Source organism: Eublepharis macularius, chromosome 2, assembly GCF_028583425.1.
Source record: "Eublepharis macularius isolate TG4126 chromosome 2, MPM_Emac_v1.0, whole genome shotgun sequence".
Taxonomy (NCBI): Eukaryota; Metazoa; Chordata; class Lepidosauria; order Squamata; family Eublepharidae; genus Eublepharis; species Eublepharis macularius.
In genome coordinates, this window is record NC_072791.1 from 92,095,783 (window position 1) to 92,167,871 (window position 72,089).

At 44.1% G+C, this 72,089-nt stretch overlaps 2 protein-coding genes across 2 annotated transcripts; one reads left to right on the forward strand and one right to left on the reverse strand.

The window, feature by feature from the left end:
- Positions 1-16,571: 16,571 nt before the first annotated feature.
- On the forward strand, positions 16,572-18,158 carry RAG2 (recombination activating 2). Its single transcript, XM_054970961.1, has one exon. It carries the CDS (start codon positions 16,587-16,589, stop codon positions 18,156-18,158), a length of 1,572 nt encoding a protein of 523 aa, XP_054826936.1. The 5' UTR covers positions 16,572-16,586.
- An 11,307-nt stretch (positions 18,159-29,465) lies between these two features.
- On the reverse strand, positions 29,466-34,881 carry RAG1 (recombination activating 1). The gene is made up of 2 exons (XM_054969959.1): positions 34,756-34,881; positions 29,466-32,618 (listed from the first exon to the last, which is right to left on the reverse strand). The coding sequence occupies exons 1-2, from the start codon at positions 34,879-34,881 to the stop codon at positions 29,466-29,468; spliced, it is 3,279 nt and encodes a 1,092-aa protein (XP_054825934.1).
- Between the last annotated feature and the right edge of the window lie 37,208 nt (positions 34,882-72,089).

Consider the following 72,089-nt stretch of genomic DNA (forward strand, 5'->3'; position numbering starts at 1 on the left):
GCGGAGCTGTGGCGACATGGGAGGCCGAAGCGTACCGGGCCATCCAGTTAGCCATCGCGCCGAGCACAAGGAGAGCATACAGGAGAGCGGTAGGACAGTTTGGGGAGTTTAGGACGGCCGCAGGGCTGGGCGATAATTGGCCTGTGCCTGTCAGCCATCTCATGCAGTTTTGCATTAGGCAGAGGGATAAAGGTTTGGCAGTAAAGTCCATTCGGGGTCAGTTGGCAGCGATTGCTTTTGTTAGTAAAGCCCGGGGGTTTTCGGAGGCCACGGGAGATTTTCGGGTGAGGAAGATGTTGGAAGGATGGACTAGAGAGGGTGTGAGTCGTAGGGACTTGCGGGAGCCCATTTCCCCGGCTGTCCTTCGTGGGCTTAAGGCTGCGTGGAAAGTGGTTTGCAGTTCAAAGTATGAGGCTGTGCTCTTTCATGCGGCAGCCTTGACGGCATTTTTTGGGGCGCTCCGGGTCAGCGAACTGGTGGCCCAATCAGGTAAGGACGATTCTGGTCGGGCTTTGGGTGCAGAAGATTTGAGTTTTATTGGAGACGGTGTCACCCTCACCATTCGTTGGTCTAAGACAGACCAACGGAGGAAAGGGTTAGTGGTCCAGCTTGGCACGTGTACTGATCATGACTTATGCCCGGTTCGGGCCTTACGTAAGTACTGGAAGGTTAGGGGGTCCCAGGGTGGTTGTTTGTTTTTGCATCAGGATGGTACTCCCTTAACTCGTTACCAGTTCTGGACTGTAACGAAGCGCGCGTTGGCCAGGTTGGGTTTATGTGGAGTCAATTTTGGCACGCACTCTTTTAGGATAGGGGCTGCGTCCACTGCAGCAGCTATGGGATACCCGGCACAAGTGATTCAGCGGGTGGGGCGGTGGAAATCCACGGCTTACCGTTCTTATGTTCGTCCTTTTTCACAATGAGAGCGTTGCTAATGATTGTTTTCTTAGGTTTGTCGGAGAGTGGTGGACGGCAGAGGATCCTGATCTGCGGTCACAGTTATGTGTTTTGGGCGGCCCATCAAGCGAGACGGACAGCGGTCGGGTCCCAGTTGGGGCTGAGTGAGCGGGCCATGGTTGAATGGCAAGGGCGCCGGGGCATGCGATGGCCGGGCCTGTTGCCTTTGTTGTTTGGTTCGGGGGGGAGAACACCTCCTCACATTTTGGTGATTCATTTAGGCGGCAACGACCTTGGGCTGCTGCAGGGCAAGGCCCTGTCGGCGCAGGCGCATTCTGACTTGCGCATTGTTGCCGAGCGTTGGCCAGGGGTGCTGATCATGTGGTCAGCTATGGTTCCACGCTTGGTTTGGAGGGAGGCTGGGAGCCGGCAGGCTCTCGAGAGGGCGAGGATTAAGGCCAATCGGGCTATACAGAAGGCGTTGGAAGGGGGGCTGGGAGTTTATTTACCTCACCCCAGAATTAGGGCCACCAGTCCCGGCCTCTACAGAGGTGATGGGGTGCACTTGTCCGAAGAGGGCAATAAGATATTTTTGGATGACTTGCGGCAAGGGCTGCTGCTGGCTTTAGATTACCAGTGGGGCGCCAAGGCCTAAGCAGAGGCTTGGCCTTGGCGTTGGCAGGTTTGGGGTCGGATAGGGTGCGGGCCGGTGAGCACCCTTGGCGCTTCCCCGTTAGGGGGAAGAGGGGCCTGCCTGAGGGCCTGGTACTGCTTTGACGGCTGCCAGGCAGGGCAGGCTGCCTTTGGAAACCCTCGCTTGCGAGTCCTTCCTTCACTGCTATACGGCTGAAGGGTTAGGAGCTTAAAAGGAGGGTGACCACGTTGCCTGGCTGGCCGGGTCCGCGTCATCTACTAGATGGGTCGCACCCGGGGCTTCGGGGCTCGCCCAGACAGGTCAAGGCGGTGGTCCAGGGGGGACCCCGTGTCTTGACTTGTACCGCTTTAGGCCCTTGCTGCCGGTGTTATCTTTGTAAATAGTTAATAAAGTGGCCCTTAGATCCAACTTGGTGTCTGCCTCTTCATTCCGACTAGTGTGGCAATGCGGCACTTACCTGGCTGGCTGCACGCAGCTACAGCCGGGTGCCGTAGATTGCAGCACTGGAAGGAGGGAGGCAGCACCAACTCCGCCCTCCTTCCATGTGTGGGTTAGCTGGGCGGGGCAGAGCTGGAGCCGTTGAGGCTGCTCTGCCCTTGCCCAGCCGCAGTTGCCCTTTGTCGCTCGGCCCACCCTCCTCACCCAGTATCGATGCAGGATTAGCCGGCTGCTGTGATCAGAGCCAGGTAGGAATTTTTTCCCTCCTTTATAATTGGACAAATGGAAGGAGGGTTTTTCGCCTACCTTGCACCGGGAATTGGGTTGAGGCAATTGGCTTACGGTGGTGCTGGTTAGTGTGCCATGGCAGGTTTGGGGTCGGATAGGGTGCGGGCCGGTGAGCACCCTTGGCGCTTCCCCGTTAGGGGGAAGAGGGGCCTGCCTGAGGGCCTGGTACTGCTTTGACGGCTGCCAGGCAGGGCAGGCTGCCTTTGGAAACCCTCGCTTGCGAGTCCTTCCTTCACTGCTATACGGCTGAAGGGTTAGGAGCTTAAAAGGAGGGTGACCACGTTGCCTGGCTGGCCGGGTCCGCGCCATCTACTAGATGGGTCGCACCCGGGGCTTCGGGGCTCGCCCAGACAGGTCAAGGCGGTGGTCCAGGGGGGACCCCGTGTCTTGACTTGTACCGCTTTAGGCCCTTGCTGCCGGTGTTATCTTTGTAAATAGTTAATAAAGTGGCCCTTAGATCCAACTTGGTGTCTGCCTCTTCATTCCGACTAGTGTGGCAATTAGAGAATCCATAGAAATGCCACCAATACCTATCAATCACAGCCTGACATACAAATAACACCTCCATGGCAGGCAGACATAGAAGCAGCCACAAACTTGGCTATACTGCCCTGACATCATCTTTCTTCCTTCACCTGCAGAATAATACACCATGGAAGGGAAGCAAGGCTCAGATGCATTGTGGTCAGTGGTGGAACCAGTACATTTCTTGGAATAAACATATAGTGCCCTGAGGAAGTGGGTTTAAGTCCCCTACCACAACCATGTTCCCTTTTGCCCCTGGAACAGACAAGGAAAGAGACCCAAGCTATATGCTGCAGCCATCAAGGCACTCAGTAAGCCATTTTACTTCTTATGTAGTCTCACTGACTTCCATGGGCAATTGCTCTAGTGTGGGCACTTTGAGTATTGCAATTTAATTAACCTGATAATTACAGTTGTAGTTTGATATGGATGTATTTGTTATGTACTGTTTGTGTTTAAAGTAGCTATACAACAGCCAGTCATCATGAACAAAGTGCAGGGCAGTAAAGCCTTCTAAAATTTAATAGAGATTTTTTGTTGTTGTCATTATTGAGGGCCTTTGAGGTGTAGTATCTTAAGAAGATTAGAAAGAACAGACTATATGTTATAATAAACTGTCTATGTTGAGCTGCGTGATATGCAATACTACAACTCTATAATGGTGCATAATCATCATCATCAACAACATCTTTTACATCTTTTTCTTCAATTTGACTGTTGCCGGGGATTGCCTCATTGATCAGTTTGACCCTCTTACTTTCAACCACAGTAATTCCAGAGTATTATGTTCTAACTTCTTTTCTGTTTGGATTTTGAAATCCTACAAGAACGTAATTTTCTCATTTCATACCATTTTCTTGGGCTTATGTTTCCACCAATACTTTGCAGATGGTAACTTGTATGTTTTGCATAAATTCCAGTACAGCATTGCAGCTACTTTATTACGGCAGTTTTTATAGTCAGTTTCTGCTGTCTACTTAATCCACACTTGCTGTCAAAAAAAATTGCAGCTCAAACATCAGATGGACTGTGATAACATCACATAACAGAAACAACAGCAGTGTGCTTATATAGTGCTCTTCTAGACAGATTAGTGCCTACTCGGAGTGGTGAACAAAGTCAGTGTTGTTATTATCCCCACAGTACAGCTGGGGAGCTGGAGCTGAGAGGAGTGGCTTGCCCAAGGCCACCTGCTGAACTCATGATAGAGTGGGATTTGAATCAGCAGAGTGCTGATTTGTATCCCAACCCCTCAACCACTATGCTACAGCAGCTCTCTTTTATGTATGTAATAATAATACAATAATATATTGCATTATGGGAACCATTTGTAGCTGGATGATCAAGATATGGACCTCAGTTAGACCAAAAGGTTGATCACTAGTTTACTAAAATTTATAAGACTCACAGGGAACATGTGTGAAAAATGCTCTGGTGCTTGAGGTATTACTACAGCCATAAAAAGGCCTTCCATCATAGGGCAAAACAACGGTCGATTTAGTCAAGGATCCTATGAAATCATCCAGCAAAAGGAAATGTGAACTGATCTATTCCCTTGCCACACATGACTTAAGTACGCTATAAGCAGTCTAGGTTGTGACAGTCATTTTTTATCCATTTGCCTTTCCCTCAAGCAGCACAGGGGACCATACATGTACTGACTTTATTCTCACAACAACCTTGTGAAGTAGGTTAAGAGGACACACAATAATTGGATCATTGCCACACAGCAGGCTTCATGGTTGAGTAGTGATTTGAATCCAAATGGCCTTGGTTTAAATCCATCTACTACATCACATTGTGTATTTTTTAGGATAGACTACACAAGACAAGTTTCATGCACACTACCAAAATAAACCATTATCTTTAATGCCATCTTAAACCTGTGGAGTTATTGATAGGAAAAGAAGGGCATTGTTTTGCGTTTATTTTAAAGAAACCAAAATAGTTTTTGTTTAAGTTTCACGAAAAACAAGCTAATATTAATCTCTCTAGGGACTGACTGTGCAGATAATCATTTACCAGATCATCGGAGTGGTTTATGCAAATTCTAGTGGTTTTGCGAGAGGAAGAAATTTTGTTTTATTTTTCATTACTGTTCCGTTATTACAGTCATTACTCTGAGCACCATTCACAGTGTGGTAGGATGTTGTACATTGCAAGACCTTTATGAAAGAGCCTAATTTTTTTAATGTATGATCATCCAGGCAACAATAAATAATCAAAGTAATCATAGTAAAGTCTTGCCCTTCTCTGTCACCTTCCATTAGAGAATGTGAAAGAGCACCGTAGTGCTGAAAAATTGTATCTTGCCCTGCTGCTTTGCTATGGTTGCCAACATTTATTATGCTCACTAGCAAAATACCCATTGTTATGATAGGCTGGGTGTGTACAAAGGGAGAATTTGTATATAGCAAGGACCTCTGGAGGGAACAACCGTCTCAGTAATTGCCGGTCCCTCTATGGTCAGTGGTAGAGTGAGGGTGTTCTTACACCAACTCCCATTTACCTTTTTCTTCTGTGACCTCATGATAATCATTCATTAATATTGAAGAAAGTAAAGCAGTGATTTAGAGTCACCAAAGGAGTTAGAGTTTCCAATCTCCAGGTAGGGCTTGGCATTGTTGGAATTATAACTAATCTCCAGACTACAGTGATCACTTTCCCTAGAGGAAATGGTAGCTTGAAGAATGGATTCTATGGTATCACTTCCCCACTGAGCTACCTCCCTTCTTGAAACTCTGACCTCCGCAGGAACCACCCCATATCTCTAGGAATTTTTCAAGTTCGAGTTGGAACCCTAAATGGAGTTAGAGTTAAATGTGCTTCCTACCATTGTGTTCAATGATCCCAGCAATTGATAAAGCCTCCTCTTGCATGTTCAGTGTCAGTCTAAATTCTTATCTTTGTCACTCTAGAATATCAAGGAATATTGTGAACTAGGACACATAGGTAAGAACATAAGAAGAGCCCTGCTGGATCAGACTAGTAGTCTGTCTAGTCCAGCATCCTGTTTCTCATAGCAGCCAACCAGTTGCCCTGGAGGTCAACAAACAGGACACAGAGGCCAAGGCCTTCCCCTGATGTTGTTTGCTAGCATGCAGTTTCAGAGGTATGGAGTATGGAGGGTTCCTTTTCTAGACATGGCTGGTAGCCATGGTGGACCTATCCTCCATGAATGTTATATCCTTAGAAAAGATAGGACAGCTACCAACCCATGGATGAGTCTCCTTAGCCAGCATGGTAAACTTCAGAGGAAAAGACAATGGCCATAAGAGATCAGTCTTGAGGTGCGCAGGCCCAATGGGAGGGGGGGGCAGAAGAGCCAGTTGACATGAGCCTCAAACCCAAGGCAGGTGAGGGGAGGTCAAATTTAGATCTGTGCTACATTTTTGGCATTTGATAAGTTTTGTAGCTTCCTTCTTACACGCATCATATTTTGCCATTTTTAATGACTAGGGGCCTTAAAAGCTGGAGACAGTCAAGCCTTTTAGAGGGCCTGAGGGTGAAACCTCTTGATGTCTTTAATGTTTTTCTTTCACAGCTGTTAACTGGAGTGGGGGGCATAGACAACCTCCTTTTCACATTAAAAAAGTAGGCAGAGGGATGATGTAGATGCAGTTTACCCGTCCTTGTAGTTTACATCATTGCGTTCTTGAGGCATTTTTCTCCCAGTCAGGCCAAAGGCAGAATTTCACTTTCCTTACCTTGGTTTTTCTTTACTTATAACCCCATTTTAGATATGAACAGGTAGTCTCCCCCTCCTACAATACATTGTTTGTGTTCACCCAGGTTGCCCAGTATCTGCCTCTGCCTACAGTTTGAGTGAGAAATTTAGGCTGCAAAACTATGACCCTTTCCTAGGAGAAAGCCCCATTGAATAACATGGGCCTTATTTTCAAGAAGCCCTGCTTAGGATTTCTCTCCGAATGGCCTATAACCTTTCCCTTATCTGTCTAAAACCGGGCAGGAAGGATCCTCTTGATGATCCTCAGAATTTCAATCAATTTTATAAGAAGAAAAATCAAGGAATATTGGCAAAAGATTATAAGGGTAATGTCTGGTTTATTTCAAGTTAATATAGAGGTTAATAGGGATCTGCTTATCTCCAGAATATTGGGAAATAAAAGAGTAGATGGAAATAAGCAAGACCTATATAAAATTATAATTTTAGCCAGAATGGCTGTAATAGCATTGGGATGGAAGGACAAGCATAAATGGACAATGGAAAAATGGAACAACTATGTCTTTGAACATGTACAATCAGATATATTTGTACAGATAACTGCTGATGAGACATGGGAGGATAAGCGTCAAAAGATTACAAGTAAATGGTCGTGTTATAGGCACTGGGTGGAAAGGGGGGAAGCCAACCCAAGCATTCAAGCCCGTATGAAGAATCTGTGCACATGGTTAAAGATATGAAGATATAATGGGGGGGGGGGGTAAGGGGTAAAAATAGCTGTATACGGTTCAATGTATGATTATGTACATATGTTATAATAATAAAATTTAAAAATTAAAAATAAATAAATAAATAAAAGAAGAAAAATCCAGAAAGGCTGTTTCTTTTTTAAACAAATGTAGAAAAATAAAGATAATGAACATGTGCAATAATTATAATGAAGAAAGAGGTCCAAGAGTAGGAAAGGGAAGGACCCTCGTAGTACTGTAAGTGGGCTTTAGGAATCAGAAATACTGAAAGAATAAAGAATCAGTGGAGATCATGTGGTGTCTTGACCTAAAGCAATACTTTGAGTTTTCTGGAGCATCGCAACCTATGTCTACACAAGTCAGTACAGCATTGTAGGATGAGCAGCTCTCTACACACAAAATCTCTGAATAAATGCTAAATCATAAGTTTGCAGGTTGAGCTTAAATCACATTTATTTTAATGGTCTTTAGGTTCAGCTAACCTTCTCTAGATTGCAGTAGTGGTCTCTTCTGTATCAATGCATGTTAATGAAATAAAATATTTCCCCAGTAAATATGAATAGCAACAAAAGCTATTCAAAAGATTCTGTGACATAGAGAATGCCAGTCATATGATTTTCTTTCTCCTCTCCTAAGGAGAAAGATACAGATCTGGGGCTTCAAGATGATTCATTGAAGCAGAAACTACTTTCTTTTCCTTTGAAAAAAATGTGCCTTTATTCTTACTCATCCATCCAAGTTCCTTGTAATGAAGTTACTGAGGCTATCATTCATCAAGCTTTGCTGATCATCAGCAGATTATGCAGAATCAATTAATGCTTCCCCAAATGGAAGTTTTCCTTCCTACTGTTTAAGCCAAATGTGGAATGCCACCACTGAATCATGGAGGCAGGACAGTTGAGGATTAGCATGCTTTCAATTACATAGTTATTAATTCCATTAAACAATTAAAAATGTAGCATGGCCCTGGCAACAAGCTTCCTATTGTACACATCATACTTGAATGCTACCCTAAGATTCTCATAGCCCCCTGAATTTTTGGGAAGGCAGGAAAAGCCCTAAAGAACTGTTTCAACATCCAAGTAAAAGCAGCAACTGTTATGCAGAAAACTCACTAGCATACAGTTGTTATCTGCATGTTCTGAACCAAGGGCCAATTTGCACTCTCAGTCCAGAAGAGCCTGATCTTGTCAGATCTCAGAATCTAAGCAGGGTCGGCCTTGGTTAGTAATTGGATGGGAGACCTCCAAGGAAGACGAGGGTTGCAGAGGCAGGCAATGGCAAACCACCTCTGATAGTCTCTTGCCATGAAAGCCCCACCATGGGCCGCCATAAGTCAGCTATGACTTGAGGCCACTCTCCACCGCTACCCTAACAAATATACTGTCTGTGTGAAATGTGCTACACATTAGCTTATGTGTAAAGTGGCCCAATTTCCACAGTCTTTCTCCCTCATTAAAAGAGATTGGAAATCACACACGTCAAACCTATGCATGCCTTATATGTGTGGTACATCAAGAAACAACTATCGCTAGTAACTTTGTTGGGAAATATATACTCAGAGGAAATGCACTTCCATTTGTTTAATATCAAATAAAACTTTGTAATGAAATAGAAGTTAGGTGAGGGTTGATGCCACATATTGTTGTAAACAGCATTATTATGCAAGACATTAATTTTGATTTTGTATTTATTGTACATGTCACTTGTCACACCAGCACAAAACACAACCTGGAAATTGGAAGATCAGATGCAAGAAGGACCTTTAATAATAGTGTAGAAGAGTGAACTCTATGTCTTTGGAGACCCAAAGTCAGTGGGACCTATTGCAGTTCCACTGGGCTTATGGGGGTTGAGGTGGGCGGTTTCTCTAACCAGCCTCCTGCCAGTGGGGGAGACATATGCCCTCCCGATTTAGGTTGTCATCAGGTGGATAGCCACCCTGCCCTATGGGCTCTGATATTTAGAGAATGGAGAGGCACTGTGTGCACTGAGTTATGATGTTTTAATATAATGTAACTGCTACCATTGTTTTTATCCTTTATGTATCTTATTAAGCTGTGCTCTGCTCTGAGCCTACTTGTGGGGAGAGCAGACTAAAAATCTAATAAAATAAATAAATAAATTCTAAGAAGTTCAGGGGGAGAAAAGTTGTACATGTTGATCTTACCTCTTCTACAAGATTGCTTAAAGTACAAAGAGACCTGTCTTTGTATCTGATCATCCTAACCTGGCAATGTGTATAAAAATAAGTTCTAAAACACCATAAAATATGTCATAACAGAAAACGTTCATGAAACTGGGCTTGCCAATGCTGGGAGAAGCCAGGATGCTGCTGTACTGGAATGAAATGGGACAATAAGCTTATCTTTGATAGAAGTTGGTCAAGAATCTTTGTATTTCCAAACATGCAGAAAAGAATTCCAACTCTACTAGTTTATAGCACTGTCAAAAGCAGGTGTCAGGTGCAGCAGCACTGGTATTTGTGGTATTGTGGTAATGCAAATTTGTGGTACTAAAACATTAACTGCAATTGCCAAAAGTTATCCCTCTTGATTGTAGCTACAGGGTATAATTTCATTTAGTTGATATGAATTTCAATGCCTTCTCACATTTCCAATCAGATTTAAAAATTACCAAGAGAAACGAAGTAATTGGACCAATACCTAGGAGAAAAGTTCTTTGCACCAAACTGGAACCTTTGAAAACAATAAAAAGCATACTTTACATTACAATCTTAGAACTGGCAGGAAAAACATTTCTATTCTATTATCCTTTAGCATTGGTTTTAAAAAAATTACACTATTTAATGAGTATAAGCAATTTCTATTGTATGTCACAAATTCAGGGCAAATTCACAGATATTATTTTGGAGAAAAAGCTAAGATGATTTAAGTGTAGCCCCAGGATGTTTAAGCGTGGATATGTGTTTATATCATGTATCTTAAGGTAGACATGTCAATACCATGACGGGCTTCCTTTTACTATTTAAAGGTAGCTTCTTCATAGTATTTGAAATGGCTCTCAGGAAATACATTGTGTCAAAACCTAGAGGCAAGTTCCAGTCAATGTACTGTAGTGACAGACATAAGCACACTTTGCACATTTGTATCCAGTCCTATCTTTAATACCATGTGTATAATCCTTTATGTACTCAATGAAAAATAGACAAAATGTATGTTTTTCTGCTACATCTCACTCTGAGAATTTGCTTGATTTGGCACTTGGTTACATTATTCTGAGTAATTCTAATTACTCTGAGATGATGATACAGACTTTTTATTTGGTGGTGGTTCAAGGCAACATTATAGTATCTTACTTTTTAATATCTTAAATTATTATACAGTACAAAAATGTAATATCCTATGTTGCAATAATTCAAATGAAAACACTGTCATATATAAACTGATTTGAGACAATATCAATATTAAAGGAACTATTATTTCCTCACAAAACTGCAGCCTAAAATATGACTAGTTCCTATTATTATTCAGGTTTGGCAGAGCCTGAAAGGGTTAAAGCTGAAACAGTAGCAACTGGTGGGTTTCTTTTGTGTACCATCTGAAGTGAGGGAAATAGTCACAGGCAGTTAGTCACATCAATAAACACTCAAAAACACATATGTAGGCTAAGCAAACAGTTTGCCTGCATGCCTTGTTCTTTGATACAAAACAGTCAAAAGAAGAATCCACAAGTGCTGACTTTTGAATCTCAGTTTTGGTGAAAATATATCAGTAAGACGTAAAAGCCTACATCACTAAGGTAGGTCCCAATATCATCATCCTTTCTTATCCAAATGCAAGATATTTCTTTAAAAAATCATTTGAGAAGTGGTATCTACACAAATTCAGCACTAGCACAGCTAAGAGACAACAGGCTACAAATGGGAAAATGCAGAAAAAATTGATATTGCATAGCCTTCTTTTGGTAATGCAGAACTGACCCAGAATTTCTCTGGAAATCCTGTGGTTGTTTTTTAAAGGACAGTCTTATGTGAATTATCAATAAATGAGGGGTAGTTTTGTATCAAATTTATTCACATTTACATATAACTTAAGAGTAGCATCCCCATGCACAAGCATGCACTCCTTATAATGATTCAATTCACACTAATTGTATGACATGAAATGAAGAAACAGACAATCTGAATCATTGGTAAATATCTGAAACCGAGTACTTCTAAAAGTGCAGAGGAGTGAGGACTACTCATTGTGACTTGCCTACTTTTCCCTTATCTGCACCTTTTCAGTATTTTCTTAATAGCAGACTTTCCAATCAGATCACATGCTGATGCAAAATAAGTTATAATTACAACTGATGGCACTAATAGCAGTAGTAATGTGAAGACAAGGATGAGGATAAGAATAATGAAAAGAAGATTGGCAGTTACTGTGTTTTTTTCACTTGATTGATTGATTGATTGATTGCATTTCTAGACCGCCCTCCCCAATCAGACGGGCTCAGGGTGGTGTAACAACATACAATTTGTAACATACAGTTTAAAAACAATAAAAATTTTATACAATTCCAGATGGAATTGTAATAATCTGGAAGTAAATCAGAAAGTAAAATTGATGAAATCTACTCCATTTGGACCAGAAATATGATATGCTGAAGTTACTAGTTTTCTCTTGTTTTAAGAAACAACTGTATTTCTTGTTATGTATTCCTTCTTCTTGATAAACATGTCCCCATAGAATACCATAGCACACTCCTTATTCTGCAGCACAGTTCTAATGTGTCCACTTTTTTAAAAAAAATGATGATAATAATAATAACATTTGATTTATATACCGCCCTTCAGGACAACTTAATGCCCACTCAGAGTGGTTTACAAAGTATGCCATTATTATCCTTACAACAAAACACCCTGTGAGTAGAGTGGGGCTGAGAGAGAACTGTGACTAGCCCAAGGTCACCCAGCTGGCTTCAAGTGGAAGAGTGGGGAATCAAACCCAGCTCTCCAGATTAGAGTTCCGCGCTCTTAACCACTACACCAAACTGGATCCCTTTTTTTTTGAGGGACTTTTTTGAGATTTTCAAGCTATTATGGCACTAAAATTTGCATTTTGTTTGCTAAGATAAAAATAGATCCCTTTAGTGTCTCTCAATACTCAGAGAAGATTTTTATTGTTTTGTTCATTATTCAAGTCAAAGCTAGGCCCCAAAATACTAGTTTGTCTTTCTTAATCACCTGCATTCCCAGGTGCATCACCTGGGAAGAAGACCATTCTTCTTCCCAGGTTTTCAAGATTGTAACTCAATAATATTTATTTATTTATTTTGCCAGTTTAGAGTCTGCCTTTCAAAATTACAATGTTTTAAACCAATAAATAATGGTAGAACAACTATAAAATAGTTAAATACAATTTAGAAAAAGAACCTTTTTTAAAAAGTTCATTTTTGCAAACTCTGTGAATGGACAGAACAGGGGTTTTCTAACTTCCTCTGGAAAGTTGTTGAATACAACACAATAGAAAAGATCTGAGCCTGTGACAGATATTAATGGTCTGAAGGAAAGGAAGTTCAAAATGATCCATTCAGATTAATGGAATTGATACGGCAGAGAATAATGGAAGAGGAGGGCCTCTAGATAGGTGGATTTCATGCCATGACAGGCTTTATAGATAATAAGTGGCATCTTGAGTTTAATCCAGAAACTAACTGAAAACCAATGAAGTGATTGAAAAATTGGTGCACTATGATCTTTCTACTTTTCTGATAATAATCATGCTGTGGCATCTTTCACAAGGTAAGGTTTCTGAATGGTCTTCTGGAGTAGTCATATGTAGAGCATGTTACAGTAGTTAAGACTCATAGTTACTGTGGCATGGATCCTCATGGCTCCATTGGATGGTCACAATAAGGAGCCATTCTCTATGCCAGATGAAGGCATTTTTTGCAGCTGAACTTACCTGTTTCTCCAGCAGTCGTGATGGATTTAGTGGAAAAAACCAGACTTATAACCAATTTCTAACTGGGTATGTATCCGCATACCCTGAGGTGGGGAAGCTTCTGAGGCTCAAGCCTTCTAGTGGGGCCCATTGCCCCCCACCCATGCAGCTGCTCTGACACCTCTTCCTCCACCAGTTCACTCACAAGTCATCCTGCCACCCACACACCTGGCCACATACGTGGCCCAACTTCATCAGGAAAAGGGCAAGCATGTGGCTGGGAGCAAGAGTGGTGGGAAAGCCCACAAGTAAATAGTAGGGAAAGGATTAACAGGTGGTAAGATTGCCAATTCCAGGTTGGGAAATTCCTGAAGATTAGAGATGGAATCTAGAGAGGGCAGGATTTGGGGAGGGGAGGGACCTCAGAAAGTTGTAATGCCATGGAGCCCACTCTCCAAAGCAGCTATTTTATCCAGGGGAACTGATCTCTGTAGTCTGGAGATCACTTGTAATTCCTGGAAATCTCCAGGCCCTGAGAAACTAATTGAAAGGAAAGCCTGATTTCATTACATCTTGGACTCTAAGCAAGGTCAGCCTAGTTAGTAATTGGACGAGAGACCTCCAAAGAAGACAAGGATTGCAGAGGACGGCAATGGCAAACCACCTCTGTTAGTCTCTTCCCTTGAAAACCCCAGCAAGGGTTTCCATAAGTCAGCTATGATTTGACAGCACTTTCCACAACCATGAAGCTGCACAATACATTATGAATGAATCTCTTGATATTAACTTTAACTTTTAAAAAGCAGCTGTAAAAGAAGACAATTTGAAATGATGCCACAGTGCTGAGGCAAGGGGCTAAAGCTTTCTTCTGTGCTGTTTCCTGATACATTACTCTGCTGGCTGCTAGTAGGTTCAGTATGGAAAAAAGACAGGCATCCCTTTAGTACCTATATTTTCCCCTACTGCAACTGGAGGGATCAATTATTATCAGAAAAATAGTACAAGGGGAAAGCATTAGCACATACACATTACAGCCAGAATCTGAATTCACTTCTTCCCTCACAGCTACTCTTTAAGGTTGAAGTACATGCTGGAGAATCTAATTACGGATCCCTAATGTTACAAGCATTTTGCTCATGAGATGCATAACTAAGTATTCCAGACCTAGGTAGGCCAACCCTACCACATGATTGATTATAGAGATGTGCCTTCTACCACCAAGCTTTGAGGCTTTTGTGTGCCTGGTAATGTTGAACGCAATTAACTCTGCAAAGCACTGTAACCAATGAAATTCCCAAGAATCACCTGGATGTAAGAAATGTTTGATGTGTTGGTTGTTGATTCTTTGTCTCAAATATACACTGAGTAATTTGCCCTGAATTTCAGTGAGACAGACTGTAAATATCGTGAATGAATGAATGAACAAACGAACTGCTACAAAGAAGTAACTTTACATTCAGTAACTGACGCCATGTAGAGCAATTTAAAATGACCACTGTGGGGCACCTGTCATGCCCAGATTTTAAAATTCTTGACAAATAATCATATGGTAATGCAGGATTTGGGTGTCTCCCTGGTTCCTTGTACTTAGAATTTCCTTAAAACTATCACTTATGCAATGCAGACTAAGCAGAGTTACATCCTTCTAAATTCATGCGCTTAGAAGGGTGTAACTTTGTTTAGGATTGCACTGTTAAGGTTTTAAAGCATAATTGATGTCAAGACTATAAATAATTCAAGTTAACATTTTTTAACTTTAAGAAACCAGTGAAATCAAATGCTGGCAAAGTGAATAAAGAAGAATTATTTGTGGAATGTGCCTCATACTGCAACATATAAGACTTGTCCTTTCTTTTAAAAAGCTTTTGAATTAACAATGAAGTAAGTTAACAGCAGGGCTTTAAATATGAATAGCAATTCAAAATAAAACTGGGGTCATGCAATGCCATGAAGTCACTTCCAGTTATGACGCTTAACGTGGTATCACAGTGCCAATGATGCTCTATGAGTTTCCCAAATCTCTATTGTAAAAACCATAGAGCATCTTATAACATCATGATGTCACTTCCAGGTAAGCAACCAGAAGTCATCTTACAGAATCATACAATGCCGGTTCTCCACCCCCCTTTTCATTTATTTCAACAGAGCTATGCAAGACCTCAAGAACATAGAAAATGGTTGTTGTGGGTTTTCTGGGCTGTATTGCCGTGGTCTTGGCATTGTAGTTCCTGACGTTTCGCCAACAGCTGCTGGCGAAACGTCAGGAACTACAATGCCATGACCACGGCAACACAGCCCGGAAAACCCACAACAACCATCGTTCTCCGGCCGTGAAAGCCTTCGACAAACAACATAGAAAATGTTTATGCCACTTCTCCAGAGACCTGATGAATGCAGCTTACAACTAGAACATTGTAAAAAAACTAAACAAGTCATTAAAAACCATGCAATGGCATACAAATAGTATAAAACAAAGACTGAGCATCCTAAAAAGATACTCCTAAAACAGACTTCAGGTGGAAGCAGACCATAAAACAGGTTTTAAAAAGATGGAATCTCTCAGTTAAAAGCCTGAGTAAAAAGAAATATTTTGACTGGTGCATAAAAGGAAGAAAGGGAGGCATCAGGCAAGCGTAAATTGAGAGGGCTTTCCAAAGGCTGAGTTTTGTTCTTTGTTATCCATGTATCCTATGATCCCTGGGTTGATCCAGTTATCCATCAGGAAGGTGGTGATGATCACAGATTTTCCCTGATTTTCCCTCTATCAAGCAGCCCTTTCCAACCCAGGGAAAAATATTGCTGAGATCACCTGACATTCATGGAGTAATAACCACATGGGTCAGTGGGCTTCCATCTGCAGAGCTGTACTGATAGAGCTGTTCCCTTCTCCCTCATCACTGAAGCTCACCAACCCATGTGGCTATTAGTCCACACGAGTCCTACAACTTTAAGTGCTGGAAAGTGGAAAAAACTTGCACTCTGGTGGAAGAGGAGTGTAAAAAACAAAAAAAAATCAGGTGACAATGTTTCATCACTTCCTGGGAAAACCCAGAAGTGACATCACACTCCATGATAAAACCCAATGCTGCCCCCCCGCCCATGTCCACAACCTCCTGGACTCCTTCTTGTTGCCAGCTGGTTGGCAACCCTACCTGTGAATGTTCACTTTTTGCATGAGTCCTGACCTTGTTTAATACAGCAGTGCAATTGTAATTAAAAATTCATGCCTTATTTTTCTGTTTGATTTCCCATAGCTTCTTTTAATTTTGTGGTTCTCACAGCATTTTTCAAAGATACTACTTCTAATGACACTGTAATGAAGAGAAGTCACCTAATATGTTCAGTCACCCAGCCAAGTAATTACTGGTTTAATTACTCTCAGCCTATATGTGCAATCATCTTCTGGTTTTCTTTTTTCAGACATTTATGATACTATAGCATGTGCAACAGAGAAGATGTCTCTTCAGATGATACCAACTATTAACAATTCTTCTCTGATACAACCAGGATTTTCTTTGCTGAAATTCAATGGCCAAGTTTTCTTGTTTGGACAGAAAGGCTGGCCAAAGAGGTCTTGTCCTACTGGGGTTTTCCTTCTTGATTTCAAAAAGAATGACCTCAAACTGAGGCCAGCATCTTTCTCCAAAAATTCCTGCTACCTTCCCCCTTTGCGTTACCCTGCACTCTGCACAATCAAAAGCAGTACAGAGGCCGAGAAATGCCAGTATATCATCCATGGAGGGAAAAACCCAAACAATGAACTTTCTGATAAATTGTACATCATGAGCATAGCAAGCAGAACTAGCAAGAAATTCACTTTTAGATGCATTGAGAAAGAATTAGTTGGAGAGATCCCTGAAGCTAGATATGGCCATACAGTTGATGTGGTTTATAGTCTAGGGAAAAAAATGATTGTTGTAGTTGGAGGAAGATCTTACATGGCTCTTGGACAAAGGACCACAGAAAACTGGAACAGAGTGATTGACTGCATGCCACACATTTTTCTGGTTGACCCTGAGTATGGATGCTGTACCTCGTATATTCTCCCAGAGCTTCAGAGTGGATTCTCTTTTCATCTCTCCCTTGCCAGAAATGACACCATTTATATCATAGGGGGCCATTCCATTGAAAACAACAACAGACCTCCAAATCTCTATAAAATAAAAGTTGATCTACCCATAGGCAGCCCAGCTGTGAACTGCTGTGTCTTGTCTGGGGGGATTTCTGTTTCCAGCGCCATTGTAACACAGATGAATGAAAAGGAGTTTGTCATTGTTGGAGGTTACCATTCTGACAACCAGAAAAGGATGGTTTGTAATACAATAAACCTAGAAGATAACAAGATAGAGATAGTGGAAAGGGAGGCACCAGAATGGGCCCCAGATATCAAGCACAGCAAGATATGGTTTGGGAGTGATATGGGAAATGGAGCTATACTGTTCGGTATACCAGGGGACAACAGACAGTTACACTTAGATGCAAATTACTTTTATATTTTGAGATGCCAAGAAGTGGGAGAAAATGAGCAAGACTCTGAACAGGTGGCACAAGTGTGCAGTCAAAGTTCTACAGAAGATGCAGGAGATTCCACTCCTTTTGAAGATTCAGAGGAATTCTCTTTCAGCTTTGACAGTATCAGCTATATTGACACCCATAATGATGAGGATGATGATGAGTCAGAAGGCTACTGGATCACCTGCTCTAAAAGCTGTGATGTTGATATCAATACCTGGGTGCCCTTCTACTCAACAGAGCTCAACAAGCCTGCAATGATCTTCTGTTCGAATGGAGATGGCCATTGGGTTCATGCCCAATGCATGGAACTATCTGAGAACATGTTGATTCACCTTTCACAGGTAAATGTCAAATACTTCTGCAATGAACATGTAACTTTTATTAGGGGTCTGCAAACCCCTAAGGAGAAGCTGCCAGTGGAAAAGCAACCAATGAAAGCATTGCGCAGGAGAACCCCCATGAAAATAGCCACTCCTATGAAAAAGTCCTTTATCCGAAAACTATTTGAGTAGGTCCACAATGGGATTGTTAGCTGAGACACAGCAGAGTTCCCAAACCAAAGAGTGTTTCCTAATAGTGCTTTGATTGCTCTTTCATTTTAATATTTTTTCCCGAGCAATAAAGTGTAAACTTCAGCTTTGTATTACAAAAGCCTTTATAGTTCCTAGCAGGAATGTACACAGAAATTTTCTCCAGATTGTTTTTGGTTCATTTGGGTCTTTAATTATTTTTTACTTGTTACCTTTTAAAATAATTATTATAATGGTTTGGATTCTTTATTTTATTTTTGTGTCAATTGGTTTCAATGGGGAACACATTTCTGTTTGCAGCTGTACTCTTTTCCATCCAATTTGACTTATACCATTCAGTCCAGAGATACTTCCTGCCAAATTTCAGGCAAACAAGAAAAAGTATCTTTTTTCATTGGCAATTAAAATTTTCACTTACCGAAAGGGCACAGGGAGTGTGAGTTTTCCTCTTTTCCCAGGATTCTTAATTGTGTATGGTGGGATTGGAAGGTGCAGCCATGCATTAACTCTGTCTCTCCATGCTTCTACCTCCCTCATGATTGTAGTGTGATATGAGGTAGAAGGATGCTCATATGTTCCTAAATCATGCCACAGTGAAAGAGGTAACATCACTTACAACACTGATACTGTTGCAGACCTCACTCTGGTTTAAAGCTTATAAAACTAATTTAACCTTCCTCTGGCTTTTTTCCATTAAAAGAGGAATTTGTTGTGAAGAATGGGAAACATCCAGGTATATCTATTTAAGTGTTTGGCTTTAGGCAACATACTGCAGTTTTCCTTCCTCTGAGCCAGGGTTAATTTGCACAAGGTTGCTGTTCTTATTCTGTGTCTGACTGTGAGACTAATTTATTTATTTATTTAAAATTTTTCTGTGCCATCTTTCAACCCAAACAGGATCCCCAAGGTGGCCAACATCAAACATTAAACATTTCAACATTAAAAATGTTCAAAATAATGTATATATACTATAATTCATATATATCATAAAAGCATATAAAAACACATGTAACGCCAAAAATCAGGAAGGAGGCCAATAACAATTATTTGGAGCATGCCAAATGAAATTAAAGTCTTCATCTAGAGGGAGACCGATGAATTTCCCTGGGGAGGGGGTTCCAAAGTTTTGGTGCCACAAAGAAAAAGGCCCTTTCTGGGGTTACCATCCACCTAGCCTGAGGTGTCAGGGGCACCTAAACCAGGGCTCCAAATATTACGAGTGTGGATGTGCAGGTCCATATGTATGAAGGCAGTCCTTCGGGTATGCTGGTCCCAAGCCATGTGGAGCTTTAAAAGGCAGTACCACCTGGAAGCCAGTGAAGACAGAACAAGACTGGAGTGATATGGTTCCTATGATCAACTCTAGTCAACATTCTGGCCAGAAATCTAACTTCTGGAAAGTCTTCATAGGCAGCCCTATTTATAGTGCATTGCAGTAATCTTATATACTAATAGCCAAGAGGTCCCAATCTGTGGATACTTAAATCTGTGGATTGGGGCCACCTTGACAGAAGGGAGATTTTTCTCCAAACTTGAGGGACATCCCCCCCTACACACACACACACACACACACACATGCAGAAAAATCTGAAAGAGGAAAAGGGGAGGTTGGGTGGGGTTAAAAAAACGAAAAAGCCTAGAACATTTCGCTGCACAAGCACAGTGAACTGGAATAAGTGCAAATGCCAGTGGGAGGACAGACCACCCCAGAACCTACATAAGAGTTAACATCCTGGTGGCTAATCCTCATCTTTCCATGACCTGGGCAGTTCAGCTGCAAGCTGCGCTGAGGCCAGATGTTTCCATAACAAGCCACCCAGAGGCCAGGAGAGCCTGGGCACAGCAGCAGTGAGCTGTGCTGTGAACAGAAGAGCCCGAGAGCAATGACAAGACACCTGAGGCTGGGAGACCCTGGGCGCCATGGCATTGAGGTGGGAGGGGGAAGAAACATCTTTGGGAGTGTAGAGGGAACCTTCCAAACACCTTTCCCCTCCAGTCACCTGTTCATGGTTTCCACAGATTCCCTGGGATCTGCTGGAAGCATAAGATAGAGCTGAGTGTAATCCACATATTGGAAGCAACTCAGCCCAAATCTGTGAGTGACCTCTTGCAGAGGCTTTACATAGCTGTTGAAAACCATGCAAACAAGATGGAACCTTGCACAACCCTGTAGGCCAGAGGCAGAGGAGCAGTTCTCGACACCACACTCTGAAACCTACCTTCAAAGTTAGACTGGAACCACCACAGTACAGTGCCTCCCAGTCCCTATCCTGAAAGGTCGCACACATTACAAAATTCCTCTAGATGATTCTTTTCTCTGCATGAATTCTAAAAGTGGATTAAATGGGGGGTTGTTATGTAGAGATGGAGAACATAATGAGAACCAGTATGATGTGGAAGGCAGGTGGTTAGACTTGGATGGGTAAACCTGGATTGAAATTTCTTGGTTAATTTTGAGCAAGTCCTTATTTCTCTGCTTAACCCACCTGACAGAATCATTGAGAGTAAAGTGAGATTGGTCTGTGAGACAGCAGTTATTTATACATATGTAATCAACATTCATATGTGATCTTCCCCTGTGCATGTTGGATACTCTGCACACATAACTTCTCTATAGGATTTATAATGTATAAAGGGCCCATCCTTCTCTATCTTCAGCAAAATTGTTGAAAGCATCTGGAAGAGATGACCACCTCTATGGATGACTAAATTGTTCCTTTTTAAAGTACCTTAAAATGAATCAGCCAGTTTATTTTATTTATATACACCTACCTCTCTTTTATTGGATAGCTCTATCTATGATTCTGCTAACCAAGAAAGTTAGTTTTGTTGGTCAAAGCTGTTTACTGACCAACTCTATAGAACTGCACACCTACTCCATCAATTAAATAATCCACAGCAACTCTTCAAGTAACTGTGCAACTGTTACACATAATTTGTGACACACTCTATATATTTTCTCCCTCCAGACCATAGGGGACATCACTACTCTCTGTTGAATTCTGTATCTTATGCTTCTCCTGTCTAAGATGTGTGCTCTTTTGGAAGACTAACTGTGTAAGTTGACTATGTAATTAGGAATGCTTCAATAGGAAATTAGAGACATGGAGTAATTTTTTAGAGCTATAAATTAAATCCAATATTATTTTGATTTAAATATTGCTTTTCAACTTTTTAAAGAGTGGAACTATAGAGGAAAAGACCACAGAGAGGAAAGAACAGGAGGCGGGCAAGAAGGGTAGATTTGCTTTGCTGGAAATACTTGTTTTAGAACTACCCTAAATTGTTAAGGCTGACATTTTGCAGGCCAGCCTCCCTCTGTCTATTTGGAAGATTGAGGGACAGAGAAGTTCCCTTGAACAAAGGCTAGACAACAGACTTGCTGTCTCTGCCTCCTCTTTCCCTGTACTCCAGAGAAGAGGAAGTCTTTCAAAAGAGCACACAGCTTAGACAGGAGAAGCAGCCTGAGCACACAGAAGGGAGGATGGCTGACTGGACCTTCTTCTGTGACCATCATCAAGAGTTGGCAAGTTTAGAGCTTTCTAGCCATATTGATGTCTTCCACATGGGAAATATGCCCAGAGTTCAACACTTTGGGAATTGTTTGTTTCCTGCTGCACCACAGCATTCATTGTTGTGCATTCAAGCACCTTCTGGGATTCCTCTGCTTTTCTCTGATCTTTCCCAAACCTGCTCTGCTCTGAAGTTTTGGAAAAGATCACAGTAAAGCCAGAAGAGCTGATGTGGGGCAGGAAGGATGGGGAAGGATTTGGATTTTTCAGCTCACATGGCTGTCATTTTCACTGACCCTGTCTTTGCATTTCCTCCCACCACCACCAGAGGGCTTTTTATTTTAAAAAAACAGCACTAGAATATAGTTATATTGATATTCTGTTGTAAACAATAGGTGCAGCAGGTTCCCTGAATTCTCAGCATTAAAAAAAAAAGTCTCTAGCTCCTTCACTTGCAGAGATACAAGGAAAAAGGCTTATCTTCACAACCAAAGTGGTTAGAGACTTACTTCTTTAAAAAAAAATTAAAGCTGGAGATTCAGACAACTCACAGCACATATCATCACAACGGTATATCAATATAACAATATTCTTATGCCATTTTTTAAAAAAAATTACAAAAAACCTTGTTGCCAGGGGGTATGGCGCTTCCTGGAGCTTGGGGCAGTGAAGCTGTGGTGAAACCTGCCACATGGAAGCCTTGTTTCTGTTGTGTTTAATGTACAGCTGCACCTGCAGCAACAGGAAAACCCATCCCTGTGTGGAATGCTCAGGCTAAAGTCCTAAGAACACCTTCCTGGGATCAAATCCCATTGAATGATATAAGACTTACTTCTGGTTATACCTGCTTAGGAAACTGCTTTCTCAAGTAAGTTCCAACCCAGAATCCATCCTGGAGTGTATTGCCAGCTGGCTTGCCAACGCTCGCAGCTATGTCTTGTTCCCCTCATTTGGCTTTAATTGCGCAGAAGCATTCTGTTCTTAAAGCATTACTTCTTTCTGGAGGAACTCATTAAAACCCACTCAGTCCTGGGGCAGAATAAGTGCCTCCTCTCTGTATTTTATGTAACTGCTCATACAAGATCATGATCGAATCCAAACATAATTGTCAACACCAGGGCTTTAATTTGTATAGGAAATTCTAAATACCGTATCAAGGAACAGGATGCAACAGTCTGGGCCTGATCAGTGCCTGGAACCCACTGTACATCACCCTTTCATTATGGAAGAAAGGTGGGATAGAAATGTCAGGAACAGGGCTGCACTATACACACTGGTATTTGATTCTTGGAAATGTAAAGTTTTTATTTCTGTACCTTGATCACTCAGTCATTCTCCTGGTGAAGACAACCTGTCTTGTACAAATAGCAACATAATCTTCAATTGAAATCCTTGCATGCCTCTCTGCTCCCTGTGACTGAGATTCTGATCCACAATAATTCCTTGCTTACTCATTTAGAATGTGCTCTGGCAGTAAGCATTTGGGACTAGAGTTCAAGGGTCCATTCCTCCAGCTCCATAATGGGAAGTAATTGTTCCTTTTTCAGGCATTTATTTACTCTATTTGTCTAGCTTTGCCAATTCATCACCATTTCTGAGCAGGACAAACTTATTCTCGTTCAATCTTTTACCCTTTTGACTGAATCTCATTTTCATTTGTTTCTGCACAGTCTGTCTCTGGCATTCCTGGGCCTTCTGGCCTCATTTTGTAATGAAATTCCCTTTGCCTGCCTTTCTTCAATCTATACCTTCTATGCATGTACATTTGCCAACTTCCTGTACTCAATGAAAACTTATGCCATAATAAATTTGGTATTCCTGAAAGTGCCACTGGACTCCTATTTCTTTCTTTATTATAAAAGAAGTAATGCTAAACACAGCTGGTAAAGCACTTGTGTGTGAAAGATGCTGCAAATTAGAGCCAAACTAGATGAGAAGGTGGAAGATATTTTTATTGTGTCTCTTACTTTAAAAAAAAAATCAGCCATGGGGGCTGGGAGTAGGGTATGAGGTTGGATAAGCAGCACAGAAGAGAAAACATATTTAATTATTTTCCCTATTAACACTTGTGATTTAATTCACTTCCAGGGTAACTTTTCTTCCCTACTGATACTTATAGTTGTGTCAGGAAAGAAATGGGAGTCATTGGGCAGCAGGGAAGAAAGGTAAAGAGAAGGCAAAATGGAGATGGAAAGATGGAAAATAAAGAAATAAAGAGAATGGAAGGGAATGCTAGGGTTAATAGTAGGGAAATGGGTAGAGGCAAATTTGGAATGAAACAGTGAGCAAGGCTGGAGCAAAAGGAGCTTATGGATGAAACAGATGTGTAGCAAGTTGGGTAGGAAGGAGGCAAATGAGGTGCAGGAGAATGGGAGGGGTGTAGGAGAAAAGAAGAATGAGAGGGAGCACTTGGTTCTTCCCTTCCCCCAAATATCGCCTCATCCTGTCCATACAATATCATCAGTTTTTCACTGATATCATTAGTGTGAGATAAATATCCTATTCCTAGAACATGGGTTTATGCAGCAAACATAAAGAACAAAAGCTAAATAAATATGAATCAGAGTTTATTCAAAGTTGAAAATCGAAAATGCAAAGTTTTATAATATAAACCAGAGTAAAAATAAAAATCCTGGCATATGTGACATAACATAACACTTGAAAAAGTATTCATGGAGTTACCAGTTCTCACCATGCCACTCTCTCATGGTTTGAATAAGTCCCTTAACTCTTATAATTGCTAAGTTAAGATTTCAGTAATTACATGAATCCTTAAAAGTAAAATGATTAATGAATAATAATCACTGTTATTGTTTTAAATTAAGCAGTTGTTGTTTTAAATTAAGCAATGCATCAATTCTCCTGCAGGGAAATGGATCTAGAAATCCTTTTCTGGAGCTGTACGTATTTTATACCAGCACAAGAGAGGTAGCCTTTACTGATTCCCTGCTTTCATTGCAACCCACTAAATTCCCTGGAATTCTGCTTCTGGGGAACAAGGAACCCTCTAAAGCAGTGGTTCTCAACTTGGGGCCATATGGCCCCCCAGGGGGCCCCAGTATATTCCAAGGGGGCCACACGTAAAAATTGCATAAATGGGGGGGACACAGCACAAGACTAGGGGGCCACAGAGGGAAGTGAGAAGTGAAGAAAACAGAGAAGTGACCAAGAAAAGAAAACAGAAAAGACAGTGTGTGGGGTGACATTGAAATAGCTACCTTCAAGTACGACACCTTTATTGGCATATAAAATAGCTACCTTTATACTGGTAGGACGGGGGGCCCACAGGAAGGAAACAAGGTCAGAAGGGGGCCACGGTTGGAAAAAGGTTGAGAAACACTGCTCTAAAGTACTGGGGAAGGGGTCTGCAGTGGGGGGAGGGATTTATACAAATTGACCTCTGCTGGTGAAAAACAACTTTGGATCTAACATAAAGTGCATAGTGCAATGGGTTGAAAGCATTCACTGAACTGGAACTAGCAATTCCTTGTTTCTATCACTTCTTATCTTGTAGACAGAATTTGAATATGGAACTGCACTGTGCTCTAAACCCTTTGAAAGTGGTGATCCATATTGTATTAAATGAAAAATAATAATGACATTAGTTTCATAATTTGAGGATTCGTTTAGAATATGGCAATCCTAAAACCAAGAACAATTCTATTAACATAAACAATGATGATACTAACAAAGAATACAGTAGAACAGAAAAGAGTGCCCATTGGCAAAATGTCCATGACCATCAGCCTCCTGATCCACATGCCAATGAAATCAAAGTGACATTCAGCTAAATGAATATGCTGGATTAATTAACTTAGTTTAAATCCAAGTTATTTGGCTGCTAGTTAAAAACACCTTATATAAGTCATTAGACAATAAAACTACAGAAAAAAAGTGAGAGGGAAATCATAATACACGAACAACAAAACTTCTCAGCCAACAAAGTAAGCATCTGAGCTATTTATTCCAATGAATAGACCAGAACAGAAATGTAATTTTGGAGAGTAGAAAGACCAAAATTTGCTTTCACTGTTCAAAGTTGTTTCACAGCCCCCACTGCTTCACAAAAAACAAATCTGAATATCTCTAGGGCATGCATATACTGCGTCTGGTACAACTTTATTCATGGGATAGTCAGTAGGCCAAATGTTCAGCAACATTTCTAGTTTCATGGGTGCAGGACATATTGCAGAGCCATCTGTATCTGGCCTAGCCACTGACAGATTTTTCTGTAAGTTCCTTGCTTTGCCCTTGTACAGCAAGAGGGGACAGAAGGATATGTTGGAAGCATTTTGATATACAACTATGCAGTTGCAGAGCCTAAAGCTTTGAGGTGGAAAAATGATGAAGATCAGAATTTGACACTTAACATATCATATAAAAGGAAATCTTGATTTTATTGATCCTACTTAACTAGTCTGTAAATGAAATGTGGCCTTTTACAGTGGGCTATAAAATGGTAGCATCAGTCAAGTTGACTTAGTACAAGATTCTCAAAATGTCATTGATGCATAGAAACATTGACATAGACCTGCAAAGACTGCTGCTGATGTTGAATGTGTCTAATTATGGAGAACCAGAGCATCTTATTACCCATATAATCCAAAATTCAGTGGAATTACTCCTTTTTCCTAATGGAAATGGCTTTTATGGTGGAAACAATTTCTTCCACTAAAGCTTGCCCCAGAAAAGCCTTACTCAGATTTGTTCCTGACCCTTAAATTGTGACACTGTCAAAAACGTCTAACTATCTACCACCAGAATTTCTGCTAGCATTTAGTTCAAAGACTCAGCATTTTTTGTTCCCCTCCTCTGGTCACTTCAATCCTTCATCAATACTTCATCAATCAAACACATTCAAATAATAAACATACAGAAGATGATAGCCATTTACAATTTAAAAGGAAAAAAAGCATTTGCACAATGAAATGTGATTTTTCTAGTCTGGAATCTTCTTCCCTACCAGCACCTTGAAATCCTTTTATGCATATCATATATAACAATCAGTAATTAAATTCAATAATATGATCAAGCAAAATGTATTCACATTTTCAAACAGCTCAGTTCAAATACCTTGGCTTGGATTCAGCACAGTATTTCTGTTGGCTGAAGGATTTCCATTTCAGAGCATAAGTTTCTTGCCTTCCCCCTCCTTCTGTAGCTTAAAATGCCCCCTGAAATGCTGCTCCCAGGTGTCCCTTCTCTCCCAAGATCAGCATTTGGAGGGCCTTTCAGGTTACAATATGAGAGGAGTGGCAAGAAAGTCATGTTTCACTTCTGCCTGTGGGAACACTGCCCTGGATCCAGCCCATTGCATGGCATTAAGTCATCTGTATTTTAATATACGCCAATACAGCAAGGCAGGCACATATTTGGAAGTACATACTGGATGCAAATGAAATTGTACATCTGTATTACAGTGCTCAACCACACCCCACTGAACCAGCTGAAAGTGGTTTTAATGCAGACAGTGTGCAGCTAGGGAGAAGGCCTTTGAATATGGCTGTTGTGGGTTTTCCGGGCTGTATTGCCGTGGTCTTGGCATTGTAGTTCCTGACGTTTCGCCAACAGCTGTGGCTGGCATCTTCAGAGGTGTAGCACCTCTGAATCAATCAAACACATTCAAATAATAAACATACAGAAGATGATAGCCATTTACAATTTAAAAGGAAAAAAAGCATTTGCACAATGAAATGTGATTTTTCTAGTCTGGAATCTTCTTCCCTACCAGCACAATACACCTTTGAATATGCTTAACATCAAGATAAGAACTACTGATACAGGAGTGGAAAACTACTATTTAAAAAGTAAATACAAATACTGATAACAGTCAAAGCAGACAAATACCACAACAGATATAAAGTATCGGCACAGTCTGCTGTAGAAACAATGTTGACTAAAAAGAAATTGATTAAAAGAACTCTAAAAGATAATATATTACATTTGTATCAATGTTTTTTCCTGTCCTGAACTTGTCAATAAAATATAGTAAAAAGCATGTACTTAAGTTATTTGGAATGTCCTAGCTAGGCATCCATTAATAAAGGAGTGCATAGATAAACAGCATCACAGATGTATAAATTGTGTAATCACAATCCCACAAGCCAATTAAAACCAGAACTTACATTTAAGGAAGCTTAAATCATTTCATCAAATCAGTGGGATTTCTTGTGCACCTATAATGCTGCTGTTGTTTAGTATGCAAGTGGATTTTACATGAAATTCATGTTTCCTCTCCAGACCCATAGCCCCCCATCTCCTTCTGCTGCTCTTCCTTTCAACAAAGAGTAAGTAAAATGTGTGCCATGAAATAATTGTGCTTGGAGTCTTCTCAACCCGACTCTGTTTCACTGGGTGCCAGTTGTGGGAACTCCAAGTGTTATGGCATCGCATCATGTGTTTGCTTGTTTTTCACTGGATAGTAAGAAGGAGAGAAAGAAAAATGCTTGGAACTGTGTCTCTTGAAGGATCAGATACAGTGCTAGAGAGAACTGTGATCTGTAGATTTACCCATGAACAATTTACCTGAGGCTTTTGAATATACTCTTCTACTAATAGTTTTAAAAATATTGTTCAGAAAGTTAAAGATTTTTGTTAGCCACACTGAATGTAGATGCACATTCAAGAGACTTGACCAACATTAAAATATTCTCAGAACAGTCATATGTGGTATGTAAATAAGCTTTTCATTTATCAAATGGAAGGTGAAACAGAAAAGTTAATTAATAGGAAAAGTCAAGAATACAGTCACATGGTTGGAGAACCAAGGACAGAGAACAAGGAAAGGTTCTCCTAGTTCATGAATTCTGATGAAGAGAAATAATGGCGGACTAATCAATGTTGTGAATGTTATAGAACTATATTATACAGAACAAGTAATATGGGTCAAACATACAATATCTCAGGTAGCCTCAAGTTCAAAGAATGTTAGTTGTGCTTAATTCCCATTACTGTTATTGGAACTTGAAAATGGCTTTGTCTGGATTGAGGGTCACATCTGTTAAATCCAGTCTATATTACTATACTTTAAAGATATTTTTCTTTAAATGCTATTGTTATGGTCTGTAATTCCCTATAGAAAACACTCTTACACTCACCAACTATCATAAAAATTTAAAGAAATCCTCAATATTTAAAGAAGTATAACAATGTACTTAAAGCAAGACTGAATTTTTGAATCTAAAAAAAATTATAGAGAATTTTATTTCAAACCTCAACCTACTTTTTAAGTTTGCGCAATATCTAAAACACTGGGACTAGTCTGAAGTTTAAAGTTGCTTCCAGGTTATAAACATTTAAAATATTTAATCAGCAGGGGAGTCCAGCCTTTATACACTACAAGACTTTCATCTAAATGTCTCCGTAAAGGGAATCAACTCTTAACTGAAAATGATGGCCACTAATAAAAAAAGGTCAAACTAGTATGTTAAAATACAGTTAAAGAAATAAAAGTGTTCATCGCCTTGCATATTAAAATTCTTATTTGATGCCTACAAGCTCTTCTAAAACCTCAGGAGCTTTGACATAATTACTATATAGTAGAATGAAGCCGTAGTAAAAATTATCACTTCCTTTCTCCTACAAACTTTCTCCAACAATACCAGTAAGCTAAAACACACCACCATGTTCTGGGATCTGTTGCCCGGAACAGCCTGCTATCATATTCCTCTGACTAAGAACAGAATTCTTTACCATTCAATGTAAAAATATTCCCAAGCCTTCCTGCACCCCATGAAAGGGAACTCAACTGCAAGACTAGTGCAAAGTTTCCATATATTTAAAATTCCATGGAATCAATAATTTGCAATGGGTCATCCAGTGTAATAAAATCTCCCACACTCTGTTCTGAGTTCATTATGATCCCCTGGGTTTTCAAAGTATTATGAGCGTTCATAAACTTCTGCAGATATTTTGAGGTATACAGCCAGTGATGCTTCAAGACATCCTCTATTTCATAGCACTTGGACTGCCTGGCATTCATTTTTCGAAAACGCCTGAATAGTTTGTTTCCAGATTCATTTCCTTCACTTGCCCAAGCACCAATAGAACCATCTCTTTCTATAATTTCTGGCACATGAGCAAGAGTTTTGTGGAAGTAATTTGTTATCTTGCCTTCATATCGGTATTTGAATTTTGTGGACAGCAACTCTGCAAAACGTTGGGAGTTGAAGCTGTACTGGCATAGTAGTTCTGGGCACTCCTTACTGGGACATGAAGATCGCCATACTGGTTTCATCTTAAGGTAAAGGTCCATGAGTTCTCTGAGGGCTTCATGTCGGTCCTCACACTTTATGAGTTCACAAACTGCTTCTACTGTCTCTTTTGTCATGAGCCTTCTAGCAAAATTTCCATTCATCCTTGTTACAGGCTTCAGGTTCATTTTCTTCCTGAGATGTTTGTCAAGTGTTGACTGCCATCTCTTTCTCTCTTCTTTTGATGCATCCAGAGTTTTGTATACCTCACCAATCTCAAACTGAAATATCTTGTAAAATTCAGCTGCATTGCCAATGTCACAGTGTAATGCATCTACCGAAGGAACAGTCTCGATAAAGGGCTTGGCAGAAACACCCTTTACTCTGTCACGTAGTTCATCCACCGTTTCATGATAGGGGTTGGACCTCCACACTTCATACCGCTCCAGGTTCTCAGCATGACTTCTTGTTATGGAGTGCAGGACCAAGTTCTGAGAGGCTTCTAAGCGAGTTGCATCACAGAGTGTACAAATATAAGTAGAGCCTGAAGCTTCAAGGCCCTCTACTTCACGGACAAGCTTTTCATCATATCCAGTACCCCTAAAGATGAATTTGAAGGTTCTTGGGATTCCACCCATATCAAGTATGAGTTCACTGTTTTTCATGGCCTCTCTTTCTGCTACAAGAGGACTCAGGATAGCAGTAAATGTCTCGTGGTCTGATTCGTCAGCAAGCATAAGGCATAAGGGTTTGCAACACAGCTCTGAATTGGGCTTGCTTTCTTCAAAAATTCTTATACATTCATTGCCATGAGCCATGGTGATGTTCATGAGGGTGAAGGAGAATCGAACTGCTTTTTCAGGGACAGCTGGACCACAGCCATGCTTTTCACTGACATCTCCCATTCCATCACAGGACTCTTTGATAACCACAGTGAAAGGTCCTTTCAAATAGTCATCTAGGTCATGAGCTTTCAGTCCTTCGAGGATGTCATCTTCCATATCCTTCAAGGCAGACACCAAGGCAGCATCATATCGAAATCTTTTCGAAATGGTTTCTACTGGGTAGTCATCAACCAAATGCTGTAGGCCTGAAAGTCCATCTATAATGCCTACTTCTGTGTTACTAGACACATTTTTCAAGGGTGGTTTCCATTCAAATGGATGATAACCTGGCAAAAGGGACTTTTCAGCAGTCCGGAGAGCATGCAATGGCTGGAAAATCTGCCTTCCGGTTATCGCTTTTATAGTCCTGTACATTTTATGGTACTGGCTACAGCTGAGAAAAGTGTTGACTCGAATTGCCAAGCAAACAGCTGGATGAAGTCCTGATCCTTTCCCTTGCATCATAGCTTCCAACTCATCAGCTACTCTGTGTTCATTTCTAGCTCTCAGAGCCAGCAGAAATAAAGTTAGGCACACAGACTTCACATCTCCACCTTCTTCTTTCTCAGCAAAAGCTTTTACTTGAAGCTTGAGTTCTCTTAGGCGATGCTTTTGAGCTCTCCGGGTCAGTGAAAGTAAGTGTTGCCTTGGTCTGCCACCTTTGTTTACATGCCCATAAGTCCCTTTGTCTTTTTTCTGCTTGTGGGTAGAAAGATGATGGTTGTATTTTCCAAGACTGACCTCTTCATAACAGTCTTTTACTGGACACCTCACAGCCAAAGTGCTGAGTATGCTCAGGAAGGATCTCACAGGGTTCACCAGATCAGTAGGAAAGCAAGGATAGCGACAGGCTGGGCAATAGCTTCCTATTACTTTGAGGCATTTAAGGATGCATAGTCTGCAGAATAAGTGCTTGCATGTTGTTTCTACTGGGTCAGCCAGAATATGCTCACAGATCTGGCAAGAGATTGACTTTACAAAATCTGCAGGATAGTCCACTGTGAGCATCTTTGTACTGAGATGGATCTTTTTGCAGTTGGTAATCTTTTTCATGATGCTTTTGCTATTCACTTGCTTTTGGCTCCTTGCACACATTATCTTTCTAGCACGTTCAGCAATGATCCTGAGCTTTTTACTCACTTGTGGATTCAGGGCTTTCTTCTTCCTCTTTATTCCACAGGAGGACGTTCCACAAACATCACAGCTCATTGAATGGGGATGCCACTCCACAGTGCCCTTCCTTGGAAAATACACTTCACACGGGGCATTGCTGAACTTCCTCTGGATAACACTCCAGCAGTTGTGACAAAAATTAGTAGGATGGATTATGTCCATGTCTCCTCTAACATCAATCTTAAAAACCTTGCTAAGCAGATCTGGCCAGGAAGTGGCCCTTCTTTCTTTTTTTCTCAGAAGGGCCTGTGTTTCATCATCCACTGGCCCATGTACTGGGTGGCTTCTCTTATAAGGATCATTTTTAAATGAACCACCACATATGCGACAAAGGTGCTGCAAGTTTGCTTGGTGTGCTTCAATTTCTCTTTGGTTTACATAAAATGCATCTTTATCTATAGTCTGCATGCCAGTGTTCAATTTTTTTTCAGTCTGAAAGGGCTCTTGCGGCATTAAAGCAATTACATCATTGACTTTGTCCAGAGAGGCAGCCATTTTCCCTTTATCATTGTCAGCCAGATGGCTCTCTTCAGGAAGTGACTTTTCAAGCGATCTTACTTTGAAGAGCTTGAATTTCCATTCTGAAAATTTCCTATATGGCTCTTGGGTTTGTTCTGACATGGAGCACAAGTTCACACTTGGTGGTGCCAACATCTCCATGGCTGGCAGATGTTGAATTGCCTGAGAGGGAAAAAGGAAAGGACAATGAGAAGTTGGAAAAGAAATTCAATGATCCAAAATGATTACTATAAGCAAAAACAAACGAAAATAAATGCTGACGTTAACAGCAGTATTAGTAAATGGGGCTTCCTTGCATTAGTTTAGTAGCAAGCACAAACTCGCCATCAAGGACTGAAAATATATTGAAATATACAGTCTAGAGACCTTGCAAAATAAACTAATATTGTTGAAAAGAAACAAACACGGTAATGGTGGTTTTACCATGGAAATATGTTGTACTAATAAACATGACTGCAAGGATGACTAGGTTACTTGATCCGAGCAAAGCAGTAAAGATCACCAAAGTAGGGTGAGTACAGATGTACATACAAAGATTTTTTACTGCACCCTAGAAGTTCACATTGTCTTTTAGCCTAATCACTTGCAGGTTTGTGCTTGGGGAAAGCCATATTTTGCACTTGGCAGCAGCATCCAGCTGTACACAGTGCTGATTTGCTGGTGGCATCACAAATCCCTCTTCCCAAAGTAGTTTTAACACTTTAAAAAATGTGTTTTGTTATTGTTTCTTAAAGTCAGAGGTGATCTTTTGCTTGTTTAAACAAATAGCACTTTGAAGGATACAATAGATGAATGATGTGCCAGAGGAATGAAGTAGGGTTGAACGCTTGGTTAAGTCTTTTGTGTCCATTGATATGGGTGAGACAGGACTTACTTTATGGAAAAAGAAAAATGCAGCAAATTGTGCTTGGAAACACATCTGTACACATTTTTATAATTAAAACTGTCCAGATAGCATTCAGCTGTCAGGTTACAAGGGTCTACTGTATTGCTTTAAAGCAATATAAAATGGGCCATATTTTTAAATGTTGGCTTTAAATCAATATGCAGCTAATTAAAACAATAGTGCTTTAGGCTCTAGCCCTACACATAAATAAGATGCTTAACTCTTCCTGACTCAAGATTGCCTAATTCTACACAAGATAGCAACCTAGCAATCAAGTTTGGGGCATGGCTACTGGGAAGTAAATCTTGCTGTATTGTGCTTATTCATATGCAAGTCTGCAAATGTCTTCAGCCTTAATATTTTTGAATTTGCCATGATCCAGAGAACTCACATGCAGCAGTAGATAGCATGATTACTGCTGCACATGAGACTCTATAATCATGCATCTACTAAACAGATGCTATCAGCTTGGAAGCTCTAATCACCAGTTTCAAAGGAGAAGGGAGATGGGGCAAGGTCTGGATTAAATGCATTTTCTACCTTCTAAGCACATGTTTAGCTTAAAAAGACATGCTGCTTATGACCAAAGGCTAGTGAGGTTTTTAAGAACAATGGTTTGAATCCAAGCTAGTGTTTCTGTGCATGCAGAGTCCCCTCTCCCACAGGACAGGATTTCAGGAGGCATTTCAGGCTGCCATGAGAGGAAGAAGGTAAGAAAATCATGGTCCATAGTCAGAAGTCCTTCCACTCATGGAAACACTAGTCTGGATCTAACCGAATATGATTAAATCTTGAGATTCAAGGCAGCTTTAGAGAGCACATTTATTTACCATGTAGGGAGGTTAGGACAGCACAATTTGTCTATAGCTGTGTATTCTGTCCTCAGAACATAGGAGCAGAAGAAACAGCTTTCAAATACTTTTACATGTAACAGCTTGCTCTATCTAAAATGCATAATATGCAAATAGATGGAGGTCTACATAAAAGGCAAGCCGTATTGGTGAAAACTAATTTTTATCCCCGCCTGCATGAGGATATAGATCCAGAGGAATTAGCCGTGTTAGTCTGTAGTAGCAAAATCAAAAAGAGTCCAGTAGCACCTTTAAGACTAACCAATTTTATTTTATTGTAGCATAAGCTTTCGAGAATCAAGTTCTCTTCATCAGATGCCTGATCCGAATTTGGATCAGGCATCTGATGAAGAGAACTTGATTCTCGAAAGCTTATGCTACAATAAAATAAAATTGGTTAGTCTTAAAGGTGCTACTGGACTCTTTTTGATTTTGCATGAGGATAATGAGTCGTTGCCAATATGGCTTGCTTAGGAGGGGGCAGAGAGGGCCAGCACACCCCTCCCAAGTCCTGTGGTGGCTGCAGGAAGGCCTGCCATGGCCTGGCAGAGTCCAGCACTACCACCTGGTGTGCTGGCAAAGAGAGCTGCATTTCCACTCCAGCCTTCTTCATCACTGTAGCAGCCTCCTCAGAGTCACTGGAGGGTTGTGCTGCTACAGCCACCGAGGCACTGGAAAGGCTCGCCATGCCAGCCCGGTCCTCAGCACACCCTGAGCAGGCCGTGGTGTTGCTATTGGCCATGGAGTGCTGCTGCACTCCACACCGGCCTGATTTTTGTCTGCTTGAGGCCGAATTGGGCTGGTGCAGAGTGCAGAAATGCTGCCGGAGTGGTGCAATGGACCTAGGATTGCTGTTGCACTCCGTACCGTCCCAATTTCTGCCTGCTTGAAGCCTAGGGCTGCCAGACCCCCGGTGGGGGTGGGGGATCCCCCACCCCCCCACCCCCACTCCCACTTACCTGGCCAGCGTGGGGGGCACGCACCTTCCATGTCCCCCCCCTGCAGTGCTGCACACTCCTGCGCACAGCAGCCCCAGGATCAGACCTGTTTTGGCCTGGATCAGGGCCCCTGTGGAGCGCAGGAGCATTCCTGTGCTCCACATGGGCCCACAACGGGCCCAATCCACACCAAAACAGGCCCAATCTGCGCCCATTTTGACATGGATTGGGCCCGTTGTGGGCCCCTGCGGAGCACAGGAACGCTCCCACGCTCCACAGTGGTCCAAAATGGGCCCAATCCATGTCAAAACAGACCCGATCCGTGCCAAAATGGGCGCGGATTGGGCCCGTTTTGGCACGGCTTGGGCCTGTTGTGGGCCCCTGTGGGGCGTGGGAGTGTTCCTGCACTCCGCAGGGGCCCACAACAGGCCCAATCAGCGCCCAAATGGGGGCTGCATGATGACATCACTCCCAGAAGTGACGTCATCACGCTTGCAGGAGCGTGCGCGCATGCACAAAGCGCGTGCACACACGAGCTCCTCCAAGGTAATAGCCAGGCCCCAGTCTCCCGCTGGGAGATTGAGGGAGCCTGGCAACCCTATTAAAGCCAAATTGGGAATGCTGTCAGGGTGGTGCGATGGGCCTAGGATTGCTGCTGCACTCCTCACCAGCCCAGTTTCTGTCTGCTTGATGCTGAATCTGGCCAGTGCAGAGTGCAGAAACACTGCCAGGGTAACACGACAGGCCCTGTAGTGCTCCTGCGCTTTGCACCAGTCCGATTTCTGCCCATTTGAGGCCAAATTGAGCTGGTTCACAGTGCAGGAATACTACCGATGCAGGGCAGGGCAATGTGTTGGGCCCTGGAGTGCTCTTGTGTGATGCGCTGGCCTGATTTCCACCTGTTTGAGGCCAAATTGAGCCAGTGCAGAGTGCAGGAACAATGCTGGGGTGGTGCGACAAGTACTGGAGTGCTGCTGCACTCTGCACTGGCCTAATTTCCACCAGCTTGAGCCCAAATCAGGCTGGGGCAGAGTGCAGGAATGCTGCCGGGCAGCCTGATGGGCCCTGGAGTGCTCCTGTGCTCTGCTCCAGCCTGTTTTCCAGCAATTTGAATAACAACAACAACAACAACATTCCATTCATATGCCACCCTTCAGAACAACTTAACACCCACTCAGAGGGGTTTACAAAGTATGTTATTATTATTCCCACAACAATCAGGCCCATGAGAAGCTGAGGAACACTGCCGGGGTGCTGTAACGGGCGCTGGAGTGCTCCTGCACTCCACACTGGCCTGATATTGGCCCCTCTGATGCTAAAATCGACCCACTGTGGAGTGCAGGAATGCTGCTGGGGCGGTGCATGCCCTCACAAGGCCCCATTACAGCCCATTGAATTGTTATACACAACAGGCTTTGTTGCTAGTTAGAAGATTAATCAACAGCAAGATATATTGGGAGCAAGAAAATCAGGTATCTTGACCTCAACCATTATGCATTTTTTAAAATATGAAATGTAAATTATCAATGGAGTCATGTATCAATGATAAACTATCTACCCAAGAATGTCAGAAAACTCTTAATAATAATAATAAATAATAATAACTGCACTTATATACTGCTCTTCTAGACAGATTATTGCCTCACCTAGAGTGGTAAACAAATACAGCTAGGGATCTGAGGCTGAGAGTGGTTTACCAAAGGCCACCTACTGAGCTCATGGCAGTAGTGGGATTCAAACCAGGAAAGTGCTGATTCGCAGCCAAACCACTTAACCACTGTGCTACAGCAGCCCTGTTAATGCTCAATGCTTTCATGGGCCATGATGATCCTCATACCACTCAATCCCAGCTGCATTCTATAGTATCTGTTTTGGACCTTAGTCCAATCGTTCAAACAGATCAATGTACTTTAAATGATAATATGCCATTATATGAAATGTTTGGGTCAGACCTTATACATAACCCACATAATATTGAAGCTGTTGCATATGCCATGTACATGTGAAAATAAGCCCCAGCCATGTGAAAATAAGCTCCACTGATTTCAAGTGCTATGTTTGTGATATAGTCCCATTGAAATTCTATGTCTGGGATCAGGATGTCAGTCCCATGGAAATTAATGAGCATAAACATAGGGCAAATCCACACGCCCTTGGCGCGTCCCGGTGTTGTGCTAAGTGTTCGCTAAACACCTGGAAATATAGCGTCTTTCTAGCACAATTTCAGAAATAGCGCAGGAAAGACAATATACTTCAGAGTGTTTACAGAGTGTTTAGCAAACATTTAGCGCAACGCCAGGATGTTCTGAGGGCGTGTGGATTTGCCCATACTGCCCTGACCTGGATAGCCCAGGTGAGCCTGATATCATCAGATCTCAGAAGCTAAACAGAGTTGGCCTTGGTTAGTAATTGGATGGGAGTCCTCCAATGAAGACTAGGGTTGCAGACACAGGCAATGGCAAACCACCTCTGTTAGTCTCTTGCCATGAAAACCCCACCAGCGGTTGCCATAAGTCAACTCTGACTTGAGGGCACTCTCCACCACCAAGCACATAATGTGAAAATAAGCCCCACTGATTTCAAGTGCTATGTTTGCGATATTAGTCCCATTGAAATCCTATGTCTGGTATCGGGATATCAGTCCCATGGAAATTAATGACCATAAACATAGTGCTTACATTAAATATGAAATGGTAGTAGCAGCATCAGGGAGACATAAAAGTGCAAGGTTGCCAGCTGAAGTTACCCATTAGGGAACAACAACATTCTTGTACCATTCATAGCTGAGCAGAAGCAGAAACTTTGAGAGGTGTTCTTTGTCATGCCAGCACTTACAGAGCAAGAAAAGCTGCACCTGTCAAAATTCCCTAACTATGAAAGAGTATAGAATGCCGTACTCTATTGCATCTGACCACAATGTTGTTATACACAGGGTTGAAGAACAATACATCTACAGCTTAAGTTGCTTCTGTAGCCAATCCTGCTAAAATCTGCAAAAGGGACTGTTCACTGCATTCTATCCTATCTACCACAGTCTGCCTCAGTTTATCCCACAGCAGTAGCCTTTTGAACATGCCTTAACTGTGGACACGCACTAGAAAATCAGAAACACCTGAGCCATGAGTTCACTAAGTATCCTTGAGCAAGCTTGTCAGTGTCAGGTTCTCCCTCCCTCACACATGCATAATAGTGACCTAACTACTAGTGAGGGGAGAGAGCTGGCTGGCACCAACTTGCATCTCTAGTAACATTCTGTAAAAGAAAAGAATGGAATTACGTCCTTGCCTTCACCATTTTCCCATTCTTCTCTATTTCATTTGCAGGAAAAGGATAATGCTGCATCATGTCTTGCATTTCTTGTTTTAAAAATATTACTGAATGGGTGAAAAGATAGAGATTGGTGCCAGCCAGAGTTCCTAGTAATATGTAGTTAACCCTAGCATTGTTGTAAGGACCACAAACTGGTGTATAGAATGTGCTTCAAATGCTGTCTAAAACATTAAGAACTATAATTCTCTTTGACATTTTTCTGACTTGGAAGTGAAGAATGAAATCAGCATCTTTGGTAGGGTCCTGCTCCCATTCTAGGTCATTGTGGTGACCCCCCATAGTCACAAATATCATTCAATCAAGGTAATTATAACATCATCTCACTATGCAGAATGCTTCCATGATGATAATGTCACATGCCAGACCCCAATACTTGCTGTCATTAGGCAGCTCAGGCATTACTTATGATCGATTTCTTCTCCTGCCTCTGAAAAGTTCAGAACCAAAATGACAGGAGAAAATGTCCTAATCCCTATGTCTCTCACATCAAATACTTTTTTCAGGTCTCAGGTCCCAGACAACGTACTTCCCACCTACTGGTTCAGGAGGTTATTGAACCAGGAACACCATTAGCGATTGTCACAGACTACCTCTGTATCAATATGTGTTCTATTAGTCAGGAGACCTTCCCAATGTATTGAGCCCCTGGCATTTAACCCATCAGGAATTCACATATTTCTGAAATTACTTCCTCATATAATCCCTGTTTAAGGATATTTCATGGCTTTTATTTTTAAAGGACAAAAAGCATAGTTTACAAACTGGGAACAGTAATTGTTTAAATGCAGGTGGACCATTACCATGAACATTTTAATTATCAATATTTTCCATGCAAAATTTCTAAGGAGACTTTTAACTGAAAGAAATTTAGATAAAGAGAGACAATTAGATCTGCATTTTTACAGGAAGTTCATTTCATTGTGATATATCATATGGGCAATAGAATACTGTTAATGATCTATTAATTCTTCTTAGGAATTATACCCATAGCTGAGCCATGTGAAAATTTATTGTTGGAAAGATAGGGACATAGTTTTGTAGGAAAGTACTACTATGGTTTTTGATAAGAGAAACAAAACAAACAGAAGAGGAAAACCAATGAATGTATTCTTAAATATCTGTTAAACAACTGGAATACTGCAATAAATTTGATCAGCCTACCTTTCTGCCACTTCCAATTTATTGTTTATCTGCTCAGTTGGCACAAAGCATCTGAGTCTGTCTCACCACCAAACACACACACATATCCACATGCTTCCCACTCTCCCAGCTGTACTTTTAAAGCCCCCTGTGGTGTTGTTGATCTTGCTCTAGCCCTGTCCCTCCCAGCTCCCTGTGGTTACTAACCGCAAGTGACTTACAATCATCCACAGTTGAAAAGTTCCAGTTTCAGCTGACACCTGTTCTGTTTTGTTTTTAACATGCCAGAGTTATACAGCTGATCAAAACAATGCATTCCTGTGGGACATACAAATGTTATGGACATCTGAAGTGTTTTAATGTGTAGGCATTGTGGACTGTACATGATGTGTATCCCATCCCCCTCAATTATTGTAATGGTTCATAGCATGAGCTGGACGTTTCTCTTCAGATTTGAGCCATGAGCTCAGCCTAAACCTCCATTCCTGGAAATCACACTGGCCTACCATGCAGGACTGTCTCAGGATTAGTGAACAGTATTATGTGAAACACTACTGGGGAAAGCCCTGTATAAAAACTGAGGGAGCACCAAAAAAAATGTTCACCTGATGGCAGAAGACAAGGGAGGCAGACAAATCTTATGGTGTTGGGGGGGGGGGGTGTCCCAAAGTTTCAACACAACAGCCAAGAAGGTCCTTTCTGGGGTTGCCACCCGTCTAGCCTTAGATGGCAGGGCACCTAAAGTAGGGCCTCTGAAGACAACTGGAGTGGTCAGGTAGGTTCATACAAGAATAGGCAACAGAAGATAAATGAAATGAGGTTCAAGAACACATATGAAAGTATGAAGAAATGCCTTTGGACCATAGATATGACTCAAAAACCTGGGACACAGAGCTGACATTGGTCTTTCTACCTAGTCCCCAGTTTTATGCCAGTTTATGTATCTATTCCAACCATTAGATCAAGAGTAATTGCTTGGATTTTCTACAACAGAGGGATAACAAATGGCAGTTTCTTCAACATAATAAAAAATAAATCTTTGGAGACCCATCTATTAACACTTTCAACAAACTCATTTTCTATTTAGGGCCTAACTATATAAGCAATCCCTAACAAGATGCCAGAAACTTTGGTGCTCAGAGATGTATTTTCTGGGAGCCACTTGCTTCTTCCACAAAATAAGAGCCAATCCTGGCTTTCCTCTGACTCCTTGGTGCAGGAGATGCTTCAAAAGAGACCAAGAATCATCATCTTTATAACTTCAAGGAACATCCATTCATAAAACAAATGTTTAATCCTTTCCCTGACCATTGCTTCTCTGTACCAAGTAATTTGGGTTCTTAAAGCATTTGAGTTCTTTCAGATTCTCCCACATCTGAACCTCCCTGCAAAGGAAATCAATTTGAAGTTGAGAAGTAGAAGTTTGCTGTTGCTTAGAAAAGTTGACTGGTCCAAAAAGGTCCACTGCACACATATGTACAAAAAGAATCTTTAGTAGGGGTGTGGAAAACGAAACAAACAAACCAGAAATACACCTGGAATTGGCTGTTTTGTTTCATTAGTGCAGCTTCAGGAACAGTAAACCAAATTGAGGAAACAAATCTGTAATAAGCCCCCCCCCCTCCAAGTCTGTGTTTTGTTTTGTTACTTACCCACATAGCAGCAGCACAGACAGACAGGCAGTGAGCCAGCAGCATCTTGTTTTCCTTAACAGCAAGTCTACTAACCTATTGGATCCCAAGAGAAGAGACAAGTCCATAGTGTTATACCAATTAACTCTGTTGGCGGGAAGAGGAATGCACATGGTGCTCATCAGCACAATATGTTTTCAGTGCCTCCTGGGCAATGGCATTGTCTCCCTGCCAATCAGGACATTGAAAGAGGAGGAGAACCAATACCCTCCCCCCACCCATTGGCTTCAGAAATGTTTCTTCCATATAATTCCATTGGAGAGAAGGGGGGAGGAATGTGCATCTTTTTTAAAAGCCTGCCTGCACAGCAAAACAAAAAGTTATCAAAGAACAGAGGTCTGTTTGGGCAGGAGGGTCATGCCATCTGCTTGCCTGTGCTTGGGAGATGGAGGAGATTGGTGGCAATTAAGGACAGAACAACTCGTTTTACAGCAGATCACTGACTAAGCACAAAAGTAAGGATTCACCAACTGTTTCCCCTTATTATGAAAACAAAATTTCAAAACACAAGGAAATATGGCAGCAACACACAACTGAAGGATGCAAAGGTAAGAAAACTTCATTGGCTGTCTCTTGAAAAAGGGAAACATAAGCAGGTTTTTTATTTAATGCCATTGTTGTGCTGATTGGGCACTGCCTCACTGCTGCCACAATGCCACTACCACTTTACCAACCAGATTCCTGCCATAGTGTGCACCTGCTGACACTCACCTTCTTCAGGCTCCATTATTTTATGTGCGAGTAATGTACTTGAGAAAAAACTCAGTGGGCCAATGGTTTAGACGGAGTACTGTTCTGTGTGATTCTGGTGCCATTAGGTACAAAAACAGTTGCCCCAGAGCCTCATTTTTCCAACCCCCCTCCTCTTGAAAAGAACAACGTTCATCTGTGCATACGCAGCCAACACTTGACTTGTACACATACAACAGAACTCATGACAACCCCCCCCCCAAAATAAGCCAATAACAGAGCAAAATTCATTCAGAACCCCCACATTCAAAATTGTAATGAAAATTTTCTCAGTATACATCTAATCTTTAGGCCATAAGACCTGAGTGCAGTGACAGGGAAGAAAAGCTAGATGCCAAGCGGAAGAGCAGGCCTGTGGTAGGAAGCAGCAAGGGGAAAGGGATGGATACAGAGGAGAAAACTGGTAATTTTAGGGTTAACTAGAAGATTGCTATGGGTAGAACAAAACACCAGCAGATATAGAAAGAGCAGAGAAGTGAAACTGTGGAGATATTTGAAAGTAACCACAAGAAGACTGAAATGAAGATGAAACAACAAAAGGAAACCAGTGGGAAAACACTGTATAAGAAAGGAATATGATCTGAATAGCAAACAGGATACATTAGTCTGGCAGCAGCACTTAAACAGAGCAGAGGTTTAAGAGCAAAGCATATAGAATGTGACAACAATCAGTACAGGGAACAAAAGAAAGAAATCATCCATAATCCCAGATATTTGAGGTTTGATTGTAGTTACTTCAGTACTGAAAGACATGCACTCTACACATGTATAAAGACATTTATTACTGTAATATATGTTCCAAGATCTAACAGCTTGGGCAGTGAAAAGTTGGACTTGGAGTTGAATCCTGATTCAAATTTATCATTCGTTATGGTCCAGACTGACAAGGTGGGAAGGAGTGAGTCTGATTCCAAATTGCACACACAAGTAGAATGTTCAGGCACAAGATGGCCCTTGCATGCCTTATAAAACTGTATAGAAGAGAACGTTTTCACAAGATGCTGTTTGGTCATGTCACAGTGCTACTGGAGTGAGGAAAATGCACTTGTCAATTTCTTCCACACTCATTCTCACACTGCATCTGGCAACTACAGGCAGGATTATCTTGCAATTAATAGGCTATGTGGCTTTCTTACAAGAACACATGATGCCATCTGGAGTTCCACAGCTTGGACACCGTTGGGTTAAACCACAAAAGGCAGGCATGAAGCGGTTAGCACAGGGTCGCTATTAACCTGCATGTTTGCTTTTCTATTCAATTAGCACCATCATGTGGTAGAAAGAGTTTCTGCACTGCCAGGTTTCACAAAGTATGTTTATGTTTTTAATGGAGCAGGTTGAGATCTAGATCTTGTTTTTGGGTCACATTGAAATATTGTGCCTATTGTGAATATAACAGTTCAACTGGAGTTTTTTTTAATTTAAAAGACAACTAGAGTTGTGTTTTTATTGTCACTGATTACATGAACAGTATTTGTTCAGGAACAAAACATTCCACTGTCGATTCTAGGTGTTAATAGGTTCTGTTGAAGTGGGCTCTGGCTCATGAAAGCTAATGCCACAATTTGTTAGTCTTTAAGGTGACCCATGATGCCATATGTTGGTCTCAATGGCTTCCATGCTTTCTAGGAAGTTCTCATTGTTGTCCTTTACACAGTCTTTTATATATGACTTATGCAGCTGCTTAAGAAGCATGTAGCTAATATAAGTCATAATATTCCATCTCAATTTCCAGTAAACTCTCTGTTTCAGTCTGATTCCTCAGTCAGTTAACATATGTCTGTATCCCACATATATACAATTTCATCCAACAAAATCAAGGATAGGTCTTGTAATCATATACAAGTTCAGAAAGACGCATTAACCTGCAAAATGGTTGAGCATATTTTGTCAGCTTCACTGAACTGCCTCTACTCTCTGTACCACAAGATTATGGATTTTCAACTGAAGTCCTATATTATCTTCTTAAATTCATGAAGTATCTCCTCTAAAACGCCATCTGCAAATGGTAAGCTAATATATCATGTAGACTACTGGAATTTTCCATGAACATTTTAACATTATTAACATATGGACGTGTATCATGGATATGGTCAGGAATACAATTGCTGGCCTTGACTAAAAATTCTCAGAGGATGCTTCTGCAGGCTAGAATCTGGGCTGGCCTTTTTTCTTTGCTAAACATGACAAATAGAAAATCCAGAGACCCAGAATAGAAAAGCTTTAGAGAAAGACAAGGAACAAAAGAGTGTCAGACTTATATGGACTCTGGAAGATTAGAAATAGTATAATTAATATCAATAGATATAATATGTATATGGGCCCAGGTACAAGAAGCATCTGAGAATGGCAAGAAGGTCCAACTAAATATAAGAGTAAGATGTAGGTTCAGTAGCACCTTAAAGACCAACTAGATTTCTAGGGTATGAATTTACAAGAAGGGAGCTTTGACTCTCAAAAGCTTATACCTTTAAAATCTTTCTGGTCTGTAAGGTGCTACTGGACCCAAATCTTGCTCTTCTACTGCAGACTAACAGCTGCACACCTGAAACCAACTAAATATAGAAACAAATATATATTTCAATGGTGGGATGTATTAGTTGAAGTCAAGTAGATAGCAATTTGTATGAGAAACTTGTAATCCCTATTTTTGATATTCTTTATGATAAAATATAGCAAGAGTGAACTCAAATACGTAATATATACGTATGAAGAACATATTTAAATATAGGTAAATGTATATGGTAATAATAACAACAACAACAACAGCAACATTCAATTTATATACCGCCCTTCAAGACAACTTAATGCCCACTCAGAGCTGTTTACAAAGTGTGCCATTATTATCCCCACAACAAAACACCCTGTGAGGTGGGTGGGGCTGAGAGAGCTCCTAGGAGCTGTGACTAGCCCAAGGTCACCCAGCTGGCTTCAAGTGCAGGAATGGGGAATCAAACCCGCTTCTCCAGATTAGAGTCCCGCGCTCTTAACCACTACATCAAACCGGCTCTCAGTTTGAAGATATAATTAGCCAAGAACGTGAGTCCTATCAGGTGAGACAGCTATTGTTGGAAGATAATTTTGGAAAGTTATAAACATGAGAAGTTGAATTCATTAGGAGCTTCTTCACAGAAGGTGTTCCTTGCTTGTGACCTGCTTATCATTGGGTAAAATAATTAGACAGCCTCAAGTAATTGCTCTCCTTTAATTATCTGTATAGAATTAAAGGATAGTATTATTTTCTTTTAAGCCAGTCAATGTTAAATATCAAAAAAGTGTTTTTATTTTATTTATATACATCATTTATAGTCCACCTTTCTCACTGAGACTCAAGGTGGATTACACAGTATGATGTTAATACAATCAGTATCAAGTAAGTACATTTCAATACAATACCATAAGGTAAACATATACGAGTTTAAAGACATAGCATTAGCAAGGATCCAAGACTTAGTAAAGATACTGAAGCAAAACATAATCAATTCTAGGACTAACATTAGACAGCATGGAGCGATGGTTGTACATAGGAGTACATATTTGAAGCAGCAGATAATATATGAGGCAAAAATGGTGATGAAGTCTATGATCCCCAACTTGTTAGTGAAGCACCTGAGACCCCATCCCTAAAATGCAGCCCTCCCATTTAAGTAAAAGGCCTTTTTGAATAGTTCAGTTTTGCATCGTTTACGAAAAGCCAAGAGAGTGGGGTCTCTTCTGACTTCTTCAGGCAGGTCATTCCACAGGATAGGGGCCACCACAGAGAAGCCCATGTACGGGCTGCTGCTGACTTCGCCTGTGTGCAGCCTGGTACCTGCAGAAGACCCTGTTCAGATGAGCAAAGTTACCATGGAGGAACATAGGGAGGGAGGCGGTCTTGTAGGTATGCCGGACTAAAGCTGTGAAGAATTTTGTATGTAATAACTAATACTTTGAACTGGGCACGGTAAACAATGGGTAGCCAGTGGAACGACTGTAGGATGGGAGTGATGTTCATGCTCCTGCTTGCACCTGCTAACAGTCGAGCTGCAGCATTTTGCACTAATTGGAGCCTCCAAGTTAACTTAGATGGGAGGCCAATTTATAGAGCATTACAATAGTCAAGCCTTGATGTTACCATAGCATGGATCCAAGTGGCCAGGTCAGCTGTGTCAAGATAAGAAGCCATCTTCCAGCCTAGAGTGAGGTTGTAGAAAACATTTTTTGCTGCTGCCTTAACTTGTTTTTCTACTAGTAGCATTGGATCCAGTATAACCCCTAGGCTTTTAACTGAGTCTGCAAAAATTCTATAGTGGTATTACTTGTGTACTATATCCAAAACTAAACCATAAATATTGTTGAGAAAATGTCTCTTTATAGGAGATAAATCATGTGACCTGGGAATGCCTATACCTGAAGAAGGTCTCACCAGTGTCATCAGGGATACATAAAATGATGGTTATTAGTTTAAATAGCTCAAAACGAACCAAATTAATATGATATAGGAGTATCAACAGCTATAAAAACTCAACTCAGATGCAGTATTCCTTGAGCTTTAGTTGCTGGAGGCAGAGCAGCAGCAGGGCAAGATTTTTATTATAATAATATTTGATTTATATACCACCCTTCAGGACAACGTAATGCCCACTCAGAGCGGTTTACAAAGTATATAATTATTATCCCCACAACAAACAACCTGAGAGAGCTCCAGAGAGCTGTGACTAGCCCAAGGTCACCCAGCTGGCTTCAAGTGGAGGAGTGGGGAATCAAACCTAGCTCTCCAGATTAGAGTCCCGCACTCTTAACCACTAAACCAAACTTTGCTTTCATTCATTGTTTGTGGGCTTTTTGGACACATTTTATTAGTCACTGAAGAAAGTATGATGTTTGAATAGATGGACCCTTATCTGATCCAGCATGACTGTTCATACAACATGATACACTAACAGTGCAAACCTAAACCAAGTTACTCCAGGCTAAGCCCATTGATTTCTTAACTTTAATGATACTGCTCATACAGCCTATTCGGCTCTGAGCTGTGCCACACTAGAATTAGAATTAAAATAGGAAAAAGTCTAAGCCTATTGATTTCAATGGGCTTAGATTGGAGTAACTCAGTTTAGGATTGCAGTTTCTGCCAAGGGCCTTCAATGTGGTGCCACCTTTCCTGGTACCTGCCAAGTGTTTTTAGAAAGCAGGTGGGTCCAGGTGGGGATTTTGCCTAGCAGGGCTTCTGATTGGCCTCTAGAGATCTGATTGGTTGGGCAGATTTTTTTTAAGTGGCTCTTCAGCAGCACCTGCCACCACTACAGGGAAAGTTATCTTCACTGTGTGAATGAAAGGAAGCATGAAAATATTTGTAAACAATGTTCATTTTAAAAGGTATCCTATCAAACAAAGCTTCTGCCTGAAATGCTGAAGAGTTACTATTAAGAGTTATGCTTGACCTCATTCTCTGATATTTTGTGGGCAGCTCTGCCTCCTGCTGCAGCCATCACTCTGCGTCAGAATTCCGAAGATTCCCACAGGCTCAAAAGCATTGCAGACCCCAGTTGTAAGCAAAGGCATGTTCTCCTTATATATACATTCTGGGTTTGTCTATTTCAATTGTTACAAGTGGAGGACCTGCAAGGGTTTGTGGGGGCATTTCATTTTTTTGTTCCCTCTCCCACACTATTTTGTCTTTTCCTTGCCTGGCAGCCCCATAGCCTCTCCCATTTTCCTGCTTCCTTCTCTTCTTCCCACCCAGCAGCCTACATTTATCCGCTCCCATTTTCAGCTTTCCCTCCTCTCCTCTCCCTGGCAGCCATTACCTAGGAAAAGTCTGCCCCAGTTATATGGTGGATAGGATACTAGACTGGGCCCAGTTGTGTGGTAGCCAGTGGGGCCAGGTGGGGCTCAGTTAGTGGTGGCCTTCAGATCCTGAACAAGCTTCTCTCAAAGGATCATGTGCTCGTGGTCTCAGGCTGCCTCTCCCATTGTGAAGGACTCTGAAATATATTGTAAGCAGTCAGCCCAGCCTCCACCATTTTAATAGCAGTTTTATATATAGCTGCTGGAGATATTAAAAAGGTTTAGGCCTCTGGAGTTAAAATGGCTGCTGTGTGGCCACCAGAGAACCTCTAGCAGTTGCTAAATCCTGCCCGGGAGAACATGGTATGCATGGAATGCTGCACAGGAATGCGGAGTGATTGAGAAGCGATTGGATTTACTATCCCTCCAGCCCCAAAGGTGCCCAGTGCAACAACGGTCTCGCAGAATCATTCCCCACTTAGCACATTCCATTCCCTTCTTCTGTGATGAGATCTCCTGTCCATGATTGAGGAACTAGTCAAATGGCATTCATAAGTATATACAGTAATTTCTGGGACAGTGCATTACCCACCTAAAGTCATTAACTTAGCTCCGGTGGACTTCATCAGCAAACTATCCTCTTTGTTCAGCGCTAGAACTAGTTTTACATTTGTATTCATACACCCCGGCAGCTACCCATCAAAGCAATCAAATCCTTTGTTAAAGCCAGGAACTGGCCATTGTAGCCTTTGTTCTGACTGCTAGTTGGGCTCTCCCAACTCAGGGCACATTTTACCTATAAAGGTAGAGTCCTGACACCATTCAAATCATACACGCTTACTGGATCCACAAGCACTGTTCCCTTGAGGTTTGCTCTAAGCCTCTTGCTCTCTTGGCCGAGGACACTGGACATTTGAAGCTGCTCGCTCTCTCTTCATCATGGACTGGACTACTCTTCAGGATAGGTAGATATACTTACTCCCTCTCTCTATTCCCAATCTCTGGCTAAATTTCCAAGGACACTCTGTTTGTGTGTGTGTGTGTGTGTGTGTGTGTGAGTGAGAGAGAGAGAGAGAGAGAGAGAGAGAGAGAGAGAGAGAGAGAGAGAGACCTAGGTAAAGTTGGTGATTGATCCACACGGTTACCGGCCTCTTGCCCAGCCATCCTCCTTGCTTGTTAATTCCCCCACAAATTATTTATTGCAAGGAGACCACTTCCAGTAACAATATGACCCATAAATCACTTCTTCTTTTACTCTCTGCTGTTCCCAAGTAGAAGTATTACCTCCACCAAGGCAATGTTGGGAAGAGAAAACTATCCAACTGCTGCTGAAACAAAATTTGGTAAGCCACCTAGGGCAGCTCCTCTGAAAACAGTTCTTTGTGACTTACCTGTGGAACACACTGAAATGTGCAATCTTAGCAATTATAGCCTTCTGAGTCCATTGTCCATGATTTCCAGCAAAGTAACTGATGCCCAAAAAAGAAATTGAAATAAGTGGATTTAAAATGAAGTAATTCTCTTTGGGATTGTACTGAAAATCTCCTTCTGTGAAATCATTTTCTAGGGGCATCATTGTATGGCTATCACATACCTCTACAAGTGGAAGTGAAAGCTAGTTACAAAATAAACTGAAAATAGATTAATCATATCTCAATACAAAGAAGTACCAGAAGGATACGCCCATTTTAGGAAAACAGCTTTCCTGTTGTAGTAGCTACTGATTGCTAATGATGGAGCTGTTGCAATCAGCTTAGCCAGGATCTGTGAATTCTCTCAATGGGCAGGTCAAAAGTTCAGTTCCACCATTGCCTTGAAAGTGCCTTTTACATACGTATTCAAACAACACTTTGTCTAAGACGAGCATACTTCCATATACATATGTGAAGCAAAAGATTAAGCAAGATTTTAGCAATTTCTAGCCACTCCTGTTCCATCTTTCTCCCTACAGTCTTTGTATGTTGCTTCAAGCAAAGATTTCTATCCTAAATAATTACTTTGTGAAAGCTATCCTCCCTAGTTTTCCAAATACCCATTCAAAAAATTCTCGTATAGCCCAATCCTAAAGGCTGCTGAAGCAACAGTGGCCAGCTGCCAATGTAATAGCAGTGGCTCTAGTATGATCCCTATGGACATTCCATAGCAGGAGGGAAACAAGACTCACCCTTCTGCTATTAGCAGTCAAATCTGCCCTCACGATATTAAGAAGGCTTATGAATATGGCAAATATCATAAGCCCCCTCTCCATGTGTTTTAAACACAGAACAGCTGCCTAGCGAGGCAGAAAATGGAAGCCAGATCCCAGCCGGCAGCTGGAAAATAACTAGAATATTAGGCACCAAGCAAGACCAGCTTTCAGCCCTCATGCCTTGGAGATGTGCAAAGATCCTAAGACAATAGGGTCTTCCCGGAGTTCGTGAATTAATCTTGTCACAGCTGGCTGAGGTCCAGGGAAGCTATCTGTAGGCTGCCACCACTCTGGTACAGGTTTCCTTGGAAGGGCCCAGAGTAGCCAACCAACCCCTCCTGTTTACTCTTTCCCAGGAAGTTTGATTTGTTATGTGACCAAATGAGGTGTGAGAGGACCCAGGTAGAATAATAACTTTATTTTTAAAGTTTATTAATAACTGGTGTTTAAAACTTTGTAAAATAAAGAGAACAGTAAATAATGGTGAATAAACAAACTAATACACCCTAACGTATTTAACTAGACTGTTCTTAACTGTCTCCTGGCAACTGGCTTCCAACTGTCTCACCTAGGGTTGCCAGTCTCCAGGTAGTCAAAAACACTCCCTGATACAAGATGAATCCATAATTATTAAGGAGGCAGATAAAGGGGGCGCAATTGTTATATTGAACAGAGAGGATTATATCGGGGAGATTGATCGCCAACTTACCAATAGGGAGAGCTATTTAAATATTCCAAATGATCCCACGAAGAGAGTTGCTAGCATTATTAAAAATACACTTGATGAAGCTTTGGCCCTAGATTGGATTTCTGAGCCAACTTATAGAGCTTTGATTAATCCTTGTCCGAGAACACCTATCTTCTATGTCCTGCCGAAAATCCATAAGCCGGGATTTCCTCCTCCAGGGCGCCTGATAATATCTGGGCCGGACTCTATTCTGGAGCCGTTAGCGAAATATGTAGATAGTTTTTGCCAGCCCTTTGTAAAAAAACTTCCATCATACATACAGGACACACGGGCTTTTATTAATGCTGTGGAGGGTATGTCCATTCCCCAAAGAGCGACGTTTGTTACACTGGATGTGGCTTCATTATATTCTAACATTCCCCACGAGGAGGCTATGGAAGCCGTCCAGGTGGCTTTGGAGCAAAGAACATCATCCAGTCCACCTTCCCATTTTTTGTTAGAACTTTTGGACATAGTTTTGTCACACAATTACTTTCATTTCCAGGATAAGTTCTTTCTGCAGGTCCGCTGGGTCGCCATGGGCTGCTCTGCAGCACCTAGCGTCGCGAATTTGTTCATGGGACGTTTGGAGGAAATTTCTTTATTAAACCCAGCACAGAATCCTTTTTTTTAAAAAAATCATCTTCTACTGTCGTTTTATTGACGACCTTTTTTTGATTGTGTCTGAATATAACATAGTGGAGGAATTATGTGAGTGGATGAACTCTACACAGTAACATCAGCTTTACCTGGTCAGCCAATGAGAATAATATTAACTATTTGGATGTCTCCGTGGTCCTCTCAAGGGAAAATGTAATACAGGTACAACCATACAGAAAGCCTACTGATAAAAATGCACTTTTGCACTTCCATTCTTTCCATCCTCCCCATCTCCGTAATAATTTACCGTACAGTCCATTTTTGAGGTTGCGTCAAAATTCAACAACAATCCAGGATTTCCAAATGCATGCGGCACGATTAGAGAAACAACTTACGGTAAAGAAGTATCCAGCCCAGGTGATTAATCTATGCAAGAATAGAGCCATTAAGAGGGATAGACAGGAGGTCTTAAAGAGCACTGAAAAAAGACAGAAGGATAGGTTTTGCTTTGCTTTAGATTATACACCTCTGATGAAGCGCATTAGGGGTATCATTTGGAAATATTGGCCCCTGGTGGAAAATTTGTCGGGATGTAAGGGCAAGCCACTTATTGCCCTCCGTAGAACAAAAAGCTTCAGGGATAAACTGGTGCATACGGACATAATAGGGAAGATTCCATTAAGGGAATTGCCGAAAGGGCATTATAAATGTGGTAAGTGTAATACGTGCGACCTTGTGATGTCACCACAACAACTGAGGGACTTAGGATTATATTGGAAGGAGTTTTCAAATTGTAATAGCCAAAATGTTGTATATTTAATAGTATGCCCATGTGGAAAAATGTATGTAGGTTGTACAGGACGACCCATCAAAATTAGAATTCAGGAACATCGGTCGAGGCTACGGAGGAAGATCAAGGAAGCGCCGCTAGTAACACACTTTAAGGATATGGGAGATGGTGATAACGATTTCGTGTATACTGTACTGTATGTGAGCCATTACAAGGAGCCCTTAATGTCACAACGGGACCTGTTGCAACAGGAGGCTTGGTGGACTTTTAAATTACGAACTATGGAACCAAGGGGTTTAAATAATTCATTTGACTTGGCTGCAATCTTATGAGGAAACTCTAGGAGCACTAGCACTTTAAATGAAACTGTAATTCTGATTTATTGACCAATTGGATGTAATACTTAACAGCTGTGTGTGTTTAATTGAATTGCTGACGCTATTGAGCGACTGCCACTATGCACTTTGAAGACTGACAAAAATGTTTTACTGCTTTATTTATTGAGATACTACATCCATCAGAACTGGTATTTGTGAGTATATAGTGCTATGGTTATAACTTATTACATATGTATGTATATTTATAAATATATTTAAAATTATTCTGAAAATTATGTTGTATATTTCACAGTGGTAACTGCTTTGAGAAAGGGGAATCCGGAACGGGAACCTCTTGCTGGCGAACCCGTCAGCAGTTACACTAATAGTATTGGAAATATTCATTGACATTGTAACAAGACAACATTCTCTGTACAAACATATGTTATGGACAAAATATGACTTATTATGAATGACATACCCGAGTGGTTGTACCAATAAATTTACATCCTTTATATTTATGGTATAGCTTGGAGTAATAATATGCTTAACTGAATGGTCATTACAGTTTTTTCATTGATAATAATAGTCAATACAGCACATGTGCTGCATAGTTAGTTGGGCACGGTTATATACTTTGTTTGGCTAGTCTCCAGGTAGTGGCTGGAGATCTCCTGGAATTACAACTGGTCTCCAGGCCACAGAGATCAGTTCACCTGGAGAAAATGGTGACTTTGGGGGGGGGACTTTACGGAATTATGTCATGCCACGGTCCTTTCCCTCCCCAAACCCCACTTTCTCCAGTTTTCACTCCTCAGATCTCCAGGAATTTCCCAACTTGGAGCTGGCAACCCTAGTCTCATCCCTTCTGGATGAGGGATCACTCCGTCTCCAGCAGCCTCTCCTCAGCTCTGCTCCCTAGGAGTGAACACCCTCCCACTGGTGAGGCCTTTTATCCCTTCTCTCAGGTACCATCCCCCTACTTTCCTTTTGGTGCAATTTTCCTCATAATCCCCTCTTACCCAATCACAGGGCCAAAGGCAACTTGGGAAATGTAGGCCCTGCCGTCACTTTAGTGCAGGCTTCCCCAGAGCCAGTAGGCCTCACTAGACCCAGGTTCATAACAAATCTCCTTAACACACCCTATCAATTTTCCCTTGTCCACTTTCCCATTCCAGGCTGTTCAGGGTTCTGGGTTGCCAGCTCCAGACAGGGAAATACCTGGAGATTTGGCGTGGAGCTTGGGGAGGGTGGGGCTTGGCAAAGGGCTAGAGCTTGGAAGGTTATAATCCTATAGAGTCCACTGTCTAGAGCAGCCATTTTCTCCAGGGGAACTGATCTCTATGACCTGGAGATCAGTCATAATTCTTGGAGATCTCCAGCCACCACCTGGAGGTTGGCAAGCCTACTCTGATAGCCTCACCCATCCAACCATCATGGGCTGTCAATCATTACTGATAACTTTAGTTTTGCTGCTCAGGAAGGCTTAATCAAACCTTCCCAGTTTTATTGTCTTACTCCAGAGACAGCTTTCCAGTTCTTTGTCTTATCCCAGAGACAACCATTAAGTTATTGCTTTGAGGGCAGAAGACATAATCCTGCTCTAGGGTGCATTTTAGAGGATAATTGGACTACTTTGCTGCCATAGTTGTGTGCATGCCCTCAGATCCAGCATCCACCTTTTGACTTCCTTCTGAGCCCTTCCTGCACTGAAGTGCTGGTCACTCAACGCTCTCTCTCTCATGGGTGCCATCTTCTGGACAGATAATTATCACTCAATCCCCCAACTCTCCAATTTTCCTCACTACTTTCCAGTTAGCTCTGTATGTGTGCTGTGTTTTGTGTGCAATTGCTCTTTTATTATTATAAATTTTAAAAATTCTTTTTGATTGAATTTCTGCTTATTTATTAAAAGAGTTCTCTAGAAGGGACATTCCTCGCATATACAGGTGTGAGATCTCGCAGTTACCCACCTCTTGCTGCCTTTCCTTGCATGCTAATTCCCCCAACTTGCAAGGAGACACCCATTTAGGGTAACACTGCAACCCCAGCCGCATCTACTAATCAAGCAGCAGCACCCAATCAAGTGGCACACCCAGGCACTAACAACTACTGGCTGCCAATGTGGCCACTAACCCTCAATGCCACTCTCCCCCACTCCTGAAGCACCAGAGGACAGGGAGGGAAGACTCAGCAACAGTGCAACCCTTACAGAGACATGGAACCTAGGTGTCCCCCCCGCCCATAGCCTACAAGGGAAAGGCATGTTATATACTGGCTTAGCTTCTGTCTGAGCTAAGGCTCCTGAAGTCCTCATTGCTATTGGCTGTTTTCCTGCTGGCTGCATCCAATCCGCACTGTACAATAAAGTCTAATCACAGCACTGTAAATAAGTTACTTTGTATATAGTTAATGCAAAATAAGGATTCTAGCTTCATGTGCCTATTGGTTGTTGGTTGACACAGGGGTGTGGTTTGTGTGTATATATTTGCTCCTGTTGAGCCTATGTTGTTTGTCTATTCTGTTCTTCAATAAAGATGTTATTCTGAGCTGAAATCCTTACTAGCTGAAATCACTATGAGTAGAAATCACAATACTTAATTCTGGCGATGAAGGTGGGATGCAAGCTCTGCAACAATTAGTGCCAGAGCTGAATCTCTTCAGGCAGGTAGGCCCTGCAACATTAAGCTGAATCACTTAATAGGATACCCATGTGGCAGACAGAATACTGACCTATCCACCCTAGCAAGGATTGACTGGCAGCAAAAGTGCTGCCCACATGCATCTATCCCTGCTCCAAGCCACACATACCCTTCACCTGAAAAAGCAAACAAGACAGAGAGTAGTTGCAAATGCACATCTCCAACACCCAAGACTAGCATCCTAAACCCTGATCCAAGAAGGAAGATGCAAAGTAGATACTCCACTGCAGCCCCAATGCCACCACCATCTATATGGGGCTAGAGAGGTGTGACTTAGTGGAAAGGCAGTGGGATAGCATGAACAACGTCCCCCACATGGGAAGAGGCCAGCCACTTGCAAAAGTTTCTGAGATGATGTTTTGCTCCCAGAAACCACAAAATGGGGACCAGCTGACGGATGGACTTGGACAGCCATTATTTTGGCTGAGAGACCTCTTCATAATATCACTATGCTTCACCATGGCACTCTGTCCACCCTCTGTCTCCTCCCCATGCCCACATAGCCAACTTGTGTGGCTTATCAGATGCTTATCAGATACCAGCACTGGTATGGGGGGACTCAGAAATCTGCCCCCTCTTGCTACAGCAGATGCAATTCTCTCAGACCATCTGCCAGCACACGTAAGCTACACAGAGCAACTAGCAGAGTGGTGAGTGGGAAGGGGGACTGCAGAAGGGTGGCTGAGTCAGTCTGTAGCAGCTGTCACCACAGGTGAGCTGAAACACATGAAAATTCCTATGGTACTACGTGTCATCAGTATTTAAGGTACCACTGGACTTGCATCATATTTTGCAGCTAAACAAAACAGAGGTTCAGTGGACTGACAAGACGGATCCCAGCATGAGCTCTCCTGAGTCAGCCCCCCCCCTCAGATGTGTGAAGGGGGGACCATTCTGGGGAACCCTATGGAGAAATCATAGAAAGGGGAGTTGGAGTTGGAACAAAAAGTGGCATGGCATAGCATGGCGTGAGGGTGAGAGCGGCTGGGCAGCAAGTCTCATCTGTTCAACAATAGAGAGGGACAGAGTTGTAGATCACTCCAGACTTTATAGAACAGCAGCAGGGAAATTGTAATGGGGTATCCAGGAGGACTCCTGTGCCTGTGCAAGCTGCTCTGGCGAGCCATGGGAAGATGGGGTGAGCCCTTCCTATCATGGCATTCCTGTGAACAGGATGGACTTGCTGGATGGCTCGGTCAGGGTGCTGGGATGGAATTAGTTAGGTGGCAGACCCATGACAGAATGGTGAGATCAATACTGGTCCCTGCAGCCAGCCCACACTGTTCCAGGAGTGTTATTCTTCTAGGTCTCCTCCCTGTTGAATACCACTGCACAGATGCCAAACAGAGATTAAGCTATGGGGTGTCCTGGCTCAGGTTTATGTAGTGCTGGAGGGGCTGTGATTGGGTGTGGGAGAGGTGTGATTGGCTGTGTCTGTAGTTGGCATCCTATACTATGCCAGGACTCATGGGCAGGACAATGTATGTGAGAGTGACGTTTTGCCTTTTCTGTTGTGTGGGTGCCTATGCGAAGTTTTTGAAGGTGTAACTTTACACTAGTTCTTGGGGGGCATTCCCAGGCTGAGGTGCCTTAGGGAGCTGACCAACTCCTGCCATGTCCCTGTGTCCACTTCTTTCCCCACTGGCACAGAGGGTCACATTAACAGTCTGACCACAACACAGTAGCAATGGGGTGCTATGCCAGCATATCTCTGAGATACACTGGCGTATGAGCTGGTCAGCAACCCCCACCCTCAGGACTGTGCTGATAAACACTTTGGCCAGTCTAACCACTAATTACGTAACTTCTCTCTTACTCCAGATACTTACCCGAGAGTCTTTCAGTAACTGTCTCTGTCCAGTTTTACCCACAACTTAACAAATCACCCTCTCCTTTTCACAGCTGGAATTCTTCTATTTTGTCAGCAATTTCCTTTGAGCTTTTACCTTCTCAGCCAAGTTCTGACTTGGTTCTGGTATGGGAGTTCTTGGTTCCTAAATTCAGGGGTAGTTCCCATGTTATTTATTTATTATTTGTTTATTTATTTATTTTATTTTTAACCCGTCCTCCCCGCAAGCGGGCTCAGGGCGAGGTACAACATTGATTAAAATACAGCTTAAAATCAATTATAAAAACAGATAAAATACTGTGCCCAAACACATACCCCTTGTAGAGGGAAACTGGTGGAAGGCTCGGCCATGATGGGCTAAAATTAGCATCCACCATATGCCTGGCAGAACATCTCTGTCTTACAGGCCCGCCTAAATGATACAAGATCCTGGCGTGCCCAAGTGTCCTCAGACAGAGAGTTCCACCAGGTTGGGGCCAGGACCAAAAAGGCCCCGGCCCTGGTAGAGGCCAGCCAAGCCTCCCTAGGGCCAGGGACTACCAGTAGATGTTTTCTGGTTGAACAAAGTGCTCTCTGGGGCACATACAGGGAGAGAGGGTCCCTTAGATATGCTGGTCCCAGTCCGTTTAGGGCTTTATAGGTCAAAAACAACACCTTGAACTGTATCCGGAATTCTACTGGGAGCCTTCCATATTCTGAATTTCATATCCGGAATTCTACTGGGATGCTTGTGATGTTAACACAGTAACATCGTAAGCATCATAACTAGGTCTGCTACCTTGGCTTTTCCCTCAAATCTTGGGAGAAAGTAAGACTGTAAAAAGGTTGACCATTGCTAATAAAACAAAGGGTTTAGGTTCCATCAGCAGTTAAGAGGTAAATTCTTATGGTTAACCCAGTTCCAGATTCATTGGCAGCTGTTCTTCTGGATTCATTTTGTGATATCAAAACATAGAATCTCTGTATTACTGTCTAGGCTTTTGCAGCAGACCCAAAGGATTCCAAACTTAGTCTTATGAAGGTGAATAGTGTCCCAAAACAGGAGCAACAAAAGATTTGTTTGTAAGTGATGTCTACTTGGTTTCTTTATATTCTCAGTTAACATGTCCCTCTGGAATGGATACTTACTTTTAATACTAGAAGAGTGATGCATGTTTTCCAGACACACTTTCTCATCAATATACTTTAGATCTGCTGGCAAACAAAATGTCTCTTGAGACTTTTAAGTTGAGGCTCACACAATTTTTAATAAGGCTAAGAATTTGCTGTAAATAAAGGGCCAGTTGCAACTGTATGGTAGAAAGCATATGACTGAAACTGCAAATTCCATTCTTAAGTATTTGCCCAATCATCAGAATGAACAACAATCAGGTAGCAAAACCTGCTACCAAAAGGGCGGACTACAAACCAACATTCTAAACCATAAAGATTACTCATTTCCTATTATTATTCCTTGATAAGTACCCATGTCAATAGAACAGTTCCTCCATTCAATGCACCTCATAAATGGATGCATTTATAACATGAGAAAAATCTACATACATGTGGCTCTATTGCAGAGCAATCCTAAAGCATTTCCTTTGGAGTAAGTACCACTGAGTAGATATGGGTAAGATTCTTAGAAGATGTGCTTAGGATGGCACTGCTAGAGAAGTTTGATCACATTAAATGTGGATCCTCTACATTTAACTGTGTATTAATCATTGCACGGTATTAATAGCTGTCGTTATCTGGACCCTTTTCAGTCTAGGACCTTTTTGCATGGGTGATTTTTACAGCTTTTGGCCCCATATCTCTTTGGATTTTCTTCTGAATTCCAGACACTTAACTCCCCCTTCAGATTTCAATGTGGCAGTTCAAGGGTTCTCTTCCGAGTTTTCTGCCTGCAAAAGCCACTTGAAATCTCAAGGGGGAGTTAAGCATCATCAATTCAAAAGAAATCTCAAAGAGTATGGGGCCAAAAGCAGCCAAAAACACCTATGCAAAAAAGACTTAGCTCTTGGTCCTGTTCTGATCTTTCTGGCTGATGAGCTTCCCTGGTAAAATAGACAGCAAATATGACCCTGACCAACTTTCCTGGACCTTCAGACAGTGTTCAGTACTATCAACATGGCATCCTTCTGGACTGCTTTGACTGACTGGGAGAGGTGATTCATTTGTACCTAGCAAATAGTCTTCAGAAACAGTGTTTGAATGCCACTCTGCACCTGCAGAATACCATGTTGTTCTTTCATTGTGTTTATCCCTCTGTATTTTCATCAGTACAGAGACGATTCCCAGCATTATTCATCCTGATGCAAATGTGATAGAGGATTCCTTGAATGCTAGAGGAATGACTAGGAGAAACAAATCAGATATAGATGGTCGACTCAGGATGAAGTGAGTTTTTATTTATTTATTTAATTTATACCTCACGTTTCTCCTCAGTAGGGACTTGAAGTGGCTTACATAGTTCTCCTCTCTTTCCATTTTATCCTCACAACAACCCTGTGATGCAGGGGTGCAGGTTAGGCTGGCAGTGTCTGAGTGGCCCAAAGTCACCCAGCAAGCTTCCATTGTAGAGCAGGGATTCAAACCTGGGTCTCCCAGCTCCTAGTCTGACACGCTGACCACTACACCACTCTGTCTCTCCTTTTGTCTATTCTAAATTGGGTTACACTCCCCTTAAAAGAAAAGGTAGACAATGGTGGGGGGAGTGCACCTGCTTCAGGAAATGCCAATAGTATCCATTGCTGAGAATGTGTTTTACCAGTTTCAACTAGATCACCAACTGTACACTCTCTTGGCCATATGCTTTTCTGACTTTCTTCTGGGATTGCTATACATGTTCTCTATATGCATCTGATGAAGGGAGCTCGACTATCAAAAGCTTACACCTTGGAAAATTGTTTATGTCTTTAGGGTGTTATTGGACTTGAACCTTGCTCATCTATGTTTGCCAACACTGCAAGCCATCTGAAACTAAGTTCTTTTCCTGAGACTGCATCTCTGGGTTGCCCATCACAGTGATGAGGAAGGAGCACCATTACTTCCCAGTTCGTTTCTAGATTCAGGTCTAAATATTCAGAGTTGTTACCAGAACTGCTCTTTATTATAATGGGGAATTAGCTGTAGCAGTCTGTAACTATTAATATTAAGCGAGGATCATAACCTATGTTTACGGAGGTCCCGATCCCAGACACTCTAGTGAAAAAGAGGCAGACTACAAATAGGTTCCAAACACGTGTATTTAGTGTGGCGTAATGCCTAAACTTGCACAAGCATACAGAGAACACACAAGACCTAAGAAATACAGGGTATGAAATACAGAGACGTTCACAGTAGCGGGTTCCCAACGATGGTAAGGGAAATACTCACAATCCTGGAGCGAAGCAGAGACACGGCAGCGAGGGTGGCCCAATGCCAGCACTGGAACCACAGACGGACAGCAAGGAGGTCTGGATAGGGAATGGCCGAGGCACCGAGTGGTCTGGGAGACCAGCTTAAATACCCCAAAACGTACCCTGGGGCTGGTGCTGTACTTGGTGGTTCTCACAGATTAAAACAAAGGGTCTAATGGGCTACTGAATGGCTTGGATGGGCCACTTTGGTAATCAGATTGCGATAAGTGACACCTCAGGAAGAGGGGACAAAAGAGGGAGGGGGAAATCCAAGTGGGCTGAATGGATGTTCCAGCGGACAGGGCTTGTCCTGATGTCATCAGCTTCTGGAATGCGGAGGTTTCTTTGAGATGCATTCTCTAAGTGCTTGGGATGGTCGGCACTTAGTTCCTTCTCCGGGGCGGCTCCTAAGATATGCAGAGCGGGGCGAGGGGCTCTCGCTGCAGACGTGGTGTGCCTGCTTCGCCGAAATGGCTTCTCAAAGCAGTCTTCTTCCCAGGGTCTTCTGGCTGCCTGAGAACATGGATGCCGGTTGGGCATAGCTGGGGCTGGATAGCAGGCTGCCCGGTAGCGAGGGCAAGCTCGGCGACCTACCCGCGGGAGGCTCCAGGCGGGAACTGACCAGGGAGCGCCTAGCCAGGCTCGCTGGAGGTTTCCCCGGCAGGCGCCCGGCTGCTAGCAGCGGCTTGGGCCCATATGAGGCAGGCTTCCATGGAGGCAGCGGGAACAACACTCTAAAACACAGTCCAAAGCAGGGAACCGGCACAGTCCGTGGCAGATGGCAATGCAGGCACGGGGCACACTTGTAATAAAAGTCCAAACACACACTGGGAAATCCAGATACAGGGCAGGGCAGGGCTGCCCAGAAAGAGTCCTTTGTGCAGTTAACCAAACATGGAGTCAGTAAACTACACAGTCTATAGCAGCAGCAAGGTAATTGACACGCAGGCAGGAAACTGACACGTGTACCAGAACACACACGTGCAAAGCAGTCTTTGGTGTAGCAGTAAAACAGCAACGCAGGAAACTTTAGCACAGTTCATAGCAGGCTTCAAAGCAGGGGAGGGGGCCTACTTGGCAACAGTGTCCGGGGTCAGCAGCCCAGCCCCCGGACTTGCTGACAGGCAGCGGCAGGGGGGAGCCAGGAGACAGCAGTACAACCGCTCTGTCTGGCAAACAGAGCCAGAACCTGCCTACTCCAGGGGGAAGGGGCGAAAGGCCAAAGCCTCAGAAGGCTGGAGGGAGCAGGGAGAAGCCAGCTAGTCCCACCCCCCAGGGGGAAGAGAGGGGGCTAAGCAGGCTAGAGGAAAAGGGCCAAGGCAGGGGGAATAGGGACACAGCAACAACCCAAACAGAGCCCTTACCTTCCAAGGAGGAGAAGCAGCCACTACAGCCCAGAGCCACCCCCTGGCTAGAGGACAGCAGCCTGGCTCAGGAGGTGCTAGGAGCCAAGCCCCTCCAGGTGGAGCTGCCACAGGCATTCTGGGGGAGGAGATGGGTAGCCCCGCCCGGCATCAGTGAACAGGCAGCACAGAAGCTGGCCAGGGCAGCTCCTCGCGAGCAAGGCCAGCCAGGCTCAGCAGCACATAAGCCGGCTGGGGCAGCTCCTCGTGAGCAAGGCCAGGCAGGCTCAGCAGCACAGAAGCCGGCTGGGGCAGCTCCTCGTGAGCAAGGCCAGGCAGGCTCAGCAGCACCGAAGCCGGCTGGGGCAGCTCCTCATGAGCAAGGCCAAGGAGACCTCAGCTGGGGATGGCTCGCATTCAACCCCACCCTGCCAGCAAGGCAAGGAAGCCAAGAAGGGATTAGTGGTAGGAGGGAAACACCTGAGGGAAGGCCCAGCTGGGCCAAGTCAGGAGATGGCACGAGCCTAGAAGGAGGGCGGGGCGGGGAAAGGAAGCCCTATATAAGGTGGCTAGGAAGAGCTCTGAGGTGGTGGGTGTGAGTGAGGAGTGATGATGTGGAGTGAGAGCAGTAGGATGCAAGGGTGGAGGCTTGGAGGAGAGTGCTGGAAGGAGGAGATGAAGGAGGATGCAGGGGGTAAGCAGGCCAGGTTGAGCAGGCCAGCGAGTGGACTGAGAGGGAGTCTGGGTGAGGTATACCGCCCCTCCTTCCACAGAGCAGGGTCCTGCAGAATCCCTGGCCCCCCTGTGATGTCAGGTGCAGACCGCCCAGTGCCACGCCCAGCGGCAGTCGCGGCAAGCCCTGACAAGTTGGTGGCCCGTACGGGGAAGGTCGCCAGGCGAGGGGATGCATCCCAACGCCATGGCAGAGCTCAGACCATGGCTAGAGGCACACCTGGATGAGATGTGGAGGAAGCTGGAGGCAACCTTCCAAGCAGCTCAGGTGGAGCTAGCACAGGCAGTGGAGCACCAGATGCAAGCCTGCACCCCCGCAGCCACCCCACCAGTGGTATGCGCATTTGCGTGGGAAATTAACCCACCAGCCGGCAAGGCGGTGCAGGGTCTGTGCGCCACCGTGAGAATAGGACGGCAGACACTACAAGCCCTGTTGGACTCAGGGAGTGCAGTATCAGCAATTCGTTCCCAACTCATCCCAGCTGACACCCCAGTGCACCGCTGGGTCCCGGTGACAGATGTGATGGGCCGCACCCAGCCGTACCCTATGGTCTGGATCACAGTGGAATACCTGGGAGCGCTCCGCCGCCTGGAAGTTGCCAAGGTGGCCCACTTACCGCTCCCTATGCTGCTAGGGAGAGATGCCCCGGGGTTCTCCAGGCTACTTAGGGAGGCAGCCGAGGGACTGGCAAACCCACAGGTCGCCCCAGCGCTGCAAGTGGAGGAGGCCCCCGACCCGGATGAGGGTCCCTCTACCAGACCAGGGGCAGGCCCGCTGGCCAAGGACCCAGTGGGACCCCCGGCCGACCGTCCCTTCTGCGAGGCCCAAGGGGCAGATGAGTCCTTGCAGCGCTTGCGGGAGACAGCAGCTCGTGAGGAGGACCAAGTGCAGGATGAGCGGAGGTCCCAACGGCTTCCCCTCATTGAGAAGCAAGGAGGGGTGTGGGTCCGCCTAGCCCGTGCCCCAAATGGCCAGGGAGAGATCCGCCAGCTACTGGTGCCAGCAGCTTACCGGGCAGAAGTCCTCCGCACAGCCCATGAGCACGCTTGGGCCGGGCATCTGGGGCACCACAAGACCCTGAAGAAGATCCTTGAGCGGTTCTTCTGGCCCTCCGTGAACGCGGACGTGAAGGCACACTGCCGCTCGTGCCCCACCTGTCAGCGGGTGGCAGCCCGGCGCCCACCAAAGGCCCCCCTCTCCCCGCTGCCTGTCATGGAGACGCCCTTCCAACGCATCGCGATGGACTTTATCGGCCCACTGCCACGCACGCCCCGGGGCCACCGCTTTGCCCTGGTGATCGTGGACTATGCTACACGATTCCCTGAGGTCATCCCGCTTAAGACGATGCAGACCCCGGGGATGATACGAGCCCTGTCCAAGCTTTTTGCCATGGTGGGACTGCCTGATGAAATCTTGACAGACCGGGGGGGGGCCGTTCCGGGCCAAAGCCATGCGTCAACTCTGCCAGAATTTGGGGATCCGGCAGGTATTCACCTCGGCGTACCACCCTCAGACCGACGGTTTGGCAGAGCGTCTGAACCAGACCGTCAAGGAAGCCTTGAGGAAGATGACACGGGACAAGCCTCGACAGTGGGACCTATACATCGACCCCCTCATGTTCGCCCTTAGGGAGACCCCGCAGGCGTCCACCGGCTTTAGCCCCTTCGAACTGCTGTACGGGCGCAAGCCGCGGGGGATGCTCTCTCGGTTGGCAGAACGGTGGGGTCCCCGCACCAGCAGCCCTGCTCCCCCCATACCGGAGTACATGAGCCAGCTCCGCGAGCGGGTGCAGCAGTCCCAGGCCGAGGCCAACCGCCAGCTGACCCACGCCCAGACAAAGCAGAAGGCGGCCTACGACCGGGGCGCAAGGATGAGGACCTTCCAAATTGGAGAGAAGGTCCTGGTACACCACTCGGTGTTCCCACGGGAGGAGGGGGACCCATGGAGGGGCCCTTACCAAATTCGGAGGGTGCTGGGCCCCACCACCTATGAGCTGCAGTGCGGGCCAGGCCGACGCCGACGCAGAACCCTGCACGTGAACCTGCTCAAGCGGTGGCATGAGCGGCCAGAGGACGGGTGCGTCTTGGCTGAAGACCCCTTAGACCTCCCAGACAGCGAGCTGCCATGGACTGCTGACGCCCCAGAGTTCGAGGAGCCGAAGGTGGATCCACAGCTCAACCCTGCCCAGAAGGCCCAGCTACAGGCCCTGTGGAGGAAAGTGCCCGGGGGTTTTTCAAGATGCCCTGGGGTCACGAACCTGGTGCACCATGCCATCCCCACCCAGCCGGGGCAATCTGCACGGGCAACTTGGCGACCCATCCCCCGGAAGCAGTGGGAGGCAGTGGATCGGGAGACGGAGGAAATGCTGCGCCTGGGGGTGATTGAACCGTCCCAAAGTGAATGGCGCAGCCCCATCGTGTTGGTGCCGAAGCCAGACGGGTCGACTCGATTCTGCGTCGACTACCGCGAGCTGAACAAGGTGGCCAAGTTCGACGCGTACCCCATGCCCCGGGCAGATGTTCTGGTGGGGCAGTTGGGGCCCGCACGGTACCTATCCGCCCTCGACCTAACAAAAGGGTACTGGCAGGTGCCAGTTTGCCCCGAGGACAAGGAAAAGACAGCCTTTGCCACCCCCCGGGGCCTCTTCCAGTTCCGCCGCATGCCCTTCGGCCTCCATGGGGCAGCAGCTACCTTTCAGCGACTGGTGGACCAAGTCCTGGGGGGCTGTCGGGACTTCGCAATGGCTTACATTGATGACATCGTCATCTTCAGTCCCGACTGGCCCACCCACCTGCAACATCTGGAAAGAGTCCTCACCGCGCTCCAGAAGGCAGGGCTGAAGGCCAACCCCAAGAAGAGCCACTTGGGGTTCCAAGAACTCAAGTACCTGGGGTTTGTCATAGGGGGTGGGCAGGTCCGCCCTCCCCCTGAGAAGGTGGTCTCCATCGGGGATGTCCCCCAGCCTCAGACCAAGCGTCAGCTCAGGCGGTTCCTGGGGCTCCTCGGCTATTACGGGCGCTTCATTCCCCATTTTGCATCCCGTGCAGCCCCCCTGACAGACTGCCTGAGGAAGGGCAGCTCTAGTCGCCTCAGCTGGACGCCAGAGCGGACGGCCGCCTTCCAAGACTTACGCACCGCCCTGTCAGACACCACAAAGCTCTGGAACCCTGACTTTGAGAGGCCCTTCATCCTGGCAACTGACGCGTCGGCCTCGGGCCTCGGGGCGGTCTTGATGCAGGAGCAAGACGGGGAGAGGGTGCCCATCTTGTTCTTAAGCCGCAAGCTCCAGCCAGCAGAGCAGAAGTATGCCACCCTCGAGAGAGAAGCCCTTGCCATCAAGTGGGCCGTGGGGGCTTTGAGATATTATCTGGCCAATAACCCCTTTACGCTGGTGACGGATCATGCACCGCTCCAGTGGATGCACCGCATGAAGGAGCACAACCCCCGCGTCCTGAGGTGGTACCTGTCCCTGCTGCCGTACCGATTCGCCATCACCTACCGTCGGGGGGCCAACCACATGGACGCAGACTTCATGTCACGGCTCTTCGAGCCAGACCCCCCCGAGCCAACATCCAGGCTAAGAGGGGGTGTGTGTCCGGGGTCAGCAGCCCAGCCCCCGGACTTGCTGACAGGCAGCGGCAGGGGGGAGCCAGGAGACAGCAGTACAACCGCTCTGTCTGGCAAACAGAGCCAGAACCTGCCTACTCCAGGGGGAAGGGGCGAAAGGCCAAAGCCTCAGAAGGCTGGAGGGAGCAGGGAGAAGCCAGCTAGTCCCACCCCCCAGGGGGAAGAGAGGGGGCTAAGCAGGCTAGAGGAAAAGGGCCAAGGCAGGGGGAATAGGGACACAGCAACAACCCAAACAGAGCCCTTACCTTCCAAGGAGGAGAAGCAGCCACTACAGCCCAGAGCCACCCCCTGGCTAGAGGACAGCAGCCTGGCTCAGGAGGTGCTAGGAGCCAAGCCCCTCCAGGTGGAGCTGCCACAGGCATTCTGGGGGAGGAGATGGGTAGCCCCGCCCGGCATCAGTGAACAGGCAGCACAGAAGCTGGCCAGGGCAGCTCCTCGCGAGCAAGGCCAGCCAGGCTCAGCAGCACATAAGCCGGCTGGGGCAGCTCCTCGTGAGCAAGGCCAGGCAGGCTCAGCAGCACAGAAGCCGGCTGGGGCAGCTCCTCGTGAGCAAGGCCAGGCAGGCTCAGCAGCACCGAAGCCGGCTGGGGCAGCTCCTCATGAGCAAGGCCAAGGAGACCTCAGCTGGGGATGGCTCGCATTCAACCCCACCCTGCCAGCAAGGCAAGGAAGCCAAGAAGGGATTAGTGGTAGGAGGGAAACACCTGAGGGAAGGCCCAGCTGGGCCAAGTCAGGAGATGGCACGAGCCTAGAAGGAGGGCGGGGCGGGGAAAGGAAGCCCTATATAAGGTGGCTAGGAAGAGCTCTGAGGTGGTGGGTGTGAGTGAGGAGTGATGATGTGGAGTGAGAGCAGTAGGATGCAAGGGTGGAGGCTTGGAGGAGAGTGCTGGAAGGAGGAGATGAAGGAGGATGCAGGGGGTAAGCAGGCCAGGTTGAGCAGGCCAGCGAGTGGACTGAGAGGGAGTCTGGGTGAGGTATACCGCCCCTCCTTCCACAGAGCAGGGTCCTGCAGAATCCCTGGCCCCCCTGTGATGTCAGGTGCAGACCGCCCAGTGCCATGCCCAGCGGCAGTCGCGGCAAGCCCTGACAAACAATTCCCCCCCTCGGAGACCCCGGGACGTCAGGCGCGCGGGTCTCCGAACTTGACTTCAAAGGTGAGGTGGTCGGCAATGTCCAGTGGTCGAGCTTCGAGCGAAGAAGGAGTGGGAAGGGAAGGAGGGGGAGGCGTCACTCAAAAATTTAGTTTGGAGAACCACCTAACCGAATAAGTGCAATTTAGATCAGCCAATGGGCTGCAGGTCTCTGGGTTCACACCAGGGGGTGTGCTAAGTGCAATTGTCAGAATAAATAGTAATAATTCATAGCAATAGTAATTCATAGTAATAGGCAGCAATGATCAATTCATGCATATAAATAGCAATAATTCATAATTGTGTACATTGATTAATTCATGATTGAAGGTAATTCATACGGAATTCATGATGGGTTAAAAGCACTAAAAACCAGGAGCAATTAATATACATGGATCAATTCATGGATAGTTAAAATCATAAATAGATACATAGGATTAAAAGCAGGGACAATTAAAAGCAATTCATACAGGGTAAAGTGAAATGTGCAAGCATGGCATAATTCATTGAGGGTAGGCTAATTCATAAATGGTTAAAATCATAAATACATATATGTGATTAAAAGCAATAGTTCATGAAGTCAAAAGCAGCAAGCATAAAAGCAAGTGCGTGGAAACAATTCATGAGGGGGGGGGTAGGCGGCGGAAGGGTTCATGGGGGCCAGAAAAATACACTCTGCAATTAAAAACCAAATCAATATGGCTGGATTAAAATCAAATTCATAGACTAGAACTGCCTCGGCGGAGGGAGTTGGGTTAAGAAGGCAATTCAAAAGGTTAAAATCAAATTCATCGGGATAAAGTTCATGGGCGCACTTGCAGTAGATAGAGGGAGGGACTAGTTCGGGGCTAAATTCATGGGAGTAAAATTCATGAAAGCAATGGGGAGGAATTCATAAAACAATAGAGCAACAAAGATCACAGACGGCTCAGTCTGCAGTACAGCTGCTGGACTGGGTTGCATATTTACAGAAACGAGCAAGCTTAGTCCATGTGTTCCAAAACACACTTCCACCCCCCCTTGCTGTCTGCGTCAATCCGCAGAGCAGGGTCGGCAGGCGGCAAGAAGGGCTTCAGGCACACAGTTCTAGTCCTCATGGAGGTGGCGCTGCTGGCGGTCGTTCGTAGGCAGGCCGTGGGCTGGGAGGCAGAGAAACACGTCCCCCCCTAGTCCACAAGAGGGCCTCGGAGCGGTGTCCGGCAGCAGAGCGTCCATGGGGCCGGTGCAGGATTCATACACATAATAAACATAATCATAGTTCATACCAACGTAAGCAACTGAACAAGGGTTAAAGGAGGGCGCCAAGAATAACCATTAGGGCAGGAGGAGGTCGGGGTTGTAATGATCCAAACGGTAAGACAGCTGGAGTTGCTGGAGCTGTCGGCGGCTCCAACAGCCCAAATAAAGCAGTGAGGCACACAACAAAACTTGGAAGGCCAAAATAACGATGATCGGGTGCAAAGCCAAATTGTAAATTCCAGTGGCAGTGGGGCTCCAGCCAAAGAGGGTCTCCCACCACGAATGCTCGCCGGTGGTCTTAATCCGCTGGGCAAGATCCAAAATCTCCTTCCCGTTGTGGGACACAACCAAAGCAGTGGTGTCCCCGTCCCTCTGGATGCTCTGGAGGGTGCGGTGGAGCTGGGGGTGGGCCAGGAGCTCGTGGATTAGCTCCAGACCGATGCCAAGGGGAATGGGCTTCACATGTCGATAGATGGAGGGTGCCACCAGGATCTCTTCTTGGGTCCAGACCGGTACCGTGTAGGTGAAGTCGCAGGCTGCCACCGAAGACAGGTTGCAAAAGCAGCGATTGACTCCCGGGATCACGGGCTTAAGCTGGAACGAGTTCAGGATCACAAAGTCGCAGGCCGTTCGCACGCAGGCACATCCTTTCCCAATATAGACCACGGCGGAGCTGTTCTCCCAGACGACCTCGAAAGGGCACTCGTTGAGGGCGTCGACTTGCGGGGCTACACAGGGGTGATGAGGTGCAAAGGCTTGGTCTTGGCAAATGAAGCCGGTCTGGTCTCGATGCTGGCACCCTTGGAGGCTGACGAGCTGCCATCCGGTCGGGGTGAAGCGGGCCCAATGGTCGGGGTGGCGGGCGTAGAGGACTTCGGTATCACTGACTTGGAGTCCCAGAGGCACGACTGGATACACATGGAATGACTCGTGCGCACTGGCCGTTAATAAAAATAATTTAAGCTCCTGGGTGGTCGGTGAGAACGAGGAATTTACAAGAGACCACCAGGATTCAAGCTCCAGTTCTATGGGTGACAATTTGGGCATAATCAATCTTTTAATTTCCAGGGGCAAGTGCCCGTCCATGGCTTGCCGAATCAGCCCCATGGCCACAGCCTGGTTTAATTGTTGGGCTTGCATACATGCCATGGCTATTGACATGTTGCGTTCCAAAGACTGTGTTCCTTTGAGCAGCAGAGAAAAATCTCTTTCAATTTGACTCTCCCAGTTAACTAAAATGGAGCTGATCTCGTGTTGCCCATTCGAAATGGAATTTAGGGACTGCACCACCGGTTTACCTAAGTCGGAGATGCTGGTCGTGACATGGGCAAACTTATTAGCGAGAGTCTCAATATTGACCGAATCCATGATTGCTAAGCCTCCGGCTGCAGGAGCAGTCCAGTCGGCAATGCTTCGTCTGGCACGCGAGAGAGAGGGGGAGGGATCGATCCACAGTTGTAGCCATGCATTCCAACCCTTGCTACCGGCCTCCAGATAGGGAGCGCACTGCGGCAGCCTCTGGGTTACATTTAGCTCAGCTAAGTCTATGCGGATCTCTTTTAAAGACATTTGCGGGCGGACTAGAACTCTCTCTCGAATGTCAGTTTTCAAAACATGGGAGCCCACTATATGCGTGCCGCCTTGGCTTACTTGCTTATTGCTAACAATCAAAGGGTCAATTTGGATGGTGTGGGTCTCCTGGGTCCGGATCAGCAGGGAATAATTGCCTGGTTCGTGAGTCAAATTTACAAAGAGCAGCCCAAGCCGGTGAAATTTCTCTACTAGGGGCTTGGTTTGGCATTCGGGCGTCTGTTGAACCAGTATCCAATCGGGTGGGCCGTGTTTGGCTAGGTCTTCCTCTTTTACAATCCAGGTCAGGTTCTCCCAGCGTTCTATAGCAAAGGAGAGAACTGTGCCTGAAGGGGGCGTGATGGTGACTGAGGCAGACTCAGTGGCAGTGGTGCCTAGTAGGATGGTCATTCTAAAGGGGTCTCCTGCCTTCCATACTGCGGCCGACACTAAAATAACTTCACAGTATGGTCCGAAAGCCTCAGTGACAAATGGCGAGGTTTCGAAATTGGCAGGGGTGGTATATTTGTCTACCACCGGGACTGCGGTGGGGGCTGGCCTGATACGGGGAAGAAACATACAAGGAATCGGAGCAAGTGGTGAAACTGTATCAGTAGGCGAGTAACATACTAATTCTTGAGACAGAGTTTTTACTCCCACACATAAAATAACAAGCTCTGGGGGTCGGATCCACTGCTCTTCACAACTGCGGAAGTTTGTGCGATCTGTGGGGGTGGTCATATTGCTCTGCTGCACAACTTTGCAGACCATCATTTCATTTTCTGCTAGTGTATTAATACATCTCCAGTGGGGGTATGGCATTAGTTTGGACGGGCGCCCCTCTATTAGGGTGCCTGCCAGCACGAGAAGCCATTTCGCATTTTCCCCGTCGCGATCCGGAAGAGGGCGGCATGGAGCGATTTAAGGTTAGTCGTCTGGAATCGGCCTTAGTGAGAAAAGTGGACTATAAATAATGTAAATAAATGTTACATTCAACACATGTAAATGTGCCTTTGAAACCCCACATGTAATCGGGTATTCATCCCTGATTTCATTTGTAGAGTGAATGTGTGTTGGATCTTTCTTACAAACTGGTGTTTGAACATCATGCAGGTTTTAAGTATGTTCACTGTTACATGTGAACAGGGCTACTGGCTCTCAGTTCCAAGGCAACACTTTTTGATTGTGCCTATTTTGCTGCATCTCTCAATACCTCTTTGATCTGGCAGCCTTTTAATGCTGCATCAAAATAAGTATGCTGATTCCTGACAGCATACCTGTCAGGAATTCCTGAGGTGTAGGTACCACAAATGGGTTGAATGTTAATGCATATTAATATTACATCTATGTAGGCATGACCAAAGAATCAGCATGACTCTTATCTCATGTCTAGAAGGAGAAGAACAAATTATCACCAATTTGAAAAGCATAGCTCACATCCTCTTTTTAATCCTCTTGGATGAATCTGACTATTTAAACACCTGATAGCAAAGGAAAAAATTTCTTTGAATATTTTCATCATGGATTTGTTATTGTTGTTCACTGCAGTCAAAAAGCCCTTCTAATTAAACATTCAACTGACAGTTGGTCTTCTCTGCTTAGAGCATCATTTTTCTTCTTTTGTCTTTTTTTTTAAAAAAAAATCATTGTTCTTTTTAAATTGTTATTTTTTTGCCTTTCATTTCTTAATCTATAAATTAAAACTGACAATCAGTTGTGTATGTGTTGAGAAAAATAATTTAGGGCTTCATGGTGGGAAAGGGAGGAGGGAAAAGGACACACATGGATGCATCAAATCTCAGATAAGCTGACACACCATGCAAGTATATTTTGTAACTAATTCCACTGACTTTATTTTGTGCAGGTGCTTGGTCAAAGAGAGCACTGAAAGAAGTAGCAACCCTGGAAAAATGTATGAGTCAGCCAGAAGAATAGGATGTGCTAGTCCTCAATGATTAGATGAACAATTTGATTCAATAGTTCTGCTTCTGCATTCAGTAGCATAGTGAGAAGGAATTAATGGACACTTTTCCCAACTGTAACTTAGACACAGTACAAACTAGACCAAAATGGGCCACAAAATT

What these genes read in the sequence shown, in the direction of transcription:
- RAG2 (XM_054970961.1), top strand. Translation starts at nt 16,587, where the DNA reads ATGTCTCTTCAGATGATACCAACTATTAACAATTCTTCTCTGATACAA.
- RAG1 (XM_054969959.1), bottom strand. Translation starts at nt 34,881, where the DNA reads ATGGCGAGCCTTTCCAGTGCCTCGGTGGCTGTAGCAGCACAACCCTCC. An exon ending in CTTTGCCAGCACACCAGGTG is followed by an intron (nt 32,619 to 34,755) that starts GTAGTGCTGGAC and finishes TTTCCCTCTCAG; the next exon opens with GCAATTCAACATCTGCCAGC.